General features: G+C 35.3%; 4 protein-coding genes across 5 annotated transcripts; 3 read left to right on the top strand and 1 right to left on the bottom strand.

The window, feature by feature from the left end:
* Positions 1-26488: 26488 nt before the first annotated feature.
* Positions 26489-32150, top strand: LOC115699252 (proline-rich receptor-like protein kinase PERK9). Of its 2 annotated transcripts, XM_030626566.2 has the most exons (9): positions 26489-26826; positions 26897-28549; positions 29010-29435; positions 29515-29601; positions 30137-30207; positions 30301-30377; positions 30505-30652; positions 31062-31223; positions 31330-32150. In XM_030626566.2, exons 2-9 carry the CDS (start codon positions 27430-27432, stop codon positions 31531-31533), a joined length of 2295 nt encoding a protein of 764 aa, XP_030482426.2. In that variant the 5' UTR covers positions 26489-26826; positions 26897-27429; the 3' UTR covers positions 31534-32150. The 2 variants fall into 2 exon arrangements, with proteins under 2 accessions (XP_030482426.2, XP_060958659.1); XM_061102676.1 differs by having other exon boundaries at positions 26497-28549.
* A 556-nt stretch (positions 32151-32706) lies between these two features.
* On the top strand, positions 32707-33767 carry LOC115698815 (uncharacterized). Its single transcript, XM_030626003.2, has one exon. It carries the CDS (start codon positions 33194-33196, stop codon positions 33698-33700), a length of 507 nt encoding a protein of 168 aa, XP_030481863.2. The 5' UTR covers positions 32707-33193; the 3' UTR covers positions 33701-33767.
* Positions 33768-45336: 11569 nt separating this feature from the next.
* Positions 45337-53852, bottom strand: LOC115699027 (putative phospholipid-transporting ATPase 9). The gene is made up of 10 exons (XM_030626236.2): positions 52351-53852; positions 50495-51846; positions 50141-50251; positions 49686-49962; positions 49509-49597; positions 49294-49402; positions 48574-48786; positions 48252-48476; positions 47951-48142; positions 45337-47624 (listed from the first exon to the last, which is right to left on the bottom strand). The coding sequence occupies exons 1-10, from the start codon at positions 52741-52743 to the stop codon at positions 46983-46985; spliced, it is 3603 nt and encodes a 1200-aa protein (XP_030482096.2). The 5' UTR covers positions 52744-53852; the 3' UTR covers positions 45337-46982.
* LOC115698741 (probable calcium-binding protein CML16) lies at positions 45419-46110 on the top strand. Its single transcript, XM_030625897.2, has one exon. The coding sequence runs from the start codon at positions 45419-45421 to the stop codon at positions 45896-45898; it is 480 nt and encodes a 159-aa protein (XP_030481757.2). The 3' UTR covers positions 45899-46110.
* Positions 53853-72089: the final 18237 nt, after the last annotated feature.

The raw sequence follows: 72089 nt of genomic DNA, 5'->3' as shown, positions 1-72089 counted from the left end.
ACGCATAGAACTTAGAATTCCACTCGCAGTATATAGAACGCTCTATATGTTCCATCATATAGACACGTCATTATTTATCCATTGTTATAATCCTAATTTGATCAATGATCCTCTATATGAATGATCTACACTGTAAAGGGATTAGATTACCGTAACACCCTACAATGTATTTTATCCTTAAAACACTTAACCCCGTATAAATGATATTTCAGCTATGTGAAATGAGTACTCCCCCATTTATTTTTGTTTGGTCAAGCTCGAAGGAAATCATCCTTTACTTTCTATTCGCCAGATAGAAGCTATAGATTCCATATTTATGTTAGCGCTCCCACTCAATTGCACTACCGTGTTCCCAAAATGTACGTATGATCCTGACCCAAAAGTAGGCTTAACTAACAAATCAAAGAACACGAATAACACTCTTGAGATTGAGCCTAATCATATCAGGATTTAGATCATTTGATTTAGGATCAACTAGGCGATATTGACTTGAATAGATATTACGGTAAGTTTAATTAAATCTATGTCAAAGTTCAATATCGGTCCCTTCTGATGCATACTCCATGCACCCAACCTGAGCTTTACTTTAACCAATGCTTTGGAAAGAACATAGCATTTCTCCAAATGCAAGTAAACTCTGTTGTAGATTATCATATCAGTAAAACCCTGTGTCTGATAAATCTAGGAATCTTTATTCACATAGTCATGTTTACTTTCCATTGTGTTGACAACACAATAAACAGGATCAAGTATGTGAAAAGGGTTTCAGATGAATTTATAAATCAAATAGACAAGCAATTGATAAGATGAACCAAAACATACACAAATGAATGAAAAATACTTCTGTTTCTTTATTGATATTGAATAAAATTGGATTACATTGAAATGGATTTTTATTTAGGGCATAAAACCCAACACCTAAACCTAGGTGGTTGCCTATAAATAGATAGTGATGGCTCACACTTAAATAATTGATGAAATTTCACTTTTAGAAAATTTTCCCGGGTCTTCTTTCTATTAGGCCGAAACCACCTTCTCTTCTTTTCTTCTTCATAATTTCAAACCTTGAGTGATAGAGTGAGTGCACACACACATCAAGTGGTATCTCAATCATAGTCTGTAAGACTGTGAAGAATCCAATCAACAAGAAGGAGAATCGGGCTCAAGAAGGAGACAAAGAGATCCAAGTTCAGATCTTGATAATGCTCTGCAACAGAAATGAATCAAGGGCTAGAGATCTGAACGGAAGGAGTCATTATATTCCGCTACAATCAATGTAAGGTTCCTCAAACTTTATATGTGTTTATTTCATTGTTTTAGAAATTCATATTAGGATGTTAATGAAACATACTTGTTATTAAATCTAGATCCTGGTAAAATAATTCCAACAATCCTAGATATTTCTCAAAAGAGGAGTTAACCGGGATCTGCATGAAATCTGAGATCAGGGTTTGATACCTAAGGGCAACGTTAGGAGAGAAGTACAGGGAAAATTTGTCAAAATTCACTTGTTGACCCGTGGCCCTTTCATACAGACTGAGAACCTCTTTAATGACGTTGCACGAGTTTATAGAAGCTTGACAAAAAAGGAAGCTGTCGTCCACAAAGAGGAGATGAGAGATGGTCGAGGCGCGGCGAGCCACTTTGAAGCCAATGAGAGCCCCCTTCTTCCTGTTGCCGAAGGATAGATGGAAAACCCTTGGCACAGAGCAGGAAAAGATAGGGAGAGAGAGGGTCGCCTTGGCGAATACCACGAGTGGGAGAAATATGACCAGAGACTTTGCCATTAACATTCACCTGAAAGGTGTTCGTCGAAATGCAATCAAAAATGAGCCGGGTGAAACGAGGAGGGAAATTTGATTTCCTTAAGATGGTTGTGACAAAAGCCCATTCAACTCTATCAAACGCTTTGGCCATGTCTAGTTTAAGCGCCATCCAACCTTTCTTCCCTTTGGATTTGAGCTTTATTGAGTGGGTAACTTCCTGTGCAATGATAATATTATCAGAAATGAGCCTACCAGGAAGGAAAGCACTCTGTTTTGGGGAGATCAAGTTGTTTAGGACCAATTTAAGCCTATTTGCAATATTTTTGGAAATAATTTTGTAAATGATGTTACAAAGGCTTATGGGTCTAAACTCCTTGATCGAGGTAGGATGTTTAACATTAGGAATGAGGGTGATGAGAGTGGTGTTAAGCAAGCCAATATTTCCATTACTGTTAAGGAAACTGAGGGCCGCGGATAACACATCTTTTTTGACGGGGGGTCAGTTAGCTTTGTAGAAATTAGAGTTAAAACCATCAAGGCCAAGGGCTTTATCCGCAGGGAGCTGAAAAATGCTTTTTCTACTTTGTCTTCCGAAAAAATTTCATCCAAAAGAGATTTGTCACTATTTGACAAAAAGAGTCGATACCATCTAAAGCAGATTGCATATCAGAGGCAGACGCATCAGTAGAGGTGAAGAGCGATTGGAAATAAGATTCGATTTCATGAGTGATGTCTTCATCCTTGGTGAAGATGCCTCCACTAGAATTATGAAGCTTGAGAATTTTGTTGATTTTCTTTCTGTGGGACGCATGGCGGTGGAAAATTTTTGTATTCTTGTCCCACTGAGCAAGCCACTAGGCTCTGGCTCTTTGTTTCCAATAGATTTCTTCCTTGTAGAGAAGAGCGTCCAAACGAGATTGGAGGTCTTTGATTTTTCTCACCGTAATATTATCCCAATTGGTGCTATTCCTGGCTTGCTCAAGATCTTTCTCAAGGCGAATTATGCGCTTTTTAAACTAGAAATTCTTCTTGTGGTTCCAATCATTTAAGTGAGTAGCGCAGTTAGCTTGAGTAGCAACAAGGCGAGGAATGACTTCCAGGTTACTGGAAGAGCAATTCCAGGCTGATTCCAGGGTCTTATTCTAATTTGGTTCTGAAAGCCAAATATTTTCAAAAAAGGACCGCTTTTTACCCGGATCAGGGATTGGAGTGGTAGTGCTATTGGTAACAAGCTCAAGAACACGGTGGTCAGAACCAAAGAAACCCAGGTGAGAGAGGAGAGCATCGGGGAAAAGAGTAGACCAAGAGGGGTTAATAATGCCCCAATCAATGTGCTCTTGGATGTTTTTCAGGGAGGCCACATTATTATTCCAAGTCAGAAGGGGGCCTTTTGGATCAAGCGGGCTTAAATTAAAAGAGTCTAGAAAACGTCTGAAATCAGAAGGACCTCTGTCAGGGTTTCCCCCATGCTTATCATCCAAGTTAAGGAAAGCGTTAAAATTCCCGATGACAAGCCAAGGATCCATGGGATTATTGTTCCCAATTCGATTTAAGATTTTCCACGTATGAGGCCTTTGAGCCGCAAAGGGCGAACCATAAAAACAAGTAAGATGAAAAGAGACATTATCGGTAGGTATCGAAACATAACAATCAAAATGACTAATAGATTGCGAAAGTAAAGTTAAAATTACATCATTGTTCCATAACAAAAGGAGTCCACCACCTCTATGACTTCTAGACCAGAGTCAAAATTAAGCTTAATCCTAAGTTTGTCAACAACATTTTTAACAAGTCTGGACTCCATGATAAACAAAATGTCAGGTCCACAAGAGGAAACCAAGCGAGAGAAATTACGGAATGCACGATCACTCCTGATACCACGTGCATTCCAACTGAGGAGCTTCATGGCAGCAGGCAGGCCTGCTCAGCGGCCAGGCCTGCATTTTTCAGGAGAGATCTTGGGATCAGTGTGATTGTCAAAGCGGGAGCGCTTGACCGTTTGACGAATTTCCCCATTGACCATTTCGGCTTGTCGTTTGAAACTTTCGTTTGCCTTGGATTTGTTTTTCTTTTGTTTTCCCTTGGAGCTGGAAGGAGTGGCCACCCCTCGTTGGTAGGTTCATGGCCTCCAACCGTTTGCTAGTAACAAGGAGTGGGATGTTGACCGGAAGTAGGACATGGCAATGCTTGGTACTAGTAGATTTGGTGCTACTAGAGTTTTGTGAGGTAGTAAAGAAACTAGGTGTTGTGGCTTGTGGGGCATTTTGGGCGCAAGTGTTACTCATGGTGGCATTAAGAAGAGCCGTGAATGTTGGTGGATTTGCCTCGGGTTGGGGAAGAAAAGTGGTAAGGGGTTGGGTGTCAGTTTGATTCAAGGCACGGTTTCATTTGAATGAGTGGAGGGGTCGGACTTAAAAAGTCCCACAAGTTGAGTTTGGCCGAAAGTGGGGTTTTGATCATGGGGAGCATGGGTAGGGAAAGGGGGCATGGAGTCGGGTAGGGAAACATACACTGCACTTGCTGGGTTTGTAGTCATAAAAGTGGCCACCGGGGGAGTAGCGAAAGTGAGCTGTTCAGGACAATATAGCATAGGATTAGTATAAATCTTAACTTTGCCCGAAATTGTTTTAATATCATACTTGAGATTAGGTGGAAGAGGGGCCTCATCACAAGCCTTCATATAATCAACACAATCTTTGTTGTAACTATGACCCATACGACCACAAAAGAAGAAAATGTCTGACCAAGCCAAACAACTTTGTTTATCCCCGAGAAATTGACCGGGATTCCCCTTGCAAGTGGTTGTACCACATCAAACATGACTCGGATACGAAAAATAGGGTCCCCAAGTTTCCTGAAAGGAAGGCCGATAAATCTCAAGGAGATGGCCGAGAAAGGAGGAGACAAGCTCCGTAAGCTTTACGAAGCGTTTGAGAAATGGAGTGTTGAAGACTTGAACCCAAAGAGGGAGTTTCAGGAGGTTGTCGCCATTTAGGACGCCCACCGAATTGGGAATATCCATGAGGATGGGCTGGTTGAGGTATGACCAAGGCTGCTGCAATAGAATACGACCCATATCACCTTCACATCCAAACTCAATAAGGAAAAGGCCTTTGGATAAGTCCGTAATGGTGACAGGGAATCGGGAAATATTATTCCAATTCCCTATCATTTTTTCCATGAAGACTTTTCAGTTGAAAGTTTTGACAGTGTATAGTTTAGCAACCAGAAAAAATTGAGCAACAGGGGGGGATCAACGACTGTATCAACTGTAGGAGTGGGTTCATAAAGTGTCTGAATGGTACTTTCTGTATCTGTGAGATTAAGAGCAATTGATAATGAGGTGGTTAAGTCATCCATGACTGTGGGATCGTGTGTGCACAAAGAAAGGCAGAAAAAACACAGGGAATGCTTGCTGCTAAATGGTGCTTCGTGTGTGCTGAAAAGGGTAAGCAGGTTGCCTTTTATAGCAAAAATGCTAAAAATGGCAATAAATAAGGTGTTCAGTGGTTGAGTATCACATCTCATCCACTCATCCAAATAGAGATACAGAATCCAAAAATGAGCATAACATTTAATAACAAAAAGAGCAGCTGCACATCAATTCGTATACAGGAATAGGGCAAAATACATGAAAACCAAATTGCATTAAATAAAAACTTACAATATGTTTCACAAAAATAGGTATAATCATGATTATTTTGGGTGTAAAGAGTGTTCACATTACTTAGAAGATCAAAAGAACCAGATCGGTCAGGGGGAAATTTATTGTAAAATTTGAATTTATATCCAAAAAATTTGATTAATACTATTTCTAGCAGAGAGGATTTGACAGGGAAAAGAAAACTCATGAGAAAAAATTGACTATCTGAAGGAGCTTCATAAATTTTGAGAGGGGAAGGGGTTCTGGAAATCGCATCTGTAGAGGGATGAAGCCCGAAGTTAATGTTGACGCGATTGGGACGGTTGGATCTGAGCTTCTTGATGCGACAAGGACGGTTGGAGCTCTCAGAGCTGGGTTGATCGACGATGGATGGGAAGACGGAGCCACCAAGATCTCGAGATCTGGGGCTTGGAATGGGTTTCACTGTGTGGAAACGAATTGGGTTTATGTGTGAAAAGAAAAATTTTGAAGGAGCCCTGTTCATTTGCATGCTTGAGAGAGAGAGAGAGAGAGAGAGAGAGAGAGAGAGAGAGAGAGAGAGTGTGTAAAGTCCTTTTTTGGCAAGTTAGTTGACAAAATAATTTTTCTATTTATGGTAAGATTGTTGTGCATTCATATTCGATTTCTTACCTTATAAATTCGGATTGTAGTTGCCCTTTTCCTTGTTTGGAAAGTTGCACTTTCAGCTTAACTTTCCTTTGTTGATGAAAACTTCTCAAAAGAGAAGGAATTCTCTTTTGGAAAGTTGTCTTTTTTAGGGAAACTTTGTTTATTGCCTTTTCCTTATTGATTTCGATTGTATCTTGATACAATCAGAATATCTAATCTGTTTTTGGCAGGAATCAAGCATTGATAGAAGATCAGACCCGATTTTAGTAAGTTTCCCGTTTCTGGTTAGATCTGCTGCGTCAGCATCCGAATCTGATGTAGCAGATCGTGTTTCTTTTGGAAAGTTTTTGTACAGCTGCTAATTCAAACTTGTGGTTGCCTCTTTGGTTTCTATGATCTATAAATAGAGCCTAGAGAGCAACCATTCGAATTACCTCTTCCATTATTCATTTTCTACATTTATCTTTTGAGAGAAGAGAGTCTTTCTTTGTTTTGTGAGAGCCTAGTTGTTCATCTAGGTTCTAGTTGTTCTATTTCTGTTCTTACTCTATCCTAGAGGTTGTGAAGAACTACTTGACTGAACAAGAGATTGGTCTTCGGGAGAAGACTACTTCGGGAGGAAGTAAGCACTTGGTCTTCGGGAGAAGACTTGTTGAAGCCTTACTTTGGGAGGAAGTAAGCACTTGGTCTTCGGGAGAAGACTTGTTGAAGCCTTACTTCGGGAGGAAGTAAGCACTCACACTTCAAAGACGAAGGGAGTTCGGGCTTGAAGGTGTTTCAAGAAGTCAGATTCATAAAGTGGATTACAAAGGATTGCGACAATACTTTAGAGGGAGTCTAAACTTGTTTAAGTCAATTGTCTTTGTAATTTTGATACTTTATTAATTGATTTCATTCTCTGGGCGTGGCCCCGTGGACTAGGAGTGTTCGGGAGAACACTGATACCACGTATAAATCTCTTGTGTCAAGTTATTTATTTTTCTGCAAATATTTTATATTACGCCTATTCGATTTCTTGTAGCGAATTACTTTCTAATTTCTGCAAACGCGTACGATTTTATATTTTCTTATATACAATCGACATTTGCAAAAACACGGTTTTTCAATTGGTATCAGAGCGGGACACTAAACTCTTAGTGTGGTCCTATAACGTTTTTGTTAGAATGTCATTTTTTGCAGAAGGAAGTTCTATTTCTAGACCACCGTTGCTTAATGACTCTAACTATCCTTATTGGAAAGTTAGAATGAGGGCCTTCATCAAATCTCAAGATGAGAAGGCTTGGAGAATGGTTCTATCAGGTTGGTCTCTTCCAGTTGAGACAGATTCTTCAGGTAATACTACTATAAAATCTGAACTGGAATGGTCTATTGAAGATGATAAACTATCTGCCTACAATAGCAAAGCCTTGCATGCTATCTTTAATGGTGTAGGTGAGGGTTACATTAAACTTATATCATCTTGTGTTTCTGCTAAGGAAGCTTGGGAGATTCTTCAAACTCAGTTTGAAGGAACTTCTGATGTGAAAAGATCTAGATTTATCATGCTTCAAACTAAATTTGATGAGCTTAGAATGTCTGATAATGAAATTTTAACTGAATTTTATGAAAAATTATCTGACATTGCTAATGAATATTTTGCTCTTGGAGAAAAGCTTGATGATTCTGTTCTTGTGAGAAAAATTGTTAGAGTTCTTCCAGAAAGATTTGATACTAAACTTTTGGCAATGGAGGAAGCTAAAGATTTTAGCACTATGAAAGTGGAAGAATTGATGGGTTCCTTACGTACTTTTGAATTAAATCAACAGATTAAACAAAAGGACAAACCCAAATCCATTGCTGATAAAGGTAAAAGTATTGCTTTGAAAGTTGCTGATAATGAAAATTCTGATAGTGAATGTGATGATGAGATTGCTTTATTAACTAAGAATTTTCAGAAATATATGAAAAAGATGGGAAATAAAAAGAATATTTCGAAAGGTTCAAAAGGTAATACTTTCATTAAACCATCTGTCTCTAACAAAAAGGGAATTCGGTGCAGGGAATGTGAAGGTTTTGGGCATATTCTAGCTGAGTGTGCAAACACTTTGAAAAAGAATAAGAAAAGTTTCAATGTCACTTGGAGTGATGATGAAACCGAAAGTGATGAAGATATTGCTGAAAATGTTGCCCTAACCTCTGTTATGACTAATGTGTTGTGTGATTCACAGGTGAAAGCTAGATTGGTATGTCTGAATAATACCACCAAACAAGAGGAATCAGATTCAGATGAGTCTGAAATCTGTGAAGAATCTCTTGCTGAATCATACAAAGTCATGTATGAAAAATGGATTCAGGTTGCTTCTGAAAATAGAGAGTTGAATAAATTGAATAAAAAATTGTCTCATCAGATTGAAATGTGTTAATTGAAAATAAAAGAGTATGAGACAAGTGTTTGTGATAAAGATGAAAAAATTACTCTCTTAAAGAAGGAACTTGAAAATTTTAAGAAAAATGTTCAAATGCTTAACCCTGGATCTTCTATTTTTGAAAAAGCTCAGAATGCAGGTCAAAGAGGTTTCGCAGGTCTTGGTTCAAATGGAATGGAGAGTTCTGGAGTCACGAAGTTTGTAAAATCCAGTGTTCCAACGAATCACTCTGAGGCTACAAAGTCTGATGTAACAGTTTCACAGCCTGTCGCAACAAGAGCAGTTTCTGATGCTGCAAAATCTCCAGGATTATCGAAAAGAGTAAGATCTCAGGTAAAAAGATTTGTTCCCACTTGTCATTTTTGTGGTAGAAAAGGTCATATCAGACCTAAATGTTTCACGTTGAAAAATCTGTTTAAAACAAATTATTTTGATAATTTGGAAAAATCCCAAAAGAAACATAAAGGTTTGAAACAAATATGGGTGAAAAAGAATTGTCTAGCTGGTTTTTCTGATAAAACTGCTGCATCTCAAATGTGGTATTTTGACAGTGGTTGCTCTAGACATATGACAGGTGACAAGGACTTTTTGACTAACATTCGGCCTATGCAATGTGGAGAAGTCACTTTTGGTAATGGCCTATCTGGAAAAGTTGTTGGTATGGGAACTCTAAATTTTGATGGGTTACCTAGACTGAAAAATGTGATGTTAGTTGAAGGACTGAGGGCTAATTTACTTAGCATCAGTCAAATTTGTGATCAAGGGTTTACTGTTTCTTTTGATAGTGATCATTGTTATGTTCTGAATGATGACAATGAATGTATCTTGCAAGGATTTCGATCCAATGATAACTGTTACACGCTAACCCCTGTGTTTACTTGTCATTCAGCTATCAACAACACCACAGATCTGTGGCATGCCAAGCTTGGGCATATTAATTTTAAAAACCTGAAAAAATTGTCAAATGCAGGTTTTGTTCGAGGTCTTCCCAAGCTTGGTAAGGAAAGTGAAGGTAAGTGTGAACCGTGTCAACTTGGGAAGCAATTAAAAATCACTCACAAGCCTGTGTCTGATATCAATACCTCAAAAGTATTGGAATTGCTTCACATGGATCTTATGGGTCCAATCCAAGTTGAAAGTTTGAATGGTAAACGATATATCTTTGTGTGTGTTGATGATTTCTCTCGTTTTACTTGGGTAGATTTCTTAAGAGAAAAATCTGACACTTTTGATGCCTTTAAAACTCTTTGTCTGAGATTAAGAGTTGAGAAAGGTTGTAATATTGGGAAAATTGTTCGAATTCGAAGTGATCATGGTAAGGAGTTTGAAAATTCTGTGTATGATGATTTTTGCAAGTCTACAGGTATAACTCATGAATTTTCAGCTCCCAAAACTCCTCAACAAAATGGAGTTGTTGAGAGGAAGAATCGAACATTGCAGGAAATGGCAAGAGTGATGTTAAATAGCAAGAAGTTGACAAAGCGCTTATGGGCTGAAGCTATTAACACAGCTTGCTACATAATAAACAGAGTGTTTATTCGTCCAGGTACCTCAAAAACATCTTATGAAATCTGGAAAGGTAAGCGCCCCAATGTAAGTCATTTTCATGTTTTTGGATGTGTGTGTTATGTCTATAGAGTTCGTTAGCATATTGGTAAATTTGATGCTAAAAGTGATGTTGGTGTGTTTATTGGATATTCCTTAAACAGTAGAGCTTATCGTGTTTATAACATGAGAACTCAAACTGTTTTGGAATCAGCTAATGTGGTTGTTGATGATTTTAGAGATTTTTCAAAGTTTTCCACAGAAGCCAAGATAGATAGTCTCATGGATGCTCCTCCAGAAGCAGCAAAAGCAGATCCTGATGCAGCAGAACCCATTTCTGATGCTGCAAATGACGAATTTGCTACTGCAAATGAAACTGGAGAACCAGAACCGTCTATCTTGACTCATCCAAACATCATCACTGATTCTATTCAGAAAGAACCAAGCATCAGAGTCAAATTGAATCATCCAAAAGATCTCATTCTTGGAAATCCTGAGGAAAGCATGGTAACTCGCAGAAGGTATGTTAATTTAATCAGCTTTCTTTGTTTTGTTTCTCAATATGAACCGAAAAATGTGAAGGAAGCCATGACCTTTGAGGAATGGCTCAATGCAATGCAAGAGGAACTCAACCAATTTGTTCGCAACAAGGTATGGATTTTGGTCCGAAGACCAAAAGGTATAAATGTAATTGGAACAAAGTGGTTATTTAAAAATAAAAGTGATGAGTTCGGTACAATTGTGAGAAACAAGGCTCGTTTGGTGGCACAAGGGTACACACAGGTAGAAGGTATTGATTTTGATGAAACTTTTGCTCCTGTTGTAAGATTAGAATCAATTCGTTTACTTTTGTGTATTGCTTGTATTTTGAATATTAAATTGTTTCAAATGGATGTGAAATCTGCCTTCCTAAATGGTATTTTGAATGAGGAAGTTTATGTTGAGCAACCAAAAGGATTCGAAGATCCTCAATTTCCAGACCATGTATACAAGCTTGAAAAAGCTTTGTATGGTCTGAAACAAGCTCCTCGAGCTTGGTATGAAAGGTTGACTCAATTTTTACTTTCTCATGACTATCACAGAGGTAGTGTGGATAAAACTCTTTTCATCAAGCATATAAAATCTGATTTTATCATTGCTCAAATTTATGTTGATGATATAGTTTTTGGTTCTACATCTAACCATGAAGTGCAGGTATTTGTTGATCAAATGAAAAGTGAATTTGAAATGAGCATGGTTGGTGAGCTTAATTTATTTCTGGGTCTTCAAGTGAGACAAATGGAAGGAGGTACATTTGTATCTCAAAGTAAGTATGCTAAGAACCTTGTCAAGAAATTCGGCCTTGAATCGGCTAAGCAGGTAAATACTCCAATGAGCACCACACTAAAATTAACAAAAGATGAGAATGGAGTAAAGGTAGACACTACACTCTATCGTAGCATGATTGGAAGTCTTTTGTATTTAACTGCTAGTCGTCCTGATATCTGTTACAGTGTGGGAGTGTGTGCTAGATATCAAAGTAATCCTATGGAATCTCATGTATCAGCTGTAAAAAGGATTATTAGATATGTTAATAGCACCCCTGATTATGGAATTTGGTACTCAAAAGATACTAATTCAAATCTTGCTTGTTTTAGTGATGCAGATTGGGCAGGCAATGCTGATGATCGAAAGAGCACAAGTGGAGGGTGTTTCTTTCTTGGGAATAATCTAGTATCTTGACATAGCAAGAAACAGAATTCCATCTCCTTGTCCACTGCTGAAGCTGAGTACATAGCTGCTGGCAGTTGTTGTACTCAACTATTGTGGTTGAAACAAATGTTGATTGATTATGGGTTTGAATTAGATGTTTTGACTATTTTTTGTGATAATACTAGTGCCATAAATATTTCCAAAAATCATGTTCAACATTCTAGAACAAAGCACATTGATATAAGACATCACTTTATCAGGGAACTTGTTGAAAATAAATCATTGCAATTAGAATATGTTGATACTGAAAAACAATTAGCTGATATTTTCACAAAGGCCCTAGATGCAAGTCGCTTTGACTCCCTCAGAAAGTCTTTGGGAGTTTGCATTGTTTAATTTTATCATGTTCATAATTTTTGTACAATAGTGTTATGTGATTCTTCTCTAGCTTTTAATCTCCTATCATTGTATGTTGACAAATCATGTTTATGCTTTTGGATTATAATCAGTTAGGATCTCATTCTGATCATACTTTGTGATGTTGTGTTAAAAGGTTCATGTTACTCTTTATTTGTGTCTAGGATTAAATAATGTACTTATACAGAGTTGAGCAATTTTTGTTTCAGTCTTGTCAGGCCCCTTGCTGGAATAGAGCTACCCATACTGGTGTAACGCCCTGTCCAACAGGGACGCCACGTGTGTGCACTTTATTTAAAATACCAATAATTATATAAGATGTAATTATACTAAAAGTGTGGGTAATTAAAATTTTGATAGTTAAAAACTCATCCTTTAAACTGTTTAACAAAAGATAAGTAACATGATTTATGGGGTCCCCCTGTTTCCAAAATATTTACAAACTGGTTTCAAAGTATTTTACAACATAAACTTTATATTTTCCAAAATACAATCAAAATAGAGCATCCTGTAAAAATTTGGGCTGCACATGTAGTATGTACATTGCTGCTGTGACCATAACTCATGGTTGTTCAACTTTAGCTTTTCCTTTACCTGCACCATAAAGCACCAGTGAGTCACAAAGACTCAGCAAGAAAGTAACAAAAACAATAATTGAAAGAAAAAGATTAACAACTTATTCTCATGCCATTATGTTTACTTACTATTCGATAATAATAAGCATTTCCTTAAACATCATACATTCCTGGTACTTAATAAAGTACCACTTTTACCACTCGTTACATACGAGCTGAATATGTCACTATCGTTGCCCGATAACGCAAACGATAAGTAAGAGACCTAACCGCGGTCTCAAGAGTAATTACTCATAACGGTAATAACCGTTTCCAACCCTAGGTAATAACCTAGGCTTAATAAGCTTAATCAACATCATGTTAATAATCAAAATCACCTCCATTCATTCATTGATTTTTAACCACATACGGTGCTTACCACTTTTCTTACCTTAATTCAGAAGTCAAGAATATGGCCGACCTGGGTGGAAAAACAAGCTAGGCAATCCCGGTCCTATGTCACGACAATTGAGAAACACAATAAATACCTTAACATAATATTCCGGATTTAAAACCCTAATTTAGAAATCAAACGTAACCTAACTCCCAACAACCCTAATTTAGGTCAAGCATCCCATATTTAATTTAAAACAGATAGTACATAACTCCCCGGGTCAAAACTGAACATAAAACAAACCCGAAGAAATTCTCCCCTCAGTAACCGGTCCGACCGGTTCGGTATACGAGAACCCATCCAGGTCGGCCGGTTCTGGCAGAACCGGGAACAATAGTTCCTTTTCACCAAAAATCGATCCAAAACCCTTCCAAACCTATCCAAACTTTCCAGAACAGTTTATTAACATACATATGACATAACCTAAGCTGCAAAACACAATGGTTCAATCTCTAGCTTGAAATCACATACTCAAGTGAAGAAATCAAGTTTCTTTTAGCTTCCTCACTCTCCAATCAATCCCAACAGCCATGAATTCAATCCAAACATGCATTAACAAACCATATTTAACTTGGATAACAAACCTACACCCTCACTAAACCTACAGCTTTGAAAATTTTCAAAAAACTAACAAAACCTAGCTTGAAAACTTAAGAAAACACCAAGACTAGAAGGGTGAACTTACCTAGGGTGCAAGGTCAACTTGGAGATGGAGTTTAACTCTGAAAATTGGTATTGGCTGAAGCAAACCAATCCCTCTTGAGGTTGGTTCAGCTGCTCGAAGGAAAAAGGAGAAGAAGGTGGAGAAAAAGAGATTGCTTCTCTTGGAAGGAAACTCCTTCTTTCTTTTAAAAAAAACTTTTCTTTTCTTTCTTTTCTTTTTTTTTTTTAAAATTTCTTTCCTTTTAAATAAAAATGGGCAGCAGCAAAGAAAAGAGGGAAAGTCAAAAAAATATTTTCTTGAATTCCTAATTTACCCCTCTCACACTTTTTTTTTTTAAAAGAAAACCCTAGGGGCATTTTGGTAATTTTACTAACTCCCCATTCCGACATTCTAATAAAATTCTAACTTAATCCGGGATATTCTCAAAATAATTCTTTCATTTAATGTCGTGACATTGCTAACCACATAGCTAAATTTCCACAATTACCGGGCCCAAAATAACATATTTACTTAAATAATTTCTCAAAAATTCATCTAAGTAAGATCATAATCCTACTTCATTTTCCAAGTAATTACATATTTAATAAAATATGTCCATTTAAATATTATTTATTTTCTGGGATATTACAACTATCCCCCACTTATAGGAATTTCGTCCTCGAAATTTACCTGAAAAGCTCGGGATACAACTCCCGCATCTGCGACTCTAATTCCCAAGTCGCTTCTTCAACTTTGCTGTTCCGCCACAACACTTTGACTAGTGAAATAGTCTTGTTTCGTAACACCTTTTCTTTCCTGTCTAAGATCTGTACTGGTTGTTCTTCATACGACAGGTCGGTTTGAAGCTCAATGTCTTCATAACTTAAGATATGAGTTGTATCAGATACATATTTTCGAAGCATCGAGACATGAAACACGTTATGAACCCCAGATAAGGCGGGGAGGTAGAGCCAACCGATAAGCTACCTGACCTACTTTCTCAAGAATCTCAAATGGACCAATAAATCTGGGACTCAACTTTCCTTTCTTCCCGAACCTTCGAATTCCCTTCATTGGGGACACCCGAAGAAAAACAAAATCCCCAACTTGGAATTCAACATCTCTACGCTTTGGATCTGCGTAGCTTTTCTGTCTACTTTGGGAAGCAAGCATACGAGCTCGAATCTTCTCAATAGCCTCGCTCGTTCTTTGGACAGCTTCAGGTCCAAGATACCTACGTTCACCAGCCTCATCCCAGTGAATAGGTGATCGACATTTCCTTCCATAAAGCATCTCATACGGAGCCATGCCAACGGTACTCTGATAACTATTGTTATAAGAAAACTCAATCAGAGGTAGGTACTTGTTCCAAGAACCTTCAAAATCCATTATACATGCCCTCAACATATCCTCAAGTATCTGAATAGTTCTTTCAGATTGACCATCGGTTTGAGGATGAAAAGCTGTACTGAATTTCAACTTAGTACCCATTGCTTGCTGTAAACTTCCCCAGAACTTGGATGTAAATTTTGGATCTCGATCTGAAACTATCGACTTTGGGGCACCATGAAGTCGAACTATCTCCTTAATATACAAATCAGCATATTGATCCACTGTATACGTTGTCCTCACCGGGAGAAAGTGAGCAGACTTCGTATATCGATCCACTATCACCCAAATAGAATCATAATACCCTACTGTTCTGGGTAATCCCACCACAAAATCCATGGTGATGTCTTCCCATTTCCATTCAGGAATCTTTAGAGGTCAAGCAAACCTGCCGGCCTTTGGTGTTCTGCTTTAATTTGTTGACAGGTTAAGCATTTTGACACATATTCAACAATATCCCTCTTCATACCCGGCCACCAATATAAAGCTTTCACATCATGATACATCTTGGTTGTTCCCGGGTGTAAGGAGTACGGTGTAGTATGAGATTCATCAAGAATCTCTTGTCTGATTTCTTCGTCAACCGGTACACAGATTCTGTTTTTGTATCGCAGCAACCCATCAGATAAGCATGAAAAGTCTCTTGCCAATCCAGCCTCTAACTTTTCCTTATGTCCCTGTAGCTCAAGGTCACCTTGTTGGGCTACTCTAATTCTTTCCAACAGATTAGATTGTATGGTGATATTAGCAAGTTTTCCAATTACAAATTCAATTCCCGCTCTCGTCATATCCTCAGCCAACTTGGCTGAGATTTGCTTTAGTTCACAAACTTGCCCTGGTCCTTTCCGACTTAGAGCATCCGCTACCACATTTGCTTTACCAGGGTGGTAGAGAATCTCGCAGTCATAATCTTTGACCAGTTCTAACCATCGTCGTTGCCTCATATTTAAATCCTTCTGAGTGAAAAAGTACTTGAGGCTTTTGTGATCTGTATAAATTTCACACTTCTCACCGTACAGATAGTGACGCCAAACTTTTAGTGCAAAGACAACCGCTACTAATTCAATATCATGGGTAGGATATCGTTGCTCATACTCCTTCAATTGCCTGGATGCATAAGCAATCACTTTTCCTGACTGCATAAGAACACAACCTAACCCTTGTTTGGACGCATCACAATAAATCACAAACTTTTCATCACCTTTTGGTAAGGTTAGCACAGGAGCGGTAATCAACCTTTGCTTCAATTCTTGGAAACTACCTTCACACTTGTCAGTCCAAACAAACTTACAATTCTTTCGGGTCAACTCAGTTAAAGGCGTAGAAATCTTTGCAAAGCCCTCAACAAATCTTCGGTAATACCCTCGCTAACCCCAGAAACTTCTAACTTCGATTGTTGACTTAGGTCGAGGCCAGTCACGCACTGCTTCAACCTTTACTGGATCCACTAAAATACCATCTTTACTCACCACATGCCCCAAGAAACTCACCTGAGGTAACCAAAATTCACATTTCTTAAATTTGGCATACAACTTATGCTCCCTGAGACGTTGTAATACCATTCGAAGATGTCTTTCGTGAGTCTCTTCCGAGTCTGAATAAATTAGAATATCATCGATAAAGACAATAACAAAATCATCCGTAAAATCTGCGAACACTCGGTTCATCAAGTCCATAAATGTTGCCGGGCATTCGTCAATCCGAAGGACATTACCAAGAATTCATAATGACCATACCGGGTCCGAAAAGCTGTCTTGGGAATATCCTCCTCTCGAATCCTCAGTTGGTGATAACCAGATCGAAGATCAATTTTAGAAAAGACAGTTTTACCCTGCAACTGATCAAATAAATCATCTATTCTTGGCAGAGGGTACTTGTTCTTCACTGTTAATTTGTTTAACTCCCGATAATCTATACACATTCGTAATGTTCCATCTTTCTTTTTCACAAACAAAGCGGTGCACCCCAAGGTGAAGTACTAGGTCTAGTAAATTTCAAATCCATCATCCCCTGTAATTGAACTTTTAACTCTTTCAGCTCTGCAGGTGCCATCCTGTAGGAGCTTTCGATACGAGCTCGGCTCACAGTATTAAATCAATCTCAAAATCAATTTCACGTTTTGGTGGCAACCACAGTAACTCTTCTGGGAACACATCCAGAAATTCTCGAACCATTGGGACATGCTCCGGTCCCGCTAGTGGTTCCCTGGAAATATCCACAACACTTGCTAAGAAACCAATGCACCCTTCACACAACAAATCCCTTGCCTTAAGGGCTGAAATTAAGGGAATCCGAGATCCTTGCATCTTACCCACAAATACAAAAGGGTCCTCGCCCTCGAGTGAAAAGTTACCATCTTTCTTTTACAATCAATGGTAGCGTTGTATTTAGCAAGCCAATCCATTCCCAAAATAACATCAAAATCCTCCAGATTTAATTCTATCGGATCAATCGATAACTCTCTTCCTTCCACAAACACCGGAAGGGATCGAACCCACTGCCGGAGATAACCAACTCCCCCGCAGGCAACAAGGTTCCAAAACCTCTAGAAAGCACATCACTAGGTTTATTCGACCGCTCAATTATTCTACTTGAAATATAAGAATGCGTCGCACCAGAATCAATTAATACAGTCAATAAAGTACCAGCAACAGAAAGCTGACCTGTCACAGTAGAAGGACCAGCATCAGCCTCAGCTTGAGTCAGGGCAAATACTCGAGCAGGAGCGGGTGTATCATCCTTCTTTTGCTCTAACCGTAGCAATTGTGGACAATTTCTCTTCATATGACCCACCATTCCACGGTGGAAACGGGCCCTAGCCGACACTCGCCCAGGTGATGCCTTTTACACCTCGGACCTTCAGGAAAAGTCCGCCAGTTTTCATTCCCACTACGACGAAAACCTTGGTTACCCTGGAATCTTTTGTTTGGGCCTGCTGCTGATGTTTCACTAGGTCTTTTCTGCGGTCACCAAGATCGGTACCCTACCCGAACCAGCACCTGCTGATTGTTTCCATGAATCTCTTCTGGCAATATTTTTCTTTCGTATCTGAGCCTCTGCACCCTCAGAAACTAAAGCCAACTCAACTATCTGAGCATAAGTTCGGGCAACCCCCGGTTGTTTAGAAGCAACAATCACATCCCGGGCGATGTGTTCATCCAGCCCGAATAAACTTGGCTTTTCTAGCGGCTTCAGTAGCCACCTCATCTGAGGCAAACTTTGCCAGTCGATCGAACTTAGTAGCATACTCTGTCACAGTCATACTACCCTGAGTTAACCGTATAAACTCTTCTGCCTTTGCTGCCTTAATAGACTCATTATAATACTTTTCAAAAAATAAGGCCCGAAAAGTTTCCCAGGTCATATTATTCAGATCATGGCCCTGAGATACAATCTCCCACCAAATACGGGCATCATCTCGTAACATATAGGTAGCACACCTGACCCGGTCATTATCTTCAACTCGCATAAAATCAAAAATGGATGTTATCATACTCATCCATTGCTCGCTTTAAGTGGATCGGCACCACCCTCAAACACCGGCGGGTTACGCTTCCGAACCGTTCATATAATGGTTCCAAACGATTTCCTGCATCCGTGGCACTACTGGAGGTGCTTAGGAGGATCAGGATTCAGATTTAGAGCAGGCTGAGCTCGCTGCTCTCTCAATTCTCTGATTTGTTCACCCTGCTGCCGAATAGTTTCTTGCATAGCAGCATATAACTGTTCCCAATTAGGTGGTGGTAAAGGGTTCTCACCCTCACCAGCAGCCCCGAGCCCAGCTAGCTCGCGGGCACCCCTACCAGTCCGCCTAGGGTGCATAACTATACACCTGCGATCACATTCCAAGTAATAACAATACTGATAAGTATTTCCATATATTATAATCCTTCCCACAACATTCTGATATCGACATAATTCAAATAACCAGATAATCAGAAAATTAACAAGCTATCTTTTAACTTAAAACTTACTAAACCATGAGTCAATCAGGTCCTTGCAGCCAATGTACATATCAAACCGCCTTCGGGATCTAAAAACCTTGGCGCTCTGATACCATGTTGTAACGCCCTGTCCAACAGGGACGCCACGTGTGTGCACTTTATTTAAAATACCAATAATTATATAAGATGTAATTATACTAAAAGTGTGGGTAATTAAAATTTTGATAGTTAAAAACTCATCCTTTAAACTGTTTAACAAAAGATAAGTAACATGATTTATGGGGTCCCCCTGTTTGCAAAATATTTACAAACTGGTTTCAAAGTATTTTACAACATAAACTTTATATTTTCCAAAATACAATCAAAATAGAGCATCCTGTAAATGCTGCCTGTGGCCGGTATGTACATTCTTCTTTGTGACCATAACTCATGGTTGTTCAACTTTAGCTTTTCCTTTACCTGCACCATAAAGCACCAGTGAGTCACAAAGACTCAGCAAGAAAGTAACAAAAACAATAATTGAAAGAAAAAGATTAACAACTTATTCTCATGCCATTATGTTTACTCACTATTCGATAATAATAAGCATTTCCTTAAACATCATACATTCACCGGTACTTAATAAAGTACCACTTTTACCACTCGTTACATACGAGTCGAATATGTCACTATCGTGGCCCGATAACGCAAACGATAAGTAAGAGACCTAACCGCGGTCTCAAGAGTAATTACTCATAACGGTAATAACCGTTTCCAACCCTAGGTAATAACCTAGGCTTAATAAGCTTAATCAACATCATGTTAATAATCAAAATCACCTCCATTCATTCATTGATTTTTAACCACATACGGTGCTTACCACTTTTCTTACCTTAATTCAGAAGTCAAGAATATGGCCGACACAGGTGGAAAAACAAGCTAGGCAATCCCGGTCCTATGTCACGACAATTGAGAAACACAATAAATACCTTAACATAATATTCGGATTTAAAACCCTAATTTAGAAATCAAACGTAACCTAACTCCCAACAACCCTAATTTAGGTCAAGCATCCCATATTTAATTTAAAACGAGATAGTACATAACTCCTAGGGTCAAAAGCTGAACATAAAACAAACCCGAAGAAATTCTCCCCTATGACAACCGGTCGGCCGGTTCGGTATACCCGAACCCATCCTGGTCGACCGGTTCTCGCACCAGGGAACAATAGTTCCTTTTCACCAAAAATCGATCCAAAACCCTTCCAAACCTATCCAAACTTTCCGAACGGTTTATTAACATACATATGACATAACCTAAGCTGCAAAACACAATGGTTCAATCTCTAGCTTGAAATCACATACTCAAGTGAAGAAATCAAGTTTCTTTTAGCTTCCTCACTCTCCAATCAATCCCAACAGCCATGAATTCAATCCAAACATGCATTAACAAACCATATTTAACTTGGATAACAAACCTACACCCTCACTAAACCTACAGCTTTGAAAATTTTCAAAAAACTAACAAAACCTAGCTTGAAAACTTAAGAAAACACCAAGACTAGAAGGGTGAACTTACCTAGGGTGCAAGGTCAACTTGGAGATGGAGTTTAACTCTGAAAATTGGTATTGGCTGAAGCAGACCAATCCCTCTTGAGGTTGGTTCAGCTGCTCGAAGGAAAAAGGAGAAGAAGGTGGAGAAAAAGAGATTGCTTCTCTTGGAAGGAAACTCCTTCTTTCTTTTAAAAAAAACTTTTCTTTTCTTTCTTTTCTTTTTTTTTTTAAAAATTTCTTTCCTTTTAAATAAAAATGGGCAGCAGCAAAGAAAAGAGGGAAAGTCAAAAAAATATTTTCTTGAATTCCTAATTTACCCCTCTCACACTTTTTTTTTTTTTTTAAAAGAAAACCCTAGGGGCATTTTGGTAATTTTACTAACTCCCCATTCCGACATTCTAATAAAATTCTAACTTAATCCGGGATATTCTCAAAATAATTCTTTCATTTAATGTCGTGACATTGCTAACCACATAGCTAAATTTCCACAATTACCGGGCCCAAAATAACATATTTACTTAAATAATTTCTCAAAAATTCATCTAAGTAAGATCATAATCCTACTTCATTTTCCAAGTAATTACATATTTAATAAAATATGTCCATTTAAATATTATTTATTTTCTGGGATATTACAACTGGGGTGTGAAAGCCATCTGTTGAGTAAGCTGGAACATTGTAATTAGCAACTATGATGAGGATGCACTACCATAGAAAAGGGCTACCTTCAGTATGGTGTGAAAGCATCCAGTTGCGGGATCAAATTGAAAAAGGCGAAAATGAAAAATCTTGCCAAGGACAATGATCCTATTTTCACTGCACACACTTATGTCTGACAAGTGTGTTCAAATTTGTAAGTCTCCTCTATTAAAATTAAATTGATAATCCTGGTTCACAATTTTTAGTAACATGCATATCTTTTTCCTCAACATCAATTAAGTATGATTTGTCCCTGAGATACTGATTAGTTATTTTCTTTAAAAGCATAACATGTATTTTATTTTGTCAATTGTCAATGATATTTGATTTCTTTGCTTGATTCGAATCACATATATTTATTGTACACATTGCATTTTATTTTCGAGTTTAATTTAAATAATAATAAAAAAAAAAAGAGGGAGGCGTGTGACTTGCTTCATGGGTTAAGGAAACCTTGTGCCTAAATGGTAAGTATCAACATTCATTCTTCTTTGATTTATTTTTGATATGTTTCCATTTAAAGATTGATCTTTTATATGGTAATGTGTCTTTAATCTTGAAACATTGACTTATTTTTGGAAATATTGTTGGTAATTCTAGTTTCCTTTTATTTTTATTTTTTTTTAAAAAAAAAAAGGGAAAGAAGTTGCAAGGAGTGGGCAATTTCCTTTTGTAATCGTGGGCTGGTGGTTTCTCAAATATGTTGAAATTGGTTTCCTTTTTGCTAAACTCTCCCATGTTTATTTCAACCAATTTTTGTCATTCACTCTCACCACCTACCCGATTCTATTTCTTTGTCTCTCTTGCTTGTTTGCTGTTCATTGTCTCTTTTAGATCAAAATGGTGAGAACAAAGAACCTAGGGCATCCCAAAAAGGAAAATGGTGGAATCTAAACAAGCCCCCTCAAATGCTCTTCTTGCTGCTCCAATCGTCTTGCTGCCATGGAGGAGGTTCAGCAAGAGATGTCCAAGCAGTTGTCCTCATTGATCAAGCTTTATGGGGCATAAGTTTTCTTTCTTTTTGTTTTTGTTGGACATACTTCTATATTTTCATTTCTTTTTGTCTTTGGCCCTTATAGATAAACAAAAAGGGGGAGTAATTGTATACTCAACTGTCTAGGGGGAGTTGAGGTTTGTGTTTGTGTTCATCTTTGGTCAAAGTTAGCTGTTTATTTTGGTTTAATGTTGTGCTTCTCAGGGGGAGTTTTTATGTTTATTTTGCTAACTTTGTTTTGTAGGTGTTTGTTAATTAATAATATTTTGATTATCTAAAGTGCCAAAGGGGGAGATTGTTAGGTCCTTTTTTTGGCAATTTAGTTGTCAAAATATTTTTTAATTAATGTGCATTTTATTGAGCATTCAATTTGTTTTTATCAACTCTAGACCTTTTTTCCAAGGGGAGTTGTGTTGAGTACTTGTGAACTATTTGGTTTAAAAGTTAGGATGTTTCTTTGGTTATTGTTGGTTTTCGATTGTGTTACTCAGGGGGAGTAGTTATTTGTCTTGCTAACTTTAACTTGCAGGTATTTTGTGTTAAAAATTATTTTGTTCATCTAAAGTGCCAAAGGGGGAGATTGTAAAGTCCTTTTTTGGCAAGTTAGTTGACAAAATAATTTTTCCATTTATGGTAAGATTGTTGTACATTCATATTCGATTTCTTACCTTATAAATTCGGATTGTAGTTGCCCTTTTCCTTGTTTGGAAAGTTGCACTTTCAGCTTAACTTTCCTTTGTTGATGAAAACTTCTCAAAAGAGAAGGAATTCTCTTTTGGAAGGTTGTCTTTTTTAGGGAAACTTTGTTTATTGCCTTTTCCTTATTGATTTCGATTGTATCTTGATACAATCAGAATATCTAATCTGTTTTTGGCAGGAATCAAGCATTGATAGAAGATCAGACCCGATTTTAGTAAGTTTCCCGTTTCTGGTTAGATCTGCTGCGTCAGCATCCGAATCTGATGTAGCAGATCGTGTTTCTTTTGGAAAGTTTTTGTACAGCTGCTAATTCGAACTTGTGGTTGCCTCTTTGGTTTCTATGATCTATAAATAGAGCCTAGAGAGCAACCATTCGAATTACCTCTTCCATTATTCATTTTCTACATTTATCTTTTGAGAGAAGAAAGTCTTTCTTTGTTTTGTGAGAGCCTAGTTGTTCATCTAGGTTCTAGTTGTTCTATTTCTGTTCTTACTCTATCCTAGAGGTTGTGAAGAACTACTTGACTGAACAAGAGATTGGTCTTCGGGAGAAGACTTGATAAAGCCTTACTTCGGGAGGAAGTAAGCACTTGGTCTTCGGGAGAAGACTTGTTGAAGCCTTACTTCGGGAGGAAGTAAGCACTTGGTCTTCGGGAGAAGACTTGTTGAAGCCTTACTTCGGGAGGAAGTAAGCACTCACACTTCAAAGACGAAGGGAGTTCGGGCTTGAAGGTGTTTCGAAGTCGGAATTCATAAAGTGGATTACAAAGGATTGCGGCAATACTTTAGGAGTCTAAACTTGTTTAAGTCAATTGTCTTTGTAATTTTGATACTTTATTAATTGATTTCATTCTCTGGCGTGGCCCCGTGGACTAGGAGTGTTCGGGAGAACAACGATACCACGTATAAATCTCTTGTGTCAAGTTATTTATTTTTCGCAAATATTTTATATTCGCACTGTTCGTTTTGTGTAGCAGAATTACTTTCTGCTGCTGCAAACGCGTACAGTTTTTATATTTTCTTATATACAACTGACATTTGCAAAAACACGGTTTTTCAGAGAGAGAGAGAGAGAGAGAGAGAGAGAGAGAGAGAGAGAGAGAGAGAGAGAGAGAGAGAGAGAGAGAGAGAGAGAGAGAGAGAGAGAGAGAGAGAGAGAGAGGGGGAGCAAGATGAACGAAGAGTCTAGAGAAGTTTTGTATATGTATTGAGAATCCCCCTTGTGTGTCTTAACTTCTTTTTTTCATTGTTACCTTAAAATTCTTAATAAATTTTGAGATCAACAATATATATTTTAAAAATAATAATAATAAACTAAAAATATCTCATCAATGCTTAAATAAATAAATGTTGTTAGAAGGTGTATTGTATAAACTACTTTAATATTTAAAAATTATAAATATTATTTTGACTCAAAAGATAAATAAATATGATCATAAATAGTATTTTTTTTTTTTAGAAAATAAAAATGTTAGTAAAAGAAAAAGAATATTCAGTTTTTATGTTTGTAAAATTAGGTAGCTAGGTAAATGGATTGTTTTAAACAATTTACAAATTGATTAATAGATAAATTATATGCTGGATTTTTTAATGCTTATTAAAGGAAAATATTTAATGAAGACATTTATGTTAATTAGTTAAAATAATATATTTAGTAATAATAAATATATAAAAAGGTGGTTGAAAAAAAAAAAAGAAAAGAAAAATTCCACCTACCCTAAAATATTAACCCAAGGAACAAAGATTACAATTTCATTCCCCTTAAAAATCAAATAGTATGAATCTAATGGTCCATATTATCTAAATATATGAGGCAATAATAATAATAATAATAATAATAATAATAATAATAATAATAATAGACTTTGATAATAACAATAGAGAGCAACTATAGTAAAATTAAAGCATATCATATCTTCATCAATGGGAGTATTATACTTTTGTCATTTGGTGAAATTATAATTTAATTAAATTGTGTATGATGATCTATATTATTACTATATTTTGTATCTTACTAATTTTTAAAATATTATAAATCATTTACTATACTGAAAATATATTTTAAAATGATAAATTACGCATAGTATAAAGAAAGATGAAGAAACTCATGTAATTTAATATTTAAACTTTAATTTAGTTTTGATGCAATAAATTATATTAAATTTTTCTAAAGTAAATAAATGTCTTTATAATGTTCCAATAACAATAATCTATAATTATAGCAATAAATTCTAGATAAAAGTGTAAGAAAAAAATAATATTAATGGAAGAGTGTAGCGTAGAGAGAGGTGATTGGTGAGTGAGAAAGTGGACCATATTATCATTTTGCTTATCTTGGCAGTGAAAGAAAGTAAACGTGGTGGACTCCATTTTATTTGGTTATATATACTTTTACTCTTTTCTTTCCACCGACACCCTATTAATAAACTCATTCTTTTTGGCATCTATTCATTTTATCAAACTAAATATAAATTTAGTTATATAAAAAATAAATAAAATAAACCACAAGATAATTAAGAACAAATGTAGTAGTATTAGTGAAAAGATAATTTACTAATTAAAAAAATGAAGAATTGATCTACAAGGATCTATTGTTATGAAGTTTTTTAATCTACCTCAGCAACCAGTTGTTATGTATGGAGCTTCACGTGCATCAAAACAAATTATTAATTTATTTTAAAAATATTTAAATAGGACCCCACCTCTTGTCTTGTCTCTTTCCATTTTGTTTTTTCCACCAAAATTCACTTCCTTGCAAATTTAGTAGAGTGAAAAATAAACTCATGTTAGTATGTATTTAGATATATTATTATTAATTCATGTAAGTATGATTGGAAATTTCTTTAGTACACATATTATTCATATTTGTTAGAAGTTGGTTACTCTTAATCATATACTATCAAAAGCGAGTTTAAAAATAATAGACATGAATGAAACTCAAACCTCATACCAAAATCTGTGAACAAAGATGCTCATCTAAAATTCTCTGCAATCCAGTCCAATTTACTTTAATATTTATATATAAATAAATGAACACATGATAGGAATATAAGGATGAGTTTTCTGATTACAGGGCTTATAATAATATTTGCATGTCATTGTTTTAACCGAGGAATATATTTAATTATACAGCTCAAACATCTCTTAATCAGATTTTAAAATAAAACTTGGTCGAATTTTGTACAATAAATAACAAAAAGTCAAAACTCAACTCGGGTCTCCAAAAAAAAGAGACAACCTCCGTCGATCATTCTTGTTTATTATAGTATCAATTTGGTCTTTAAAAGACAAAATCAGCCTTTGGAGCTAGTAGTAGCTATATTTTTATTGTTATTATTTTAAAACCTTTTCATAAAAGAAAAAATATCTTTTATTAAAAATAAAAATATGCGAAAGAGACTTTATTATATAATTAATATCATTTGTACTGATCCATAAATGATAAAACATTAAGACGACCCCAATAAATAAATTTGGTGAGAGAAATCATAGCATTTTCAGTTACTCATCATCATCAACTGAAGTTACAAAATGCCTAAGTTATATAATATGATGATTTTGTATGATTAAATTTTGGAACTTTGTGATTATGAAGACTTTTTTTTGGTTGAGCTATTCTAAAATGTGGAAAAGATTTGTAATTATTCTTTAGGGTCGCTTTCGTTTTGTCTCAGTCCCTTGGATTTGGGACCCCACAAAGCCGTGTATACCTCTGTGGAGCTTTCTCCTATGATCTCATTGAGATGTTTCAAGAATCAATATTGGCTGCAAATTGGGAAAGGCTTAATCTTTGAACAAGTAAACGACTTTGGAGAACAAGGTAAGAGATTTATGGGAATTCTTCCATTTGGGGTCTCTGCTTTGCTTTTCTTACCATTTTTTTTTACAAGGGTGTTTGCCACATTTGGACACTGAAGATTTGGACTGTTCAGAGCCAGATGATTGATGGAAAAAATTTAGATTTATGTTTTTACTTTTGAGTTTCTTGATCTGGGTTTTGCTTGAAAACGGTTATGGTGATCCGGATTTGGCTGTTGGAATGATGCCGTGATCAGCTCAAAACGAGCTAATAGTGAAAGAAGTTAGTTATGTTCAAAAGTTGTTACAGTGATTTGAGTATTTCCTTCTAAGGAAACCCTTCTTTGAGTTTTCTCCCAAAAGAGTACTTTTTCTGGCCCAGTTAAGTTTTTCCTTTTTCCTTTTCTTTGTTTAAGTTTGATGGATTGAATTTTCACATTTTGAGATATTAGAATCTGGGTTTTGCATAAAATTGCAAACTTGACATTGGGATTTGCCCAAAGTTTTGGTTTTTGTATTGACATTATGAGGGAGGAAGGTTTTAATGAAATTGAATGAAAGCTTGATGTGAAATGGTGGTGAGTGAGTGAGTGAGTGATCCATTTTTTATTTTGATTTTGGATCCATGGCTGCCATATCTCCCTCTCAAAATTCACCTCCTTCAGCCGTGCCACCGGCTCCTAGCACCACTTCAACTCCACCACCTCAGATTTCTTCATCTCCTCCTCCAACTCCTCTTACATCTCCACCACTTTCTCAGCCCAACGCAAATCCCCCAGATACCTCAAACTCTACTGCTACTTCTCCACCACCTCAGTCCCCTCCTCCTCCAGCCACACAATTAACACCTCCATCACAACCACTCCCATTGGCACCACAAGCAGCATCTCCACCACCTTCATCTAATGCCCCACCTCCCTCAACTTCTGGTTCTTCACCTTCACCACCACCACCAACTTCAAATCCACCAGTAAGTTCACCTCCACCACCTCCCACAAGCTCTAGTCCACCAGTAACCTCACCTCCACCTGATAGTTCACCTCCACCACCATCATCCAACCCACCAGTGAATTCACCTCCTCCATCAACGTCAAAACCACCTGAAACTTCACCTACACCACCATCAGCAAACCCACCCAAAACCTCACCCCCTCCACCATCATCAACTAAGCCACCTGAGAGTTCACCCTCACCTCCAGCATCTTTGCCACCCCAGAATTCATCTCCACCACCGCCACCGCCATCAAAATCTGTTCCTCCAAAAAGTTCTCCACCACCAGCATCAGTTTCCCCTGAAAAAGCACCCCCTCCTCCGGCATCAGTTTCCCCCGAAAAACCACCTTCTCCACCTTCATCAGTACCTCCAAGGAATGCACCCCCACCTTCTCAGCTAACTCCAGCCCCACCTAGCTCTGATCAAACACCACCTCCTGAGAATTCTCCTCCAGGGACATCACCTCCTCCCTCCTCATCTATCTCTCCTCCACCACCTTCTCAAGTTCCAATTTCTCCATCAGATAATCGTCCTTCAAACAATTCCGGCCCTAGTGCATCAGATAGAGTAAAGTCTAATGACAATGGAGGGATTAGTACTGGAGGTGCTGCTGCGATCGCTGTAGTGGTTAGCTTGATTGTGCTTAGCCTCATTGGATTGGCAATCTGGTGTTTAAGAAAGAAAAAGAGAAGGGTTTCAGGAATTAGTGGTCACATCATGCCATCCTCAAGAGGATCTTCCCCCAAACCAGGTAAAGTTTCATGATACGAAATGTATGCATTCTATGTTTGCCCACCACTTGACCTTCCCACACTTCTTTTGCTTGTTCGTGGTAACTTTTAGCATGTTGAGATCCAATTGGAGTGTCTCATCTTTAGCTTTTAGCCGCACATTATCTAATTGCCATAATTTATTACCATCATTATATCTGAGGCATAGTATTCTACAGTAGCAGTAATTTGATGCTTCTGGCAAGTGATTTAGAAGCTTGAATATGGTTGGCTAAATGTTGGTGAATTACCATAGGTTGGACTGTAATTGATGAAATTCAGTTTCAAGCTTTTCATAATAAACTATATAGAGGGTATGTCGAGCTGTAGACAGGTGATCTAGATTAACTTTCCACTGTTGACATACTTCTTTTCTTGATTGTGTTTTTAAAATAGTTGTCATTGAAAGAACTAAGCTAGGTTTGTAACTTATGTGTACAGAGTCAGCCTTCTTTAAGGCACAGTCTTCAGCACCCCTTATAGGTAGTGGTTCTAGCAGTGATTTTGTGGACTCTGCATCAGAGGCTGGGCTAGGCAATTCGAGGGGGCTGGGAAATTCGAGGCCATTGTTCACATATGAAGAACTAGTTAAGGCCACAAATGGCTTTTCAGATGAGAATCTTTTGGGTGAAGGTGGATTTGGTTCCGTGTACAAAGGATGCCTACCAGATGGGCGAGAGGTTGCAGTTAAACAACTAAAGATTGGTGGAGGTCAGGGGGAACGAGAATTCAAAGCGGAAGTTGAAATCATTAGTCGTGTTCACCATCGTCATCTGGTTTCACTAGTGGGCTACTGTATTTCTGATAATCGCAGGCTACTTGTCTATGACTACGTCCCCAATAATTCCCTTTATTACCATCTTCATGGTAAAGCTGCTAATGAATTTTTTGAGGATTAAGTTTGTGAAAATGGATAATTTAACATAATTCTCGCTTGTCTTTTTAGGTCCAGATAGGCCTGTTTTAGAGTGGCCAGTACGAGTGAGGGTTGCTGCTGGTGCAGCTCGTGGAATTGCGTATCTTCATGAAGACTGTAAGTTTGTAGACTCTGAAGTAATTTTCACTTGCATTGCATATTGAACGATATTTTACCTTGATATTGTATCCATGAAAGTGATACCGCAGATGCTGTTACTTAGCTCTTCTTTCTAGTCTCTCTTTTCCTGCTTTTACATAAAAGTCCCAGGAAGAGATGAGTGGTAGAGACTCCTTTGGTTGTTTAATTCAAACATTATTCTTCCATTGTATAGATTAACTGGAAAATAACTATACTTTTACTTGTCCTTTTTTTTTTTCAAATTCTATTGTCTAGCTTTGAGGATTGTTCCAAGCCAACTGTTGTCTCTTGTTTCGAAAGATAAGCAAGACAAGAAAACTGATAAGAGTTCTCTTCATGTGTAATTCTACTAGAATAGAACCAAGCTCATTTTAATAAGATCCTAGAATCATTTGATATTTTTTAAGTTGTCAAATTGTACTAAGTGAAGTATGCTCTGAGTTTATTATTTATTTCTTTATTTCAATTAGTTTATTTAATTACTATTTTCTGTCTTTTCCAATTATACCAGGCCATCCTCGGATTATTCACAGGGATATTAAGTCTTCGAACATTCTCTTAGACAGCAATTTTGAAGCTCGGGTATTCCCAATGTTCTCTCAAACATTTTAGTTCAACCCTTTCTTTAGTTAAGGGAGCCCAATTTTCACATGAGCTATTTCTTATACTTTACAGGTTTCAGATTTTGGGCTAGCAAAACTAGCTCTCGACGTAGATACACATATAAGTACACGTGTTATGGGGACCTTTGGGTATGTTGGCGAGTTACTCATATCCTCTAACAACTAGGACTTACATGAATCTTTTGAGACACCTACTTAGTTCTGAAGTTTCAAAGATTACACCCAGAACAATATTGACTCTATGGTTGATTTTCAGATATGTGGCTCCTGAATATGCATCAAGTGGAAAATTGACTGAGAAATCTGATGTATACTCTTTTGGGGTTGTGCTTCTGGAGCTGATTACCGGACGGAAGCCTGTGGATGCATCGCAACCCTTGGGTGACGAGAGTCTAGTTGAATGGGTAAACTTCTTGAGCCCAGCATAAACTTTCCTATTGCCACTAAAGCATAAGTTATTCTAAAAAAAAAATTATCTGTGCTGAGTTTTGGTTCTACTAATTATAAACATCAGAAGGTTAAGTTTTGTGAAACCAGGTATTTGAGAATAGTTAGTGTTGTAAACCAGGTATTTCCCCAGTATGTAGAAGAATAAAATTTCTCGACTGAGGAATAGTTAGTGTTTTAAACCCTCTTATGTTATTAGGGGAAAATTAAAAATAAAAAAGATGTTTTAGTGTCATCTTTGTTTTATTTGGAAACAAATTGAACATATTCTATCATTATATAGAGCTGTTTCACCAGAACTATAGCTCATCATATGAAATGATAATTTTTCTGACTAAATACTCATAAACGCATCTCAATTCTCAGGCTCGACCATTGTTAAGTAATGCACTTGAGAATGGGGAAGTCGATCATCTGGTGGATCCAAGGCTTGAGAGGAACTATGTTGAGAGTGAAATGTTACAGATGATTGAGATTGCCGCTGCTTGTGTGCGACATTCATCGGCCAAGAGACCTCGAATGGGACAGGTAGTCAAAATGGATAACACCGAAATTCGAGAAGGGAATGAATTCTTTTTATACATGGGATGGCATTCATGAAATAAAGATACTTATCATAGATTCTGTTTCTCAGGTTGTTAGAGCTTTCGATAATTTAGCTGCTTCAGATCTAACCAATGGAATGAGAGTAGGAGAAAGTGAGGCATTTAACTCAACGCAGCAGTCTGAAGAAATAAGATGGTTTCGGAGAATGGCATTTGGCAGTCAAGATTACAGTACAGATTTGTTCACCCAAAACAGCATGAATAGTAGAGAGAACAGAGTAAATGAGGCATGAGAAAACTTTCACTTTTTAGTCCACAGTTTTTTTCTTTTTCTTTTTTCTTTCATAGATGTCTCTCAGCTCAGCCAGCCCTCACAAACTATTCTGCCTGTAACCAGAACATCAAAGGTAGAGGCCGAAATCCCAGCCATCATTCTTGTAGTTGTGTCATACAAAGAAGAGAAGCTCATATTTTTTGTCCTGTAATTACTGGAATTTTGTTTTTTTTTTTTTTCCGCACATAATTATCTGTACAGAAGAAGCAATGCCATGCTTCTCTTTTTTATTTGTTTCCCTCTTTTCTTTTTTCACTCTTCATATTCGAGAGAAAAAAAAAAAGAAGACAATATGTAATGTGACTGCATGAGAGTTTTTCATCTTGACAGGTGTCGTGTGCATGTGGGTCCACACTCCATACAATTTTTTCTGAAATGTGTAAAAAAGAAATGGGAAATTGAGGTGAGATCAGAGTGAGCAGGTGCCTTATAATTCCAGTAATTTGTAGCTTCTACTTAAAACGTCTCAACTCAGCCTATACATATAGTGGTCCACACGGCTACATTTACTTTGTTTATTATGATTGACTTGGACTCTATCCATTGAATGTGCGTTTCAGCTTCTCTATTACACCATATGACACTTCCACTTGCCTCATTAATCATTACTATTCTTAATTTAATACACACACACTTGTAATTGTACTTGTGAATTGACGTCAAAATAGTATTCTTTTGCTGGGACATAATAATAATAATGAGAAAATCTAGTAGCCCTGCTCCTTATCTAAAAACCCTTAAGTTGGTTCCAATTTCCTCTTATGTATTTAACAATGATTGAGATATGGTTGACCGTATGCTATTGCTAGCCATTAATTAATTTTTATCTTGTAACATTGTAAAACATTAAGATGCAAAATATCAAAACCATAATATTATAAATCTTGACCTCCTAAAATACATGGACCCTAAATATTGGAAATATTATAATAACTGCAGTGGTTTGGGAAAAAAAGACTAGATAATAAGCAATAGTAAAATTAGTTTGGGAAATGATACACCAATTTTTTTTTTTTAATTAGCAACGAACACTGTGTCTACCAATGTCTAAATAATAATAATAATATTAATAATAATAATAATAATAATAATAATAATAATAATAGTAGTAGTAAAGACCTGTTACTTCCAAAATACTCATCCCCCACAAAAACTCAGAAAGAAATGTTTAACAGAATTTGCAATACCTTACACCCCAAGCTAGAATAAATTAACAAGTATATATAATCAAAAAAATTATAGGACAGTTGTCGATTATATAATGGTTTGGTTTGGTTTTGCTTCCCTTTTCTTTTTTTTTTTTTTAAACATATTGGTTTTGCTTCCTTTACTAGTACTATTATATATCATAATTGGTAACCTCTACTTAGACGCCATATAGTACTTAAATTTAAGATCACACAATAATTGATATGAAGGCACAAATGACTCATTCTGTTTTTGCTTCACACCCTTCCTAACACACTTTCTATACAACAAGAAGAAACATATTCCTTCACAAACAACATGGCTTACTATAATTTCATCTCTTGTGTTGCTATTATAATTATTCATTACACCTTGATATTTTCCTCTTCGATCTCTTTTTCCTCAAAAACCAATCTTGGAAAAAACCACCCATGGAAGATGTTAACACACTTGCTGGAGATTGTGTTGTCATATCATGCTGCTGCCAATGCTTGGTTTTGCAAATCATCATCTTTGTTTTGCTCAAGCTGCCTTACAAGTTGATTCGAAAGACGAGGAATTTCGCTAAAAAGAAGCTTCAACAGAGAAAGAGATCAGAAGAGAAGGTGTTGATGAACATGGTTGGAAGAGAGCTAATGAGAAAGTACAAAAATAATGAAGTTGTGGGAATTATTGGAGAGTCCATAAAGATCCAAACTATTGATCATCATCAAAGTATGTTATCTTTTGAGGGAATTTATAATAATCATTGTTGGGGTTGTATGAATGAAGTTGAGAAGGTAATGGAAGAGTTGTCTAACAAGGGAGAGTTTGGCTTTGGAAGCTTTTGGTGTAAGGAAGAAGAATCTGATGAATTAATATTCCCAACATGTTTGGAAAAGAAAGAATTTGTAAATTACCACTTAATTGAAATGGTTGGTTCTTTAAATTGTTCATGATTATACATTTGTTTGTTTCTACTGTTATATATTCTTCCTTTGATGATTAATTTAAATCATCTTCTTCATCTGTTAGTACAATAAGGATAAGAGCTAGTTTTTTTTTTTTTTTTTTTTTTTTTTTTTTTTGAGAAAAGGATAAGAGCTAGTTTTAGAATATGGCAGTTTCGGTAAATATTTATTTATAGTTTAATTAAACCAAAAACTTACCAGAATAACTTTGAGTCCATCCCTTAAAAAAGATAACATTTTCAGAACCAAAAGTATATGTTGAATTAAATACTGTTGTAGTTACTTTTGTTAAAACTGATCATTAATAAGACAGTTATAATATTATTAAAAACCATGAAGAAAGACAAAACATGTACTACACGTATATATTATTAGCAAAAGAAAACAAAGATTATAACAGCCATGTCATCATATTTTGCTGTAATTTATAACTCATCACCGTAATATAATCTAAAATCCCTCCAAGTAAAAACCAAGATTCTTTGACAACCATTATATAATTTGTTAATTCTATTTTTGGCATATTTAATTGACAAAAATATTTTATTATTTAATGTATATTTCGGCTGGCATATATTGATTTGGTTTCCACATTTGTGTAAATCAAACTTGAAAGGAAAGTTGTCTAGCTTTCCTATTTTTGGAAAAAAGGTAAAAATGGTAAGTTTGGTTACCCATTTCGTTTTTTATCTAACCAGCTCTTATTCTGATCTTGTGTTGAGTTTCCCATTTTCTAAGATCAGGTTTCTTGAAGAGAAAACCGGAGCTAGACTTTCCTTTTCTATAAAAGGAAAGTTGTAGTTACTTGCCCACGATTCGTATGTACAGAAACGGAAATTCCCGGACCGATTGAAGAATTATTTTAGTGAAGTTTCTAAGGGTTGAGGTCTTGTTCAGACCGAATGTAAGCTGTCTATGAGATGTATATTCATTATAAATACATCCTATAGCTGCTAGGTTTTGTATCTCTTTCACACACTTAGAATTGCTTTCATATCTTAAGGAAAGAGTGTCTTTGTTTAGTACCTCTCTTGGTACCTCTCTTGTATCTTTGAATTCCATTCATATCTTTAGAAAAGAGAGTCTTTGATTTGTAGAGAAGAGTTGTTCTACTCTTACTCCTGTTTATTTGTTGTTTGTATTGTCTTGAGTCTGTATTCAAGTCTACAACGAAGAAGAACATCAGTGCACCTTCGGGAGAAGGGTATTTACAAGCTTTTAGATTGCTTTTGAAGTCTTCATCGGGAGGATACAAGCACACAACCTTCGGGAGATGGTTGTATAGGCTTTCTGAGATAGCCTTTAAGCCTTGAATCTAGAGGATTCAAGCACTCTTCAAGGTGATCGAAGGGAGTTCGAGCACTTGGAGTTTTATCAAGATTCGGTTAAGTAGGTGGAATACATCAAGCTTGCGGCATACAATAAGAGGAGTCTATTTATGCATAAGTCAATTACTTTGTATTTTTGATACCGATCTAATGAATCTTATCTCCGGGCGTGGCCCCGTGGACTAGTAACAACTGGAAGGATTGTTGAAACCACGTACAAAAATCTTGTGTGTTTTTACTTTTATGCACCGTTTGTTTTTCCGGGTTTCTCCGAGTTACGGAAGTTGCATTCTCGTAACTACGTAAATCGTTTTCGCATTCGCTTTATTATTCCGCATTTAATTCATCATTTAATTAAATAATCAAACTGGGAATATTAAAATACGGAATTTCAATTGGTATCAGAGCAAGTCACTAAATTCTTAGTGAGATCTTGAGGTTCTTCCGTTTAACTTGTTTTGTGTGAGATGTCTTTGTTTGCGAAGGAAGTTCCATCTCTGACCTCCCTATCGAATGAGTCGAATTATCCTTATTGGAAGGTCGGGATGAGAGCTTTCATCAAATCGCAAGATGAGAAAGCATGGAGAGCTATTCTTACAGGGTGGTCTCAACCTACTGAAAATGATGAAAAAGGTAATACTCAGGTAAAATCTGAACTCAGTTGGACCACTGAAGATGAAAAACTGTCTTCGGTTATAATAATAAGGCTTTACATGCTATTTTTAATGGTGTTGGTGAAGGTTTTATTAAATTAATATCATCTTGTGAATCCGCAAAGTTAAGCATGGGAAATCCTTCAAATTCAATTTGAAGGTACCGTCGATGTAAAGAGATCACGATTTACCATGCTTCAAACTAGATTTGATGAATCGAGAATGTCGAATACCGAAACTTTAAATGATTTCTATGAAAGATTATCGATATTTCTAATGAGTTTTTTGCCTTGGGAGAAAAACTAGATGAATCGTCTTGGTTCGAAAAATTGTTCGAGTTCTTCCCGACACGGAGTTTGATACAAAATTGCTTGCAATGGAAGAGGCGAAAGATTTTGGCAAAATGAAGGTTGAGGAACTCATGGGATCTTTAAGAACCTTTGAGTTGAATCAACAAATCAAGAAAAAGAGTAAGCAAAATCTCTCGAATGAGAAAAGCAAAGGTATTGCCTTTAATGCCTCTGAAAATATTGTTTCTGATGATGAAAATAATGATGAAATGGTTCTATTGGCAAAAAATTTCCAAAAATTCTTGAAATCTGGTGGAAATAAAAAGTTCTTTTCAAAGAACCCAAAAGGTAACATTTCTGGTAACATTCCCTCTAAACCTTTTCCATCTAACAATAAAGGTATTAAATGCAGAATGTGAAGGTTTTGGTCACACTCAATCTCGAATGTGCTAATACCTTAAAGAAAAATAAAAAGGGGATTGAATGTTACTTGGAGTGATGATTCGAGAGTAGTGAGGATGAAAAAGAAAAGTTGTCCTAACAAGTGTTTTGTCAAGAAATTTGCAGAAAAAGGAAAAAGCATTTGCTTGAACAATATCCCGATCAATGACAACAAGGAAGAATCCGAATCCGAATCGATGAGTCGTAAATTGATGAGGATTCCATGATTGAATCCTACAAGGTAATGTTTGGTAAGTGGTTGGAAACTAGTCGAAAATCGCTCCCTGGTTAAAGATAATAAAATTTTGTGTAACAACATTAATGAGTTGGAAGATAAACTCAAATGTTGTGAATCTGAATTGTCCTTAAAAGAGTCAAAAATTATTTCTTTAACCAAGGAAATTGATAACATTAAAAAGAATGTTAAAATGTTAAATCCAGTGTTCCACCATCTTTGAAAAAATTCAAAAATCCGGCCAAACCAATCATGTGGCCGGGGTTATGTTCCAAATCAACTCCGTGTCTAATACCACTAATAGTTTTGTTTCGGAAGAACCGGTTTCTACCTCGCAGTCTCTCGTCTCGACAAAGAAAGCACTCGTTGTTACAGAAAAGAAGCAGCACGGTAAGTTTGACAACTTCAAAGGGAAAGGAAGACGTTTCATTCCTCATTGTCATTTTTGTGGATTAAAAGGTCACATTCGACCTAAATGCATAACCATGCATAACATGTTTAAATCTAATTACATTGGAAATAAACATGTTTTACAAAAACAAAATGGGTTGTCAAAAACAAATGCTTGGTAGGTTCTACTTGTTTTAAAACCGTTGCTTCTAACATGTGGTATTTTGATAAAGTGGTTGTTCCAAACACATGACAAATGTGAAAAGAATTTCTTGTGAACATAAGACCAATGGACTGGAGAAGTTACATTTGGCAACTGCTTACCGGTAAAGTCATAGGAATGGGAACTCTCAAGTTCGAAGGGCTTCCTAAACTAAAGAATGTCATGTTGGTTGAAGGACTAAAAGCTAATCTACTTAGCATTAGTCGGATTTGTGATCGTGGGTTATCGTGAGCTTTGATAGCAATCATTGCTATGTATATAATATTCTTGATGAAATTGTGTTACAAGGGCTGCGATCTAGTGATAATTGTTATACTCTCACTACGCATGCCACTTGTCATTCTGTCATTGAAAATGTTACTGACCTATGGCATGAAAAACTTGATCACATTCACTTTAAAAATCCGAAAAAATTATCTCGTTTCGTGGATTGTTCGAGGATTACCTAAATTAGGTAAAGAGTCATTGGGAAAATGTGGTCCATGCCGCTTAGGTAAGCAGCGAAAATTTCTCACAAGAGTGTCCCGTATGTGAATACTTCCGAAGTTCTCGAACTCTTGCACATGGACTTAATGGGTCCAATCCGGTAGAAAGCTTAAATGGTAAAAGATATATTTTTGTTTGTGTTGATGATTTTTCTCGATTCTCATGGGTGGATTTTTTGAGAGAAAAATCGATACTTTTGAAGCTTTCCAAACTCGTGTTTGAAATTACGAGTTGAAAAAGATTGTAACATTGGCAAAATTGTTAGGATTAGGAGTGATCATGGTAAGGAATTTGAAAATACCGTATATGATGAATTTTGTAAAGCTAACGTATTTCTCATGAATTTTCTACTCTAAAACTCCTCCACAAAATGGAGTGGTTGAAAGAAAGAATCGTACTCTAACGAAATGGCTAGAGTAATGTTGAATAGCAAGAAGCTCACAAAGCGCCTTTGGGCCGAAGCCATTAACACTGCCGCTATACCATCAACAAACAGTATTCTTGCGCCTGTGTACTCACAAAACACCATATGAAATCGGAAAGGTAAGAAACCAAATGTAAGTCACTTTCATGTGTTCGGATGTAAGTGTTATATTTTACGAGATCGTGATTACATTGGTAAATTTGATTCTAAGAGTGATGAAGGTGTTTTCTTAGATATTCCACAAATAGTAGGGCATATCGTGTGTATAACATGAGAACCCAAACCGTTATGGAATCTCGCTAATGTTGTTGTTGATGATCTAAAAGATTTTTCGAGTTTTCCACGAAGAAACGTATCAAGATTTGCTTGAAAAACCTCGTCAGCCGAGGAAAAGGAACCCGACGAAGCTTCGTGCGCCGTCGAGGTTACCGTGCAGGTGAATCTGTTGCTACGTAAAATCCAACAACAAAAGAATCTCGAGTATCCTTTAAATTCAATCACCGATCCAATACGTAGGGAACCATCCTCCGTGGTTAAAAAGAATCATCCTTCGATCTCATCCTTGGAAACTTGGATGAGAGCATGGTTACAAGAAGAAAATATGCCAATATAATTCAATTTTTATGTTTTATTTCTTCTTTAGAACCTAAATCTGTAAAAGAAGCTTTAATGGATGAAGATTGGTTTTTAGCTATGCGGGATGAGCTTCATCATTGTCTGAAACAAAGTCCTGGAAAATGATTCCAAGACCACCGTTTGTGAACATCATTGGAACCAAGTGGATCTTCAAAAATAAGAGTGATGAGTTTGGCACTATCATTCGAAACAAGGCAAGGTTGGTTGCCCAAGGATACACTCAAGTTGAGGGTGTTGACTTTGATGAAACATTTGCTCCAAGAGCTAGACCGGAATCGATCGAGTTACTTCTTTCCATAGCTTGCATTCTTGGTATTAAATTGTATCAAATGGATGTCAAATCCGCTTTTTTGAATGGGTCTGTTAAAAGAAGAAGTGTATGTGGAACAACCTAAAGGGTTTGAGGATCCACATTTTCCCGATCATGTTTATAAGTTAGACAAGGCTTTGTATGGTCTAAAACAAGCACCACGTGCTTGGTATGAGCGTCTAACCGAATTCTTGCTTTCTCATGATTACAAGAGAGGAAATGTTGATAAAACACTTTTCATCAAAAACATTAATTCTCGATGTGATCGTTGCTCAAATATATGTTGATGATATTGTGTTTGGCTCTACTTCTAACTCGAAGTGTGTTTTTGTTTCCCAAATGCAAAAGGAGTTCGAAATGAGTATGGTAGGTGAACTCACTTATTTTCTCGGTCTTCAAGTGAAGCAATCAGATGAGGGAACTGTTGTCACTCAAAGTAAGTATGCGAAGAATTTGGTGAAAAAATTTGGCCTTGAAAAAGCCAAACATACCAACACTCCCATGAGCACAACTTTGAAATTAAGCAAAGATGAACAAGGAAAGTAAAGGTAGATCAAACTTTGTATCGAAGTATGATAGAAGTTTGCTTTATCTTCTTGCTAGTCGTCCCGATATTTGCTATAGTGTTGGTGTTTGTGCACGTTATCGTGCTAATCCCATGGAATCCCATCTTTCGCCGTGAAAAGAATCATTCGCTATGTAAATAGCACTATTGATTTTGGGATTTGGTTTTTCAAAAGACACTAATTCTAACCTTGTTTGCTTTAGTGATGCCGATTGGGCAAGGTAATGCCGATGATAGAAAAAGTACTAGTGGTGGATGTTTCTATCTTGGAAACAATTTGGTTTCATGGCATAGCAAGAAGCAAAACTCAACCTCTCGTCCACGCAGGCTGAGTACATTGCTGCGGGTAGTTGTTGTACTCAATTGTTATGGATGAAACAAATGATGGCAGATTATGGGTTTGATTTGAAAACTTTAACCATTTTTTGTGATAACACTAGTGCTATAAACATTTCTAAGAATCCTGTTCAACACTCTCGCACTAAGCACATAGACATTCGTCATCACTTTATTAGAGAGCTTGTGGAAAATAAAATTCTTGTCTTAGAATATGTTGAAACTAGCAAACAAATTGCAGATATTTTTACTAAAGCTCTTGACTTGGTCCGATTTATTTCTCTAAGGAAATCCTTAGGGGTTTGTACTGTTTAATGCTTTTATTTTTCCCTAATCCTTGATATTTGAGTTATCTTAGAGTTCATAATGTCTTGTCTTTGTCCTAGAAGAAAATTTCAACCTTATAAGAATTTCGAACACTATTTTATTGCTAATGTTGTAATATTATGATGTCATACAGTTTGTCGTGAAAATTGTCCACTCCCTCAGGGAATATTCGGGTTCATCAAACAAGCAGTGTTATGTAAGCTACCATTTTCGAATTTTGTTGATCAAAAAACTGTGTATTCAAGCTCCATTGGATGAATAGAGCTACCTATCTCAATGTGTGAAAGCCATCTCTGAGTAAGTTGGAACTATGTAATTAGGAGTTATGTAGAAGATACGCTACCATTGAAAAGGGCTACCATTGAGGTAGTGTGACAGCGTCTCCTATGGGTACAATTTATCAGAAAAAGTCTTTTTGACAAATTGGGCAATGTTCCCTGCTTACACTTTCACACACTAATGTGACACGGCTTTGTGGTAAAATTTGTTTATTCTCGAAAATGGTGTTATAAAGCTATTACATACTGTTTGATGTGCTTTAATATTCTTGGTGATGGAGTCAATTTTTCCTGTGAACCGGTATGACCTCATTCTATTACTTCATTAGTTTGATAAAATAATTTCTGATTATTCTTATGAGTTTGATTTTTTCATCAGGGACAAAGACAAATGGACATTGTGAATTCTAGTTGCAAAAATATCAAGGTTATTTTATTTTTCTGTCTTTTAATCAAAAAAATAAATAAAAAAAAAAAAGGTTCGTGATCGAGTTGTCAAGTGAGCTTTGTTAAAAATGTTGTTATTTTTTTTTTATGTTTCATTATATTCTTCGACACAATTTTTGCTCTTAAGTGGTGATTAGTGACTGTTGTGTCTTGGTGTGTTCTCTTGTTTATTATTTGCATTTTTTTTTTCTTTGGGGGGCATTTATTGAAAAAATAAAAGAAAAAGGGGGGCATAATTTTTTTTTCGAATTCATTTTCGAATCCTTGTATATATTTTTTCTTTTATTTTTTATGGAAACATGTTTTAATTGTATTTATTTTAGAATGTTTCCTTTATTTGTGGAGATTTGGTCTTTTTGGTGTGTATAGGAAACTTGTAATTAAATAATTAATTATTTGTTGGTTTCCTTTTTGGTGGCAATTTCGGTTATGGTAAGGGCTTTTAAATTCTTAGACTTTGTGGGGATTGTTGGTTTCCTTTTTCATTTAAGGAAACATTGACCAAATTTTGAAAAATGTTTTTGGTTTCCTTTTTTCCTCTCCACACGTGGGTCAAAGGTAAGGAAGCTACCTTCCTTTTCAGTTTTTTTTATTATTATTTGGGCATTTAAAATTGGAAGTTATATATTCTCAACTCCCCATTATCCCACGATCACATCTCTCTCTTCTCTTTTTATTGTTTTCTCTCAAAAGTCTAACATTGTTCAAAGTAAGAGGGTTTGTGTTCTAGGGTTTCAAAGAAAAAAAATGGCCAAAACTAAGAATGCCCAACCATCCAAGAAGCCTATTCGTGGCTCGCTTCGCTCACCTGTCTCCGCCCGCGCCGCTCGCCCAAAGAACGGAGCTTCTGGTTCGTCCTCTGCTCCGACGAAGTCTGCCAAGAAATCGAAGACCCAAGCTCGAAAATCAGTGGCAAAATTTTCATCTACTCTTGTTGGTGCCTCGCCTATTGCTTCTCCAACACCTGGGTTGGGTGATCATGATGAATCCCATTCATCCGATCACACTTTGTCGAAGTCCTCCTCTTCGAATGGTGCTCCTAATGTCGATCAAGCTTTGGTGACTTTGCCCACGGTGAGTTCTCGAACAAGGTCCAAGGTTTCCACTCCTTCAAAGCCTCAAGTGGTTAAACCTAAAATTTCTTCCAAAGGGAAAAAGGTGGTTTCTTCATCTTCAAAGGGCAAAAATCTCAAGGAGAATCCCCCTGCCTCTTCCTCCGATTCCGAACTGCGAAGAAAGTGAGGAGGATCATGATTCAGAGGGCTTGTCCGATTCAAGTGAAGAATTTGTGCCCAAAGATCTTCCTGTTGTTGATGATTCGGATCCGAGAGTGAAGAACCGTAAACCGAACCCCGTCACTGCATCCGCTCCTGCCTCCCGCCGTTCCAAAGAAGGACAAAGGAAAAAGGCCCATTGTCTCTAATCCCGTTCTTCCACGTAAAAGAAAGAGGCCCCTCTCGGTATTTCTCTTGATAACTTCAAGCCTCACTCTCATTATTTTTGTTATAATGATCATGCTGTAGATATGAAATTCTATGAGAATAGGAATTTTACGGTGGAGAAAAATTTTAATGTTATTGCTCATAAACCTTTTGAAAGTGTATAACATGTTGAAAGAAAGACAATGGGTAGATACCTTGATCGGTTTTGATGGGTATGTGGATAGAATTGTGAAAGAATTTTATGCTAACATCACTGAAGAGTTTCTCGATGAGGACTCTTTCATGTTTGGCAAAGTTTTGTCGCCGAGGACACCGGTATTCCTTCACCGTGAAGGATGTTGCGAGGCTCTCAATTTGCCTATGGGAATTGAGCCAACCGATGTGGAGTTTGATCGTCAAAAGGTGTTGCTATCTCTCTGGTGATAATGAAATTGAACTCTCTGACACCATGCATATGTCTCAACTCACCTATCAACATGCTGCTCTCATGAGGTTTGCCCTATCCAATTGGTTTCCTTGCTCCAATCCGTAAATGTTTCAAATGAACTTGCTTTCTTTTTATATAAAGTTTCAATTGGTGCTAAAATTGATTTGGCTGACATGATTTGGGAGCAAATTGTCTCTCTTCGAAAGGGTAAGAAACCTAGGCTCAATCTCATTTTTCCTCACTTAATCTATAAAATTTTATCTGATCAAGAGGAATTGATTCTTGAGAATGAATCAATTGAGATGCCTGCTGTTGGAACCACTTTCAAAATTCCTGAGAAGCCTCCTCAAGGAAAAGTTGCTCAAAGAAAGGCTCCTGGCCTGCTTCCCCGGTCTTACAAATGATCCTGCCGTCGGACTGCTTCCACTTCTGCTCCTACGAAATGGCAAGAATTCAACTTGCGTTTGGGAAGAATGGAGACCCGCCGCTTGCTTCTTAGGAAGATGGACAGCATCATGAAATACTTCCGACCCAATGATGATGAATAGGTGGTTCAATCTTTTATCTTTTGCTTTTTATTAATGTTTATTTGAACTTATGACCTTGTCCATGTTTGTTTTTGTTATCTTTGGCTCCTTGATAGACAAAAAGGGGGAGTAGTATTATTTTGGATTCCTTGAACTTTTTGTTACAACTCCGGACCCTTGGTTTTAGGGGGAGTTGCTTGTTTGTGGGTCTAACACTTTTCCGTTTAAAAAGTTGTTTGTGGTTTAACACTTTTCCATTTAAAAAGTTGTGTTCATCTATTGCAAGCTTTTCCGTCCAAAAAAAGTTATATGTTTTATGTGTTAGAGAGCTTTCATGCAAGGGGAGTATTTTCTATACTCTTGTATCTTTAAAAAGCTATTTGCTTTGGTTTCTAACACTTGATGCAGGTTTTCTCATAATAAAATGTTTTGTCAATCAAAGTGCCAAAGGGGGAGATTGTTAATTCCATTTTTGGCATTATTTAATTGACAAAAATATTTTATTATTTAATGTATATTTCGCTGGCATATATTGATTTGGTTTCCACATTTGTGTAAATCAAACTTGAAAGGAAAGTTGTCTAGCTTTCCTATTTTTGGAAAAAAGGTAAAAATGGTAAGTTTGGTTACCCATTTCGTTTTTTATCTAACCAAAATTATTCGATCTTGTGTTGAGTTTCCCATTTTCTAAGATCGGTTTCTTGGAAGAGAAAACCGAGCTAGACTTTCCTTTTCTATAAAAGGAAAGTTGTAGTTATCACGCCCACGATTCCGTATGTACGTAAACGAAATTCCCGGATCGATTGAAGAATTATTTTAGGGAAGTTTCTATGGGTTGAGGTCTTGTTCGTACCGAATGTGTTCGTCTATGAGATGTATATTCATTATAAATACATCCTATAACTAGGTTTTGTATCTCTTTCACACACTTAGAATTGCTTTAATATCTTAAGGAAAGAGTGTCTTTGTTTAAGACTCTCTTCGGTACCTCTCTTGTATCTTTGAATTCCATTCATATCTTTAAAGAGAGTCTTTGATTTGTAGAGAAGAGTTGTTCTACTCTTACTCGTTTATTTGTTGTTTGTATTTGTCTCGAGTCCGTATTCAAGTCTACAACGAAGAAGAACATCAGTGCACCTTCGGGAGAAGGGTATTTACAAGCTTTCGGGAGATTGCTTTTGAAGTCTTGCAGATCGGGAGGATACGAAGCACACAACCTTCGGTGAGATGGTTGTATAGGCTTTCGGAGATAGCCTTTAAGCCTTGAATCGGGAGGATTCACACTCTTCAAGGTGATCGAAGGAGTTCGAGCACTTGGAGTTTTATCAAGATTCTGCTAAGAGTGGAATACATCAAGCTTGCGGCATACAATAAAGAGGGAGTCTATTTATGCATAAGTCAATTACTTTGTATTTTGATACCGATCTAATGAATCTTATCTTCGGGCGTGGCCCCGTGGACTAGTAACAATCTGAAAGGATTGTTGAAACCACGTACAAAAATCTTGTGTGTTTTTACTTTTATGCACCGTTTGTTTTTCCGGGTTTCTCGGAGTTACGGAGCTTCGCATTCTCGTAACTACGTAAACCGTTTTCGCACAGTTTTTATTATTCCGCATTTAATTCATCATTTAATTAAATAATCAAACTGGGAATATTAAAATACGGAATTTCATAATTTAAACTTATGTTTTATCTAAGCCCCTAAATGACAATTCTCAGTAGAAACAAAAGAAACCCAAGTCTATTTTAGGTGATAAAAGAAGAAGACTTTATTATATACAACCTAAAGACCAAAAAAAAAAAAAATAAAACAGAAAAGACTATTCATACAAGTTTGAACTTTTCCAAAAAACCAACACAACCCTTCGTCTTTAACAAACAATTTCATAAAAATAAACAATCGAAACTTTTCTCTGTTTTGGATTAGAAGCCACCGAAAATGGTCATGGCGTCTCTCCAATCGGACCAGCTCCTTCAGCTGAAGCAAATCTTTGCTCGTTTCGACATGGACGCCGACGGCAGCCTTACCCATTTGGAGCTGGCGGCCCTTCTCCGATCATTGGGCCTAAAGCCCACCGGGGATCAACTCCACGCCATGCTCGCCAACATCGATGCCAATGGTAATGGCGCCATTGAGTTCGAGGAGCTTGTTCAAGCTATTCTCCCTGATATCAACGACCAGGTCCTCGTCAACCAGGACCAGCTCTTGGAGGTCTTCCGTTCCTTCGATCGCGACGGTAACGGCTATATCACAGCGGCGGAACTCGCCGGATCGATGGCTAAGATGGGTCATCCTTTGACTTATAGGGAGCTTACGGAGATGATGAGAGAGGCTGATACTAATAACGACGGCGTTTTGAGTTTTAATGAATTCGCTACCATTATGGCTAGATCTGCTGCTGATTTTCTTGGACTTTGATCCATCTAATTGATTAATTGGGTAGATCTAATTTGCCTTTAATTATACATATATGTATGTATGTGTTCGTGTATATGTATGATTATTATGCGATGTAAGATATTTTTGAATTTGTAATATCCATGTTTGATGATGGGGTGGTGGGTGGACTATAAAAATGAATTCATCACTTGTAATTTGAATTAATTAATCTCACTCATTAACTTTTCTCATTTTACCTCCATATTTATGATTCTATGTACGAGGTTGTAATGTGAGAATTGATTTTTTTTTGGGATAGATTACATTATGTTGTGCATTATTATTGAGTTTTTTATTTTGTTTTTTTTCAGTTTGAGAAAATGATTAATTAGGACTCCAATGATCCCACCAAAAAGGCTTTGCTTACTTGTTTTGTTTATACATATAATTGTAAGAGGAAGGTTTCTGGGAAAGTAAGTGAGAACAAGAAAAAGAAAAAACTACTCATTGAAGTTTGACTAAAACTTTATTGTCAATTCATATTAGTATATTACTAATCAATCATGAAGAAATCAAGTATACATGGAGAAAAAACACTTCCAAATATGTCACACAGATGCATCATTATAAAATATTAATTCCAATGTAAGTGGTAGTTATGCCAGGTCTATCAACGGTCATGATGTACTTTTTTTCTTTACGTACAACGTCTGCACGGTCCATTAATAATAAATGATATGAAACAATGATAGATTGATTCAAAAAGAAAAAGTACATAGAAAAGATTCCATATGAACACCAATGGAAAACCGTTTCTTATTACTGTCAAAGAAATACAATACTTGTGATATTCTAACTATGAATTCCTCATTTCTATATTACATACATTTCGGCAGTGGTACAAAAATGCATAGCCACTAACAACACAAATTTGCAGCCCAAGAAGGCAAAAAGAATCAAACTTTACAAGGTATTCCTAGTTTTCCTAACCAATCTAACATATGCTACAGTACTGTACATAATCATCTAGCAACTATAAGATCAGGGAATCAAAATTCTGAAGGAATCCCTGACCATTAAGCTATATAGGTAGCCCTTCACACTTCACAGCCAACCACTAGTTTCATGTGAGGTTTTTATTTATGCTTTTATTGCTTTTACTGCTGTTACTCTTTGCCTCCAACCGGGCTGTGAAACCAACTGTTGTGGGTCCTAACGATCTCTGTCGAACCATTTTGTAGTACTCAGGATCATTTGATTGCCCACCATGCCTAATCCATTGTATCAATCCATGATACATGGGGAAGAAGCGCATCTGAATCGCAGAGAATGTAAAGTAAGGAATTAGAGCTGAGATCACCACAAAGAGTGTGACAAACCAGTAGGACGGAGTTGGGGCAAGAGTTTCGATGAAGATTTTGTATGCAGTGGTGGCGAAGTTGGGAGACATGGCTCCATATATAAGGAGGAAAATGTACCAAAAAGCTATAGAACCCCATATGAAAATATGTTGTATCATGGTGAAGTAAGATATAGCCACTGCCATCTGCAAATTCACCACCCAGACAATGCACGTGTAAATTGTTGCCCCTAATATATCTCTCCCGGCAGTCATTCCTTCCTCGTTAAACGCTTGCAGATCCAATGATTTGGTACAGAAGTAGAAAATAATCACGGCACTTACTAACCCATTCAATATCCAGGTCAGTATTCGACGCCAGCTGAAGAGGACATTCTGCACCCCTTCTTGGTATAATAGAGGAAACTGCAAGATGAAACAAGAAGCAAGCGTCACAAGATGCATTTAAGAATAAAATGAAACTTAACACATCATTACAGCTGATATTATATACATGCCCTATTTTTATTGTGATTTTATTATTTTAAATTTAAACAAGTGGCATTCTGTTAACAATTTTTTTCTCAATGGTATATGGCTAAAACTCTTGCAGCTCTTCTGTTTTACTTGTTTCCTTCTTTTACAACATAAAGTTGCTACATGAGAAACCAGCATTGACCAGTTTTGGGATTTTTTTCACCAACCATTTGTATGGGATTAATTGAATGAAAATGTAAGATGGTGTGACAAACCTTGAGGCAAAACCGTGCAGATACGTCTTGGTCAAAGACTCCCAAAGCAACAACCGGAAGTGAGGAGAAGAAAACATTATAAAGCGACAAAAACCAATCATTGTAGGCAGGTTGTCCAGAAAACGATGCGTGTGCCTCGTATAAGAAGAGAGTGAAACCAAAAGTAATATTCTTGTAGAAGAAATAGCATATCTGCCAGAAGATGAATAAAGCAGTCAATCATTTGTTATACAAGGTAATCGATGATTCATACATTTTCAAAATCAAGTTTCTTAAGCCTTAAATTACTGAGATTATTTACCATAGATGAAATCCGTCTATAACACCAATGCCCATGCACAAGAAGCAGACGCTCCAAATATCTAAACTGTGCAATGGAGATATCACTTGACATGACTGCCTGCATTCCCTCAACTCCACTGATTCCAATCCCAATATCTGCTTCTTGAAGCATTCCTACATCATTAGCACCATCGCCAATGGCTAGTGTCGTTTTTCCAGTTCCAGATTTCACAAGTCTTGTAACCTATTTGTTCCCACAATTTTAATTTTTTTGAAAAATAATAAACATAAGCTAATCCAAGGGAAACATAAGAAATTACAACAAACGAAAAGTAACCTACCAGTGCTTTCTGTTTTGGTGAAGAACGACAACAAATAACAGATGCACAAGCAGTGGCAAGCTCTAGAAACAGTTTCTTCATATCATCCTCTAGTGCATAAGCAAGTGATTTCCCATCAATGATTAAAGCAAATGCCACAGAACCAACACTTGCTGCAGCATTTATCTGTGCTTTTCCATCTTTTATTTGGAGAAGGACACTCTCCTTTGATGCCTAAAAGATAAAGTGACAACATTCAATCAAAATGCAAGTGTGTGTGCGTATATATATATATATATATATATATATAAATTCCAAGTCTAGACTCATTCACAAACAGAATGAAGAGAGAGAACCATAAAGGCAGATTTTATGTAACTACGTACAGTGGAATAGAACTTCCAACATATGACAACATTCAGCCCCTAGTCCAGAACAGAGATTCTTTTGCTACTATTATAACAAGTCATGGTGTTGCAATTCCAATGTGTAACATTATTGTACAAATGAAAGCATGCTGTTGCAATTCATTCACTGGCATCAAACGTATTTATTATCTTTTCAGTTTGCAAAACACATATAGAGATCATCATTTTAATTACCACTGTTTTATCAATGCTTAAAATTTAACAAGTTTCAGACATTTTGTCAATTAACATGCTCGACAAAATGCTATCTTGATTAAGTGCCCACCTCAACTTAAATTTAACGAAAGAGAAGAGCACAGTATAAATTAATTACCTTGGAAATTGCACTCTTATCTTCAGCCTTTTCCAGTGCTAGAATTTCTGGACTATCCAAACTAATTATAATCTGGTTCATTTCTTGTCGAAGCAAACTACAAGCAAAACTGTAAATTCAACTAAGATGGTTAGTGAGCTATAGAGTTAATAACCCAAAACAAGAAATTCGCTGCAATAATCAAGCCACTGTGCCCTAAGTAACTAGAGACATACCCAATATTAATGGCAGTCTCCATCTTGTCCCCGGTTAATACCCAAATCTTTATTCCAGCTTGAGCAAGTTTGTCAATGCATTCAGGAACCTGAAACCCAAGAAGAAACACAATATATCCTCATTCTATCACATACACTTTCAAATTATTAAAAGCCCTTTGGCATGTTCCAACTCACCCCATTTTGAAGTTTGTCTTCAACAGCAGTTGCACCAAGAAGAATTAAATCCCTCTCAAACTCCTCAGCTACTTCATCCATCAGTGCTTCCCGATCTGCGCTAACTGAACTTTTGGCCATTAAAAATTTCTCTTCTAAATGTCTATACTCTTGTTCATCAAGGTCACGATAGGCTAGTATTAGGGTCCGAAGCCCTTCCTCAGCGTACTCTTTCACATGCTCCATGGTTAATTCTTCAAACTTTCTACCATTACTGGCTAGCCTTTCAAACATGACACTGCACAGGAAAAAGTAAAGTTGTTCTTCAAACAGCTTAAAACATTAGCAATAAGAAGTTAAGTAGCTTTTCGAACACCTTGAAACATTAACAATAAGAAGAAAGCTTTTTTTTTCCTTTTTCATTTTTTTGCCAGTTCTTTTATGCATCAATAAGTTAAAGGGACTAAATCACATACCTGTCAGCACCTTTACAAAATAATATTATCTTTCCTTCCTCATTTCTTACTATCACAGACATTCGTTTCCTTGCACTATTGAATTCTAAAACATTCAGAAGTTCATATACCCTGGAAACAAAAGTGAAAAATACTTCAGTCAGTGAGTAAACGGAGGATCAGCAAAACTTATAGGAGAGAGTGAGAAAGCCCACTTTGAAATGAAGATCGAATTTGTTTTAAGAAAGAGAGCATAGATAAAACTTTTTTTTAGTTTTAACTGAATGAGAAAGCAAAGGACCAATAGAATATGGCATAATGATTTGATTTCTATTTCATCTATCTGTTAAACATTTCACAGAGAATAATACTGACCTTTCAACCTTCTGGCCAGAGTCTTGATCTAACTCATATATTGATATGCTACTCTGTGTTCTTTTGTAAAACTCAAAACCCAGTTCTCTTGCCGCAATTACAAATGCTGCTTCATCTGGTGATTCAGCCTCATATGTGATCTTCTCAGAATCTTCATCCACCTCCGGTACTGCTGTATGGCAAATTGCCAATACACGAAGAAACTTGTGAATAACATCTGCATGTGGCTCATTTACCCAGTTCCCATTCATGATCCTTTCATCCTTAAAATTGAAGCCTTTGACAGGCACCTTTTGGTCAGATGAATCCTCTGAATTTTTCCAAACCTTAATATTTTCTTCAATTAAAGGCGAACCGATTCTTTTATCCATAGCCTTCTCAACCTCTGAAAAACCACGGCCATAAGCTGTCCCAGCCACACTACACTTGATGAACTCCATTGAATTGCATGTTAAGGTACCCGTCTTATCAGAAAGTATGGTGTCAACTTGACCAAGCTCTTCATTTAAATTCGAAGTACGCGTATGTGCTGGTTTGTCAGCTTCTTCATAGTACATGTGAATATCTTGGTTAATGAAGATGGTCTGAAGAACTTTGACAATTTCTATTGATACATACAAAGATATCGGGATAAAGGTATTATATAACATCAGGGCTGATAAAAAGTGATAGATTGCTGCAGCAGGTGCTCTCCTAGGATCAAAGAAAATTGTAGAATTCTCTGGTTGTAGATACCATCTTTTTATGGTTCCATCCTCCAAATCATCTTTGGTAATAATACCAAAGAGAATAGACCCAACAGTAGCCATAAAAAACAAAAGAGCAAACAAAAAGTAGATAATTTGATCCATTTTCCGCTCAACCTTGCTTCTCTTCGAAGGAGGGTCAGTAGAATTTTGAAGAACCTTTGTGTCATGACCAGTGAAAACAACAACCCCATATATGTAGTCTGTATTTCGGAGTTTAGAGTCTCTGAGAAGAAGTTGCTGAGGAGTAAGTGCATAGGGCTCCTCTTTAAATTCAAAAGTTCCAACAAATGAGTACAAATTTGCATTTGGATCCTCACATTTAGCAACAGCTCTAAAATCCTGGAAGTTAGAATCTTCATGTAAAAATGAAGTTACCTCTAAACCTTGCTTTAACTTTAAATTCGTCTCTCCATCAAGGTTCATGGTCTCAACATAACAAATTGAATCTTCATAGCTGGACGAAAGCAAGAGTAGGTCTGCCGGAAAGAATTCATTTTTTTCCACCTTCACTACATCTCCCACCTTCAGAGTTTTCCATTCAGTAGAACCAAATGTACCATCTTGTTTTCTCACTTTGACAGTTCTATTGTTCACCTCGATATCCTGAAAAGGGAAAATTGAAGTTACAAAATTGCCTATCTATATATTAACCCTAGAAAATTGGTCCAGAATATTGTTAAAACAGTACCCACATGATTACCAAATTTAGAATAATTGAAGCTTAACCAATTTTTGTAATCCAGACAAGAGAAAAACAGAAATGTTGGAGACCTCAAATATTCTAACCACTACAATGTTCATATTGTCTATTCAAACAGCAGTATAAAGAAACCCACCATGAAACATTGAAAACTGCTATAGATCCTATAATATCAACATGATTAAATCTCTCAGAATTTCATAACAAAAAAAGTGAAATCTCTCTGTTAAGAGTTTTCATTATATTCTTTTAATCATACCAAACCTTACAGCACCAAACCAAAACAATCTCAATTAAAACAAAAAATAAATAAATAATCCCATTATCATATCTTGTAACTTTTATAATACTCATGATCTTCTTCAATAAAAAAATTACAAAACTGATTAGTGAAAAGAATTAAGTACCTGCTTCTTTCTTCGCCAGTCCTCAACACCTTCCTTGATCATAGTCAACCCAACAATGACAACCAAAGGAGCGATTGCACTGACAGCCGTGTAAGGAGCCAATGGAGTAAAAGCCAAAATCCCAGTGACCAAAAAGTAAAAATTGGCCACTCTCCTGAATTGCTCAAACAATGATTTGGGTAAGAAAGTGGCAAGTGTATACTTTGTGGTACTAACATAATTGTCACTGTAATGACGAATTCCGGCCTCAAAGCAATCTGGGTCGTTGCAGTAAACAACCCTGGAAAAGCCTGGTCCCCCAATCTGTGAATGGTCTTCTTTGAAAGATGCTTTCCCACATGTAAATGAGTAGATCTTGCTGAAATGCAGCATCCTCCGTCTGCCACCCCTCATTTTTTTGTCTCCCCCAAAAATCAGAAAACCCACTTAGTCAAAACTCTAATTTATGTTTTTCCCAACTGCCTATTCTCTCACCAACTAATGTACCTCTCTTCAAGAATTAGCAACCCAAAAAGATATATAGGGTAAAAAGCACTAGAACAAGCTGTGATTAGTATAAAGTAGAAAGCTTCACTGATTCCTGATTACTACTTCTTCCAATACAGTACTACAGCTTCCCAACAAGTCAAGCCTTTGAACACAAACACCAAAACACTTAAATTTTGATGAGCACTCCCAAAAGCTCCAAACCAGCTGAATAATAATTTATCTATGTATGTATTTTTGCGTGTGTATAATATAGAAAAGAGAGAGTTTTGGAAGAGAGAGAGAGAGAGAGAGATCAAAGATTGAAAGAAAATGAGCAAAGAGAGTCTAACTAGTTCAGACAATGTAAGAGTTAAAGATATATACCTACGACCCACCTACCCTTTTTTTTTTTATTCTAAGAAACCATAACTGTGAAAAAGTGTAATCTCCGCCCAAAAGCAAAGTAACCCAGAAAATCTAATACCTCTTGTTCAACCTCGAACCCATAAATACAATCGAAACAGGTTCTAGACGCCTTAAGAGAAGAATAAATATCTATAAAATGGTTCCATACTTTGATTATTATTATTATAATTTTAATGTAATAGAAAGTGAAAGTAAGACAGCTTTGAACGAAGAAGGAACAATATGAGATCTCAGAGTTCTGACTAGTAAAATGTACAAGTCACGCGCATTTGCGGTTTATTTGGGTTCGAAGCAACTTCCTAATTATCCAGCTCCTTTTTAGGAAACCAAATACGAAAGGAAAATGTGAGAATATTTCAAACGTTTCAGCGATTGAGAGTGAAGAAACGTTGTGATGTATAGATAGAGAAAAGAAAGCGTTGAAAGGACTCTAAATAGGCAACTCGGAAATGAAATGGGCAAGTTTTAATTTCGCGGGAAAGAGCTTCGGTACTCATCAATGGCGACTGTTCTTCTCTTTCTCAGAGAAAGTCTTCGTCTTTATTTCTTCTCTTTGTCACAAAGCGCTTCAATTGAAAAATAAAAATAAATAAATATTATTAATTGTAACATTAATTAAAAATAATAACGCCAACTATATAATAAAATAATTCAAATTGAAAAAATTGTCTTGTCATGTAGCAAATTACGTGTATGTTTTTGTTGTTTAATTTGGTATAATTATAGGAAAATAAAAAATAAATAGTAATTAGAGAAATTAAAATAAAGGGGAATTTTGATTGGATTGGATATATCTAATTATGCGCCTGCCCAGGCGTGGTGAAGACTCGCTACGGGTTGGACGGGTCAAACACTCTCAAACGCCATTCTAAGTCTAACACATGCATTCTTTTTCCTTTTTTCTCATTTTTCTTTAATAATTTCAAATTATGACTTCTTTATTATTTTTATTTTTCTAGCTTTAAATTTTTAATTTTGAAAAGTTTCTACTTTTCATTTCTAAGTTGACGACTTTTTTTTTATTTTAATTTTTTTTTGAGAAAATATCAATCAAGCTTTCAATAATTAACGTGTCCTTATATTTAAATTTTCTCTTCATACAAAAAAAAAAAAAAAGGAAGATATATTTATATAGGATAAATGAATTTTCTCTTTCTATTTTGTTTAAGTTGGTCTAAATTCATTTCACCAAAATATATATAAAAGTTTGTTCCTAAAATATTAATTCATAATAAAAAAAAAAAAAAACTAATATCTATAATCTAATTTTGTTATGTAGGTAGATGATGAAGTGTGACGTTATAAAGATGGTGAGAACTAACTATAGATAATAGTATTTTTATTATTATTTTTAACAAAAGCTATAAATAATAGTTAAAAAAAAAAAAAAAAACAGAGCTATAAATAATAGTCGAGTATATATAGCTTTAGAGTTTTCTTTTTCTTCTTTTGTTTCTGCTAGAGTTTGTTATAAAAAGAAAAATCTAAGTCTCATAATTTTGTGAAGCCAAGTTTCTGAGTTTTCTCGTGGAGAATAAAAATATTTCTAGAAATTACACGATTTCCTTTGGGTATTATTTTCTTGAGATGCATGGAATAACAATAGTGTCACATATAAAAATCGTACCAATTTCATTAATTATAAACTAAAATCAACTAAGACGAAAAAGAAGAAGAAAAAACCCATAACCAATAACAATGAATTAATTATGTAAAATTGAAAATGTCAAATTTCATATGAAAAAAATAAATATAGATGAATTATAGGTAGATTTGGAGCCGACGCCGGTGATGTAGTTGACACCTGTGGAGCCATAATGGGCTACAAACATAAATATGAATATTTGGGTGCCAGAACAGACTGACACACGTGTCAACTCTCAGCACCGTACCACGTTATGGAGGCTTCAATAATATATATATAAATAAATAAATAATAAAATTATTCATTCTACCAAAATTAAATAAATAAGCTAATGGCCGGCGAGTGCTGTACTTACCTTCTTCTAAGATTTCAGAGTTGAGATTATTAGAGGGAAAGAGTTTTGTTTAATTTGTCTTGTGTGTATGTTTCTGTTTGGGAGATGAGATTGGGTTATCCGAGGTATGTTTAGATGCTGGAACCAAAGCACAAAGAATCTCCTCTGCTTAATTTATTCTATTTTTTAATACATATAAAGAAAAAGAATATATATCATTTGACAGTTCACCATCATCTGAAGTTAAAAAAAAAATTAAACAAAGCTGTAATCTACTATATTTGTAGGAGATTTTCCAGGTTACACTAAACACAACGCATTATACTAAACATTATATAATCAATTACTATTAATAAATTATTCAAACTTGTACATGCCTAGGCTATATTCTTCTACTTTGGAGTTTTACTTTTTACATTTTGATCCCCGTAGTAGAAATTTACATTTTACAGAATGCAATCACATTTATCTTTTATAATCATTCTAAATTTATGTATATATCCACACTCATATTGACAGTGGCAGCCCAGTAAACATTAAATTAGTGGCAGCTGTATTCTTCTGTTTCTTTAGTATAAATATGACCCCACTACCATGCAAATTCTTTTTTACTTTAATATATCTATATCTTTTTTTTTTTGAAAGAAAGAAATATATCTATATCTGTATATAGATAAAGGGGTATAAAAGAACACATACATTAATAAAATCGATCAATCTGTAATTACTAGGAGTAATTACAATATATTGTGAAACAGGGCCAGCCTTCAAGGCTACCCGAGCTAGCTGTGCGTCTCGGATCCGAAATATTTAAGGTTTTGAAATTATGAAGAAAAAAAAATTAATATATAAATAAAATATTAAGGAATAAAAAATATAATAAATTTTATTTCATATAATAGTAAAGGATCTTAATTACTTAAAATTAAGAAATTATAGAATATATTCCCAATCTCTATTTTTATTTTTTAAAAAGAATATATTTTAATACATAACAACAAAGGATTAGCTTTTAAGAATTTTTAAAAATTTTACCATTACACTATAAAATACTAAAATTACTATTTTAATAATAATTAAATTATATATAAAGGTTCTAAAATTTAATTTTACCTTTAACCCAATATACTTTAGGACCGACTCTAAATTATATAATATATATTTTGATATAAAGTGATAAGAGTAATACAATACATATACATTGTTAGGGATATGATTTTGTCCCGTGATAGTACTTTTACGGAATGCATTCCGTGATGTACGACAGCCATTAGATGAGGGACTTATTTGATCTGACGGTTGAGATTGATCTAGGGATAATTAGGGTTAAAAAGTAGAAACGTACGTACTCTGACACTCATTTAATGTACCTCGAGACTCATCTAATGTACCACAGAATACATTCCGTGAAAGTACATCAAGGGACAAAATCATGTCCCTACATTGTTAATACATATATATAAGTTAATACACGATATCAAAATATACATTGTTAATACATATATATATATAACTTAAATATAAGATTTAAAGGTTATAAACAAACAAATATATATATTACTCTTATTCTTTAAATCTTAATCTAATAGTTAATACTATGAACAAAATATTTAATACAATAAGTTATTTATTCTTTTAAAATTATAAAATAAATAGGTAATTTGTTGGTGACTTGTTGTATAGATAATAATTTTTATTAAAATGTATATTTGATTTCAATAATTGATTTCTTACTTTTTTTCTAACCATGAATGATTCCAAAATTTAATTATGGAATATCTTTCTTTTTTTTTTTTTTTTTTGACAAAGTGATTAAAATCACTCATGAATTTACGACGCCCACGTCCGCTACCGGCGCTGGAACCTCCTCGAACCAGGATAGCTCATCGTCTAACCGCAGAGCATGCTTTGCCAAGCCATGAGCCGCAAAGTCTCAGAGCGAGCCACATGGGACAAAACTGCCCATGGAAATTTAGACAATAAAGCTATAACATCTTCAAACAATGCTCCTAACTTGTTGAAATACATCTTCTCGTTGTTGATAGCCGTCACCAAAGCTAACGAATCTGAATAAACTGAAAACAAATCATAAAACCTTTAAAAAATTTATTAGAAAATTATCAATCCGATCAAACACTCAAAACTCAAAAACTGAAAAATTAGATCCCCATATAAAATACTATAACTAGCCAAAGGAAAACCCTTTGGCTAGTAGAAATTAACTCTTGTATTTTACTTCATCATCATCTTAAGATTACTATCCCTTACTAAGACCCTAAAACCTAAAAAAATTTGATATGTAATCTAGTAATAACAAAAAACCCTGCAATGCTCCCATCCATAGGATATCAATCGTTTACTTTGAAAATTATCTCAATAAAAAAGTAAGCAACGAATAATGTACTTCAATAACCTTAATTATCAATGATTAGTGTAATTCAATGCAATGAAACAAAATAACCTTGATTATTAAGCATTAATGATCCATTTATTCCATAATCCTTCCCAAAATAGACAAAATCAACTATTTTAATTCATTATTAATGTCCCCATTTCTAAAATATTACAAATTCATTTATTGTACTTATCCCAAAAAAACATTTATAATGATACCTTCCTGTACGACATAGATTACAAACTAAATTCCATAAAATTTGACTTTCCAAATATATCTGAACGCAATAAAATCGCATTTGACAATTAGTGTTCCCACCTCCTTTTATTAGAATATCTTCGTATTTATTATTCTTCCAATTACTTGATTAATTTTAAATAATAATATTAGAATCTGAATACTAAATTCCACCACTTTTCCTTTTTGCTAATGATTCCTAAAAATATGAACCAACCATAGCTAAAAGCTATTATCGTTTAAACTTAATCCTCTTTAAACCTTATTTCACTTAAAAATATTTTTAAAATATCACTTTAAAATTTTCTTTACATCATACCTTAACTTAAATAACCCTTATATTCCAACTAGTAAAATTTGTCTAGTACATAACTTGTTTATTTTGCAATTTTATTGTGCCAACATTTTGTTATACTTTCACTACAAGAAGTCGTGAAAATTTTAAACAACCCTAAATAATTAGGGGCCAGCCATATAATAGGCTATAGCCTTGTAAGGCGCTAAAGCCATAAAAATGGCGCAAATATAGAACAAACCAATAACAAAAAGATTACAATATATCCCATTATAACAAGTCAACATTATAGAACAAAACTAAAAACAAACAACAAGATATATTCAACTAACCACCATTTCAGCATTCAACCCAACACCAAACTCAACGAAATCACCCACGATTAAACTAAAATTAAAATTTTAACTCAAAACACTTCATCACACTGTGCAAACATTCAAACAAAAGTACTAAAATGTAGACGCCTTTCACTAACTCAGAAATAAAATCATAATAAATCACATTTACATAAAATTTGACTACATTGTTATTATGATAAAGCTTTCAAAGAAAACAATATAGTTTCAAACACAACACACTTACACGAAATCATCATCCAAAAAATGGGCCAGAAAATTTGAAAACAACAACATCAAATCAAACACCAAACAAACATAAAAAGAAAATGCAGTGAAAGAAATTAACATAATTGACACACAAGGGAACTTTTGGTTCAATCACAAACCATTTTGGTTTGGACTTAATCCATTGTTATGATAAAGCTTTCAAAGAAACCAATACATAGCTTCAAACAGAAAATCTTCATCCAAACAATGAACCAGAAAATTTGAAATCAACAAAATCCCTCAACATCAAATCTTATGATTTACAGAAAAATTAAGTAAATACCCAACAGCACAATTCAATGTATATACATATATAGATTTTAAATTCACAAAAGGAAAGAAATTTGATAGAACAGCACTGTACCTTGAAGATGACACTTTTTCCAATAAAGCATATTTACTTAAATTTTGACTCCATTGTTACAATAAAGCTTTCAAGGAAACCAATATATATAAATAATATATAGTTTCAAACATAAATCTTCATCCAAACAATGAACCAGAAAATTCAAAATCAACAACATCCATCAACATCAAATCCAAATGATTAACAGAGAAATCTAGTAAACACCCAACATCACAATTCAATATATATACACACACATATATATAAATATATATATATCGATTTCAAATTCCTGTACTTTAAAGATGAGACTATTTCTTAAAATTTGACTCCATTGTTATGATAAAGCTTTCAAAGAAACCAATACATTAATATATATATATATGTATTTTTATATATATATATATATATGTATTTATATATATAGTTTCAAACACAAAATCTTAATCCAAACATTGAACCAGAAAATTCAAAATCAACAAAATCCATCAACATCTAATCCAATGATTAACAGAGAAAATTGTGTAAACACCAAGCATTACAATTCAATATACACAGATATTTATATATATAAATCAATTTCAAATTCTTGTCCCTTAAAGATGAGACTTTTACCGATCCGACCAGTGGGATGATTACAAGCATACTCTTCCCTGGTCAAATTTACATAATAGATTTATGGAATATCTTAGTTGTTATAAAATATTATTTATGGATGTCTAAATTACTAAATTAATTATCACCATTAATGCTTTGGTTGTATTTTCCTTTATTACATCAGTTTAGTTTCTCATTCTTTTAGTCATATTTTTGTATAAATATGGATTCACCCCATTAGAATAAACAACTAAGAGATTCTCATTCAGTTTCTTTTTCTCTCTTTATCTTCTTCTTTTCTTCTTATGTATTTTATATTATTTTATAACACGTTATCAGCATGAGTCTCTGCCCAAGCTTCAAGGTAGATATTTTGTTGAAGTTCTTGAGTTGTTACACTTAAGATTTAGAGAGAAAATGTATTTGTAAAATGCAGCTCATCGAGCTTTTGCAGAGTTTATTTCATTAAATAGCCGAATGGCAATATTACAAGAACATTCTAGATCAAATGACACATCACTACCTAAATCTGAAAATACCCTAACAAGAATGAGGATATTCTCTGACACATATAACAGAAAGGAGAGAGAAAACGTGCATAATTCACCAATCATAACACATGAAAAGTACTGACAGTAAAAGAGGGAAATAACAGCAGAGTACACAGTAAATGGTAACAAATTAGTAATAGGTAACCATTATCATTTTCTAACACCTCCTCTCAAACTAAGTGGGGTGGAAACCACACCTAGTTTGTCAACTAGAAAATGAAACCTTGAACTTGATAAGCTCTTGGTGAGGCAACCAGCAACTTGATCGTGTGAGGGTACATATCTGATGTCGAGAGATTTAGCCAAAACCTTGTCTCTAACAAAGTGAACGTCCAGCTTTATGTGTTTTGTTCGAGCATGGTATATTGGATTCGAGGCAAGAGCATTTGCTCCCATGTTGTCACACCATGTCACTGGAATGTCTTTGAGTGGAAACTGAAGTTCTTGAAGAAGAGATTGAATCCATGTTAATTCAGCAGACACTTGGGCAAGAGCCCTGTACTCGGATTCAGTATTTGAGCAGAGACGACAAATTATTTCTTGGAGGACCATGAAACCAAAGTATCACTAAAATAAACACAGTAGCCAGCCACAGAGCTTCTGTCGTCAAGGCAACATGCCCAATCGGCATCTGAGAATCCTGTTAATGCTAGTATTTCATTATACTTGATATGTACTCCATGATTAATGGTACCCTTCAAGTACTTGAGAATTCTCTTGGTTGCAGACCAATGTTGATCAGTTGGAGCTTTCAAAAACTGACTCAATTTATTCACAACAAAACTAAGTTTGGGTCTGGTGTGAGTCAAATATTGAAGATCACCAATTAGACTCCTGTACTCTGTTGGGTTCTTGAGTGGAGTTCCATCTGTGATTGACAAAGTTTTTCCTACTGTCGTTGGAGTATGGCAGGGCTTCAGATGTGTCATATTGTTCTTTTTCAACAACTCTGTTATGTACTTGGTTTGGGATAAGTACATTCCTGTGTCATCCCTATACACTTTAATGCCAAGAAAATAGTTTAAGGAGCCGAGAACTTTTAAGGCAAACTCCAGATTCAGCTTTTCGATAAACTGTCTCAACTTTTCAGAATTATTTACAGTGACGATTATGTCATCTACATAGATAAGAACTAGCAATAATTCACTTGCTGTTTTGTAGAAGAATAGTGAGGAATCAGCTCTAGAACTTACAAATTTCTAGCTTAACAGAGTTTGTTTTAGCTTGTCAAACCAAGCTCTTGGTGGTTATCTCAACCCATATAAGCTTTTAGTCAATTTGAACACATAATCAGGATGTATTTTGTCCTCAAAACTAGGTGGTTGGTTCATGTAAACATCCTCATTCAGAGTCCCATTATGGAGTGCATTATTGATGTCAAGTTGTCTAACTTCCCAGGACTTTGCAACAACAATAGTTAGAACAACTCTGATTGTACAGGCTTTCACCACAGGGCTGAAAGTTTCTCCATAATCGACTCTAGGTCTTTGTCTGAACCCTTTTGCAATAAGCCTAGCTTTAAATCCTTGAAAGCTTCCATCTGCATTCAACTTAATTCTATAAACCCATTTACTGTCGACTATGTACATTCCGGGAAGTCTAGGAACTAAGACCCAGGTTTTGTTTTTCACCAGTGCCTTATTTTCATCACTCATGGCACCATTCCAACCTTCATGTTCAAGAGCTTCTTTGAGAGAAGTAGGTTCAGCATAGTAATAAATGAATTTGGCTTTCCTCATGTAGTTTTTGGGTTTGAAAAATCCTACTTTTGCCCTGGTTATCATCGGGTGAGTAGGAACTAATTTTGTTGCTGAATGATTGTTAGCTGCTGCATCAGACTGCTCTTTAGTAATTTGATCATCAGTGTGATGTACTTCTGAATGTTCAACACTAACATGTACATCATCTTGAATGAGATCATGTTCATATCCCTGATCTGTCAATTTAGTTGTGGATTGAGAAGTAGGTGATGTTCCAGGTGCACTTAATTCAGGTTCTTCATCAGTTTATGGATTGGCATTGTTTTGTGGTTGAGTATGAGAGACACCAGAGGAGACATTTGTGAATGTCGACCAGGAGGGAAATTGAACATTAACACTCTGTTCAGCTTTGTGTGTATTTAGAAAACCAAATTTAAAGGGAAACTCAACTTCATTGAAAACTACATTCCTTGAAATGTAAATTCTTCTTGTACTACTTAGACACTTGTAGCTCTTAAAACTTTCACTATACCCTAAGTTGACACACTTAGTTGAATGGTATTGAAACTTATGGGATTGATAGGCTCTAAGACAAGGATAACAGGCTACACCAAATGTTTTTAAAAACTTGTAATCTGGTTTTCTTTTTTGCAACATTTCAAATGGTGAAATATTGTTTAACACTGGTGTGGGCAATCAGTTTATTAAATAAACTGCTGTTATGAATGCATCACACCAGTACTTGAGGGGCATACTTGCTTGAGCAAGCAAGGTTAGTCCCATTTCCACAATATGTCTATGTTTTCTCTCAGCTCTACCATTTTGGGCTGAGGTATGAGGACAAGAATGAGTAAAATCTTTGCCATTTTCAGCAACAAGGTTGGAGAAAGCTTGATACTCTCCTCCCCAATCAGTTTGTAGCCTTTTAATCTTTTTGCTGAACTCATTTTCAGCAAAGGTTTTAAACTGAATGAAGGCAGAGAGAGCATCATATTTGGCTTTTAATGGATACAATCAGGTATGCCTACTATAATCATCTGCAAAATGAGATGTAAAACCTGAAATTGGTGTTGGACATAATTGTAGCAGGACCCCAAATGTCAGTGTGAATTAAATTGTAGGGAAATTGAGCTTTTTCAAGATTTTGCTTGAATGGCAATGTGTGAGATTTTCCATATTGACATGCTTCACAAAAGTGACAATCCTCTTTGTTAATATTTTTAAGATTCAAATGTTTCAATACAAGCCTTAACACAAGGTTTGATGGATGGCCTAGTCTCCTATGCCATCTATCTTTGATTGAATTAGAAAAGACACACTCCCAGTTCTTGACTGAGTTACATTTTGATTGACATGGGAAGAAAAACTAGAGAGACAACTATGTTTGGTTTCAGCAGAGGAGCAGACAAGAGCACTGTGGGTGTTTTGAGTAGTAGACTTGACACAAATTAGTTCAAACTGATAAAGTCCATCTTTAAGAGTCCCTTGAAGCACCTTCCTCTTTGTTAGTTTATCCTTCACACAACAATGATCAGATGAGAATTCAACAATAACATTATTATTATTTGTTAGCCTTGAAATACTAACAAGATTTGTAGTGATTTCAGGGACATGTAATATTTCTTGCAACAATAAAACACTGTTATTTTCAGTGGAGAGAGTACCAGATCCAACATGTTTAATAGGCAGCTGATTTCCATTACCAATAGTAAGAGAATCCTTACCACTATATTTTTTTTTTCTTGTTCAGGTTGTTCACATCAGAGGTGATGTGGTTGCTGACCCCACTGTCAGCATACCAAGCACCATCTTCCAACATCTCTGGTGTGGCAATGCAGGCTACAACATTCTGGTTTGGCTTATTTCCATTAGTGTTGTTGTTTCCAGCAAGAGCAAATCCCATATAGGACTCATCATACTGATTGTAACAGTGTGCAGCTGAGTGTCCATACTTCTCACATACTTGACAAGTGGGTTTTGGACCATTGGACCTTCCTCCTCTGCCCCTACCACCAAATCTGCCTCGATTTACAGCATTGTAGCCTCCTCTACCTCTATTTCCATGTTGGTCTGGACTGTAATTACCACTAGGACTGTTTTTGTTAGCAAGATTAGCAGTAGGATTAGAGGTGTTGGAAGATTTACTATTACCAAAAAGTGTACTTAGCCTGTCAAGCTTACTATCAAATCTTAGAAGTATCTCTTGTAGAGTCTGCCAAGATGTTCTTTCTCTTGCTTCAACCTGCAAAACAATGGGTAGGTACTCGATATCGAGTCCTGACAGAACATTTGACACCAGTAGAGCTTCTGGATATGGGTCACCAGCCAAAGCTAAAACATCAGCCCATTGTCTCTTTTGTCTGAGATAATCTGGCATTGTCATGGTCCCTTTTCTTACTGTCTGAATCTTTGTTCTATACTCATCCATTTTTGCTTTGGAGTGAGCACCAAAGAGAGATTCCAGAGCTGTCCAAACTTCAGTAGATGAAGAACGACCCATAACTTATGTGGCTATACTCTCAGTCATAGATCCATATAACCAACCCATCAATAGTTGGTCATGGACGACCCATTGTTCAAACTCAGGATTAGTTTCAAAACCAAAACTTGGTTGTCCATCAATTCCTGGGACTGGCATGAGTTCTTGTGGCTTGATTCTCACACCAGTCAAGTAACCATCGAGCCTATGACCTTTGACAATGGCATTAACCATTGTTTTCCACAAAGAGAAGTTGTTCCTATTCAAGGTGCTCCCAAACTGTGGAACAACAGGGTTAGATGAAGATGCATTATACTGTGCACTCATAGTTGGGTTAGCAACATTGCTACCTCTTGGTGATGGAGCTGCAGATATGGTCCCTTGAGGAGTTTCATCTCCGGCGGGCATACCGCCGTAGTGGCTTTGATACCAACTTAAGATTTAGAGAGAAAATGTATTTGTAAAATGCAGCTCATCGAGCTTCTGCAGAGTTTATTTCATTAAATAGCCGAATGGCAATATTACAAGAATATTCTTGATCAAATGACACCTCACTACCTAAATCTGAAAATACCCTAACAACAATGAGGATATTCTCTAACACCTATAACGGAAAGAAGAGAGAAAACGTACATAATTCAGGAATCATTACACATGAAAAGTACTGACAGTAAAAGAGGGAAATAACAGCAGAGTACAGTAATAGGTAACTAGTATCATTTTCTAACAGTTTCAAGATATATACTGAAATAATTTCAAGAACCTTTTTTTTTATCTATATTTTGTATATACATGTATATGTTTTATATGTATTGAATTCATATATATACATATTGTAACTCTTCTTGTTTATCTATGATATGATAGAGAAAATTTATATAAATTATACATATATCCAGAAGATTATGTATTCTCGACAAAATATTGTACATATCTTGAAAATTATGCGTTCTCAATAAAATCTTGCATATATCTTGAAGATTATGCGTTCTCAATAAAATCTTGCATATATCCTGAAGATTATGCAGTTATAATATTCATCATATAACTGACTGAAATAAATAAAAGAGATAAAAATACATATTTATATATATGTTTTTGTATTCTTTGAGAACAATGAAAAGTAATTTAATATCGATATATATATATATATTTTGGCAAATATTTCTTGAAGTAAATATTTTCTATTTGTCAAAAATGTTGTATTTATGTGAATACAACTAAAGAATTATTAAAATTGTTTATTATTGATGCAATTTTATAGTGAGTTTTGAATACCCAAAAAAATGTTAAGAAAATTACATTAAAACATCATAGTATAAGAATAACAATAAACAATGAGACATGTATTTATTGTTCATAATTCTCTGCAGAGAATGGTATGAATTGAATTTAATTAATTTTAAAGAGTGTTCGTATTCTATATATTAGTCATGTTATTATACATTATTATTATTTACAATATTTATATTAGAAATTATTGCATGTAACATATATTAATCAAATTTTGCATACATCTTGAAGATTATGCAAAAATTATATTTATATATTCTTTAAAATATTATAAAAGAAATTGTTGAATAATTTCTTATATTTTTATGGATGAACAATTAATAAATTTTTAAGAAATTTATAATAATTTTCTACTTGCTCAACGTCATTCCCTGAAGTGAATGCAATAATTTTAAATAATCAATGACATTATTTACTACTCAAATATTTTTTAAAAAAATTAGAAACAATCAAAAGATGAAATACCACACTCAATCAAAGTGCATGAAACCTATATATTATGTGTGAAATTGAATAATAGTAGTCATGTACCTGTAGTACGGACACACTTATAATCAAGATAAAATTATATTTGATTATGAATAGAATGTGAATTGTAATATATTTTAGTATATCACAAATTAATTGTACATTTAGAATATTTAAATATCATTCCCTGAAGAGAATAAACATACATGAAATTATATTTCAAAATATAGATTTTACATATATTGGTAGTGCCAGAAGTAAATTAATATATACATATTTTATTATTTCTTGAAATCAATAGTTTTAAATTATTGTTGGTACAAGATATGTATATATACATTTACTACTTAATTCAGTTTGCATATTCTCAAAAGTGAATATATAATTTACTAATATTTATAAATTATATTATAAACCCTAAATTAATTATATTTATTTTATATTAAGAAAAAAAACAAACATAATTTACATTAAAAGATAAACAAACATTAATTATATTATATTGTACTAAAATTAATACATAAACAAAACATTTAAAAATGTTCGAATCGAAAAAAAAAAGTAAAATTCTAATAGGTATATAAAATATCTAATGATCTATAGGCGAGGAATGTCATCGTCGTTATTTTTCTGGGTCTCGGGAGGATGCGATGACAATCCAGCACCAGGAGCAAGCGATGATGATCCAGCACCAGGAGGAGTGGGGAATGGTGGAAGATCCATGGGTGGCAAGCTGAAACCCGGCACAACTCGAGAAAGATACTCAAACTGATCTTGGAATCGTCTGAGGTAGAGTTGTTGTATTTCATATTGCTGCCTCGTATATTGAGTTGTCTGCTCTGCTTCCTCCACTTTTTTCTGTAAGGCCTTGTACTGTTCCATTGTAACGGTCGGTGGGGCCGAAGAATTCATGGCAGGTGCTCTTTTTCAAGTACTTACGGATACCTGCTGATAATAAACGTTGTAACAACACATGACAATAATGGGATTTGAGCCCGGAAATCTTGCCCGTATCCAAATTTACATTTTTGTCTAAATTTGCTGCAAAACCGTCCGAAAATTGTACAAACTTTATAAAGTCTGCAAATTCAATCTGTCCTTGAACACTAAGTGTGTAACTAGCTGGAGGCTTTTTCCTCTTCCCATTTCGGTCTTCATACAACCACAACTCACGTCGTATTTGCAAGTCTTGCAAATCCATTCTCACCTTCTCGGTATCCTTTGACTTCCCGTCGATACTTAGAAGAGTACCTACTAAGCTGTCACACACATTTTTCTCAATGTGCGTTACATCAAGATTATGTCGTAAGGACAAATGCTTCCAATACTCAAGTTAAAAAAAATAATTTTTTTAGACCAATTTAGCTCTTCATTAGAACGCTTCCGTTTCACACCCCCGAACTGTTTGTGTTTTCAAGGCAAACGAAATTGAATTCGGTCTAATTGAGATAAAATATCATCCCCCGTCAATACAGGAGGTAGTGCTCTCTTCTCAGGCTTACCATTGTATTTTTTGTTTTTTCTTCTCGGATCACTCATTTCGAGAAAATGTTTGTGGCCAACATATCCAATCTTACTATTTAGCCCAATGAAAGGAGTGTGTTCATTGCAAGTGGGACACGCCATATACCCTTTTGTGCTCCAACCAGACATTAGAGCATAAGCAGGAAAATCATTTATTGTCCACAACACTGCCGCACGCATTGAAATACTGTTCCATTGTAGGCATCTCGGGCTTTAACACCCGTCTCCCACAGCTGTTTCAGTTCATCAATTAACGACCTCATGAATACATCTATGTCTTTCCCAGGAGATAATGGACCTGGAATCAATAAGGCCAACAACAATGATTCAGAACTCATACACTTCCACTGTGGAAAATTATATGGGACACAAATAATTGGCCACAGGCGATAAGAGTTGCTAATGTTGCCAAATAGATTAAAACCATCAGTAGCCAATCCGAGCCTGACATTTTTAGGTTCAACGGCAAAAGACGGATGAAGCCGATCAAACCGCTTCCATTCTTCAGCATCCGCAAGATGTCTAAGCACACCGTCTTCTTTCAGTCTTTGTAAGTAATGCCACCGCATATCCTCAGCAGTGAGTCTTGAGCAATATAATCGTTTTAGTCTCGGTGCGAGTGGAAAGTAACGCATAACTTTGTGAGGAACTTTTTTCCCCTTACCTTTTTTTTTTCACCCATCGTGATTCGCCACATATAGGGCAAAACTCTTTCTTCTCATTCTCCTTTCAAAAAATGGCACAATTATACTTACACACATCTATTGAGTCGTAACCCAAATCTATATTGCGCAATCGCATCTTCGACTCATAATGTGACTTCGGTAATTCTGTCCCTTCCAGAAATAGTTCAATCAAAATATACAGCAACATATCAAAAGAGTGGTTACTCCACCTATTCAAAACTTTGCAGCGCATAAGCTTTACCAGCGCATTGAGGGTCAATTTTTTGCAACCTGGATACAACTCAGACTCCATCTCCTTAAACAAGTCATCAAACTTATTGTTGTCATTGATAGGGGGTTCATTGAAAGAATTAGTATTGTTGGTAGATTCGTCAAACTCAGGATCCCCTCTTAACATATCTGCCAACACATCTGCCATTTCCTCTTCGTCGTTTTAAGGAAGTTCAACTGCGGGCTGAGAAAAAGCCTTCCTGTGGAAATACCAGGGGTTGTACGAAGGTTGGATCCCGCTGAGAAATAAATGAACCCTTATAGTTGCAGGTATGTGAAAATTCACATTCAAACACTGCATGCATGGGCATCGAGCTAATCCGTCAAAATTCACGTGGTTCGTTGTAACCGCAGCAAACTTGTCAACGCCACTTCGAAACTCTATAGAGCGCTGGTGCGCCTTCATCCAACTTCGGTCGGTAGACATCTTCCACTATAAAGTAATTAACAAAAAAAATTTGAAAACGCACAAGAAAATGTGCAAGTGTCCTAATCTACATTCTCACTCCATTACTAAAAGTGTAAAGAACCTATCCCATTCAGGTTTATAACATACATATAGTACAATCTACACTCTTAAGATTATTTCATTTTTATAAAAATTTCGGCAGCACCTCTCCACAGTTCTTATAAGTTAGCAAACTTATAGTAATTAAGTTTGCTGACTTACAACAACGTGTAAGAAGATGATGTACCAAAATATCTACTAATGAAATAATCCCATAAGCAATAGATCATACTATAAGTATAAAACAAGCCCTAACCATCCATGCGAACAAACAGTCTTGAATAATTTGGAAAAGCGTATTTAAGAGTCCTTACTGACTCAACCTCTCCAAACGAGTCTAAGGTATTTCGTGCATGTGTAAACATAAAAAAAAAAAAATTATCACTATGTGATAATACAAATACAAATACAATTGTTCTATCTTATCTTATGTCTATAACCAAATAGATCAAGAAAAGATAATAAAAATTTTATTTTATGCTATTTTACAATATCTTATCATACTTTACAATATCTTATGCTCATTTATACTTACTTTATAATTTTATCTTATTATTCTTTTAAAATTGATAATATTATCTTGTTACATTTTAAATTATATATTACATGTTATAATTATATTATTTATTAATTATTTATTATTTAAATTAAAATTGCTAACTTTTTAAAATTTATAATATCACTTTATTATATTTTAAATTATATATTACATGTTATAATTATGTTATTTTTTAATCATTTATTATTTTAATTAAAATTACTAACTTTTTAAAATTTATAATATTATCTTATTACATTTTAAATTATATATTACATGTTATAATTATATTATTTTTTAATTATTTATTATTTAAATTAAAATTACTAACTTATTAATATTTATAATATCACTTTATTATATTTTAAATTTTATATTACATGTTATAATTAAATATTTTTCTAATCATTTATTATTTAAATTGAAAATGCTTTTTTTTTTTTTTAAAAAAAAAAAAGTATTACTTTACTAAATTTTTCAATACATGTTTCAATTTTATGTTTTACCATATTTACTTTCTTTTATCAACAATTAATTTATTATTTTATTGTTAATAGTAAATCAATTTTATTTCATTTAAACAATTAATTAATTTTACATTATCTTTATTAAAATTTTGGCAGCATAACAGCTGAAAAATTGTAAACCAAAATTTCCAAAACCTATAAATAACACAAACAAACATTTCACGACAATATATGAACAAAAAAATGATCCACCCATCCAACGCAGTCAATTTTATCTTAAAATCTACTTCACTAACATGCATAGACATATTAACTAAAAACAAAAACTACTAATATGAGAAAGCAAAAAAAATACCTGAAGCGAGTGCAAAAATAACAACTGCAAGTAGCTAGCGGTACTCCAGAGCGGTCGAATAGAGACCTAATTCCATAAAAAGTAAAACTAAATTAAAAATTTAATACCTAAATACATATGTACACATACACACATACATGCGTATATACACATACACATACATATACACTCACATACACATATCCATTCACCTACACTCACATACACATATACAAACACACATACACATACACATACACTCAAATACACATATACACACACATACACATACACCCACATACACATACATACATATATACATACATATCTACATACATATATACATACATACATACATACATACTCACCTACACATACACACATATATACATACATATATACATACATATACACATACATACATACATACTCAGCTACACTCACATACACATATACACATTTACACACACATACACATACTTACATACAGTCATATACCATATGTATATATACATATATACATACATAATCATACACATATATACATATATATAAATCTAAATATTTAAAAAAAAAATAAATTAAAATTAAAAAATACCTTTCAAGTGGTGCAGTCAGCGGTAGTACGGTGGTGCGATGGTGCGGTCGGCAGTGGTGCGGCCGGAGATGGTGATCGGAGGTTTTTCTTAGGAAAAAAGAGAGAAACATAGAAAGATTGAGATTATTTAGAGAGATTGAAAGAGATTAAGAGAGATTGAGAGGGAATCAGAGAGAGAACGAGAGAGGGAGAGAGAAGTTTTTTGAGAAAAATGAAATTGGAGAAGAAAGGGGGCTTCGTACTCCCTGATACATATATATATATACTTTTTTTTTTATAAATCAGCAAGTTTTATTAATAATTCACAAATCTTTCTACAATCATTTACAATGATGAGCATCTTTAAGTCAAGACCTCATATACAAACATCACAAACATCACACTTTCCCCCCTTTCATTTTTTTTTTTTTTTCACAAAGAATGAAACCAATCTCTATCATGGAGACCAATCTTTTGTGGCCAACACAATTCTATTCTATGTTTTACACTACTTTTGACTCTTTGTACAATTGCCTCTTTACTTTCTAGATGAGTATTTCAAATTTGGTCATTTTTAGCATGCCAAATGGAGTAAACCAAGCAAGCTACAACAGCTGCCATGGTTTTCTTCCTAAACTTGTTGATTTTTGCCTTATGAATCCATTTAAGTAGTTGGGAGAGGCTGCTGGTTTGTGCTCCCCATGACAGCCACCTTTTCACCTGCTGAAGACAGTATTCAGACCTATACTTGCTGGTTTCTACATATATATACTTTTACCGGCGCATGAAATTGCGCCGGTAAAAGTGTTTAAAAATATACATTCAGACCTAGTTCAAAACGCTCGTTTAGTTTAATAATTTTGTTGGCGCACACCTACCACAGAAAATGCATGCGGGAATTTGCCCTCCCATTTTTTTGAGACTTTTGCCAGGGCATATATGCGTCGCGGCAAAAGTATACTTGCGCCGGCAAAAAGGAAATGAAAGGCGGCAAAC

The sequence above is a fragment of the Cannabis sativa genome, chromosome 8 (assembly GCF_029168945.1).
Source record: "Cannabis sativa cultivar Pink pepper isolate KNU-18-1 chromosome 8, ASM2916894v1, whole genome shotgun sequence".
NCBI classification, from domain to species: Eukaryota; Viridiplantae; Streptophyta; class Magnoliopsida; order Rosales; family Cannabaceae; genus Cannabis; species Cannabis sativa.
The sequence above is the reverse complement of the archived record's forward strand: the minus strand, read 5'-3'. Positions and strand labels throughout refer to the sequence as shown.

Coding starts and splice junctions, on each gene's coding strand:
- LOC115699027 (XM_030626236.2), bottom strand. CDS start 52,743: ATGAGGGGTGGCAGACGGAGGATGCTGCATTTCAGCAAGATCTACTCA. Junction 51,847..52,350: donor ACTGGCGAAGAAAGAAGCAG/GTACTTAATTCT, acceptor TTCCCTTTTCAG/GATATCGAGGTGAACAATAG. Junction 48,143..48,251: donor ATAGACGGATTTCATCTATG/GTAAATAATCTC, acceptor ATCTTCTGGCAG/ATATGCTATTTCTTCTACAA.
- LOC115699252 (XM_030626566.2), top strand. CDS start 27,430: ATGGCTGCCATATCTCCCTCTCAAAATTCACCTCCTTCAGCCGTGCCA. Junction 30,208..30,300: donor ACAGCAATTTTGAAGCTCGG/GTATTCCCAATG, acceptor TATACTTTACAG/GTTTCAGATTTTGGGCTAGC. Junction 30,653..31,061: donor ACGAGAGTCTAGTTGAATGG/GTAAACTTCTTG, acceptor CTCAATTCTCAG/GCTCGACCATTGTTAAGTAA.
- LOC115698741 (XM_030625897.2), top strand. CDS start 45,419: ATGGTCATGGCGTCTCTCCAATCGGACCAGCTCCTTCAGCTGAAGCAA.
- LOC115698815 (XM_030626003.2), top strand. CDS start 33,194: ATGGAAGATGTTAACACACTTGCTGGAGATTGTGTTGTCATATCATGC.